The sequence below is a fragment of the Apodemus sylvaticus genome, chromosome 22, assembly GCF_947179515.1.
Source record: "Apodemus sylvaticus chromosome 22, mApoSyl1.1, whole genome shotgun sequence".
Taxonomy (NCBI): Eukaryota; Metazoa; Chordata; class Mammalia; order Rodentia; family Muridae; genus Apodemus; species Apodemus sylvaticus.
In genome coordinates, this window is record NC_067493.1 from 26,045,269 (window position 1) to 26,099,436 (window position 54,168).

The 54,168-nt window shown below is 52.4% G+C and overlaps 1 protein-coding gene across 12 annotated transcripts; it reads left to right on the forward strand.

Moving 5' to 3' along the window:
- The first annotated feature begins 1,520 nt into the window (after window positions 1-1,520).
- Iqce (IQ motif containing E) lies at window positions 1,521-40,887 on the forward strand. 12 transcript variants are annotated; one of them, XM_052167880.1, is made up of 25 exons: window positions 1,522-1,721; window positions 4,250-4,297; window positions 6,875-6,920; window positions 9,242-9,370; window positions 9,906-10,040; window positions 11,158-11,228; window positions 12,323-12,436; window positions 12,544-12,594; window positions 14,627-14,697; window positions 16,096-16,168; window positions 16,387-16,436; window positions 18,790-18,953; window positions 19,880-19,935; window positions 21,467-21,696; window positions 24,211-24,315; window positions 24,905-24,995; window positions 27,441-27,611; window positions 28,504-28,536; window positions 30,768-30,887; window positions 31,243-31,364; window positions 32,108-32,208; window positions 33,606-33,704; window positions 36,160-36,360; window positions 37,091-37,239; window positions 40,142-40,887. In XM_052167880.1, exons 1-24 carry the CDS (start codon window positions 1,686-1,688, stop codon window positions 37,216-37,218), a joined length of 2,445 nt encoding a protein of 814 aa, XP_052023840.1. In that variant the 5' UTR covers window positions 1,522-1,685; the 3' UTR covers window positions 37,219-37,239; window positions 40,142-40,887. The 12 variants fall into 12 exon arrangements, with proteins under 12 accessions (XP_052023848.1, XP_052023840.1, XP_052023843.1 ...); XM_052167883.1 differs by having other exon boundaries at window positions 40,146-40,887; XM_052167881.1 differs by lacking the exon at window positions 40,142-40,887 and adding an exon at window positions 37,451-39,265.
- The last annotated feature ends 13,281 nt before the right edge of the window (window positions 40,888-54,168 follow it).

Sequence of the window (54,168 nt, forward strand, 5' to 3'; positions counted from 1 at the left end):
GACCCTTTAGTCACCAAAGCCTGCATTTCTGTGTTTTTTTCCACAGCCCCAGTCCTCTATCCTTTTGCCTTTTCTCTGCCATCCGTTGCTGTCAACTCTTAACTTCAGCCTGCTCTTCTAATGATAAAGATTAAAAGTAGGCCATTGGGAACTAGAGAGATGGGTCAGTGGTAAAGAATACCTCCTACTCTTTCAGAGGACCAGAGTTTAGATCCCAGCCTTAAGGTCACACACAGAAACACACACACAAATATCTCTTTTAAGGCAGGGTTCCAGAATGCCTAGAGATAGAGTAAGATAACACTCATCTACCCTGGAATTCCAATATGCTTTTAATCAGGCCCTACGATCTTGGTTGTCTTGGTAATAAAAGACCCCAGCATGCTGGACTTCTGCAGAATAAAACACTCTTTGCGGGCTGGATAGACGGCTCAGCATTTGAGAGCGCCGACTGCTCTTCCTAGAGGTCTTGAGTTCAGTTTCCAGCAACCACATCGTGGCTCACAACCATCTGCAATGGATTCTGGTGTATCTGAAGACAGCTACTGTGTACTCATATGCACTGAATAAATAAAATCTTTTTAAAAGAACACTCATTGCGTTTACATACTGTTTGAATCTGGGACAAATCATGAATTCTTTGGCAAATCATGGGCCCTTACACAAGCAAGAAAAAAAACCTCTCCAGGAGAAACCTTTGTATTAAGTTTTATGTTGCAATGCCGTCCAGTTGCAGAGAGCTGTTTACTCAAAAACAAAACAAAACAAAATGAACGCATGCTGGGGAATAGTCCCTATGTAAGCCTAAGAACCTGAATCCATCCAGAAGGAGAAGGGATGGGGCGGGGAGGGAGAAAATAAGAAGCAAGGCGTGGTAGTTTACATTTGTAACCCCAGCACAGGGTTACAAAGGAGGCGACAGGATCAGGATCACACACACACACAGAGGCAGATGACACACTGCGTCATCTATCACTGGCCTGCTGGGCCACCGGGGAAGTGCTCCCTATCTGGCCTGGGTAGGAAAAGCCACGGGATCCTGGAGAGAAGTTTGTGATAGCCAACCATCAGCTGAGGGTTTAAAGCACTTGGTGCTGGCCCATAGGCAGTCCTGGCGTGGGCTGTCCCCAGGTTTAACAATTGGGGAGTCACCTTGGCCTCCAACGTCTCAGATTCTTTAGAGGAAAAACGAACGTGTAAATAGGATAATGTCCCCAATCTTAAATCTAGCCTATCATTAAGGATGGCGCCTTGCGCTCTGTCTGTCCCCTGCTTCCACTCAGCATGGCGACTCTCGGAACCTCTGCACACTGGACTAAATATTTGCAGCCGCTGTTTGCCAAAATCCAACTCGGGCTCCTGAAGTAAGATCTGAGAGCATGGCTCCGAGGTAGAAAGTTAGCCTTGCCTGCGGGAAGCCATAGATTCAATTCATGAATCCCGCGAAACCACAAAACCCACAAGAGACAAGGTGCGATTGCGCAGTGCAACCCCGGGAGAGTGCTTGGTTGGCCCCTCGCTCGAGCACACTCTGCGCGTGCACACGATTCGTCGGGCTCCGGAGGAAGGACCACATCCGGGGCCCTGTGGCCGCGGCACGGTTGCCATGGTACCAGGACGGCTGGCAGGCCTCCCAAGCTGAGGGCCGAGCTCGCAGGACCGGGAGGCCGCGCAGTGCTGCCGCTATGAGCCTGGGCACCACAGATCTAGCCTCGGAGACGGTAAGGAGGCCCGGGGCGGAGGGAGGAAGGGCGCACGGTGGCAGCCAGCTCCGGCAGGCTGATTGTTACCGCACAAGAGCCAGCTCCGGGCGTCGGCCGCCACCGTGCCCGCGCCCCAGCAGCCTCTAGCTCCCGCCCGCGCTCGCGGAGGCCACTACTTCCAGGAAGCCCCCGGGACTGCGCCCTTCCGCACGCGCTGCGGGTCTGAGGCTATGGCCGGCCGACGATAAACTCATCTCGTAAGTGTTGCTGTAGGCTGCGGTCCCGCGACGCCCCGGAGCGATCCCGAGCAAGAGGGAAGGCCTGCCCCTATCCTCCCCCATGGTTAGTCCTGCACGGGTCCGAGAGGCATCTTTGGAAGAGGCGTGCCTCTCTGGCTCTCCGAGTGTGTGTCGGTACTAAGTGAACTTTGTGCATTCCGGGGGGCAGTGGCTATGGGACAAGGCAATAGGCTGATGTCCCCAATCTCAAGTAGGAAGCAGTTTGGAATTGGTGTAGAACCAGCGGGAACATCAAATGTAAAGGCCACAAGGCCAGAGAAAGCAGGCCAGAAAGCAAGCTCTTGGGGTTGAGATGGAGAAAGGGTACTGAGGGAGATAGGCAGGGACCTGGCCAGGGTGAAATATGACTTTGAAGGGTCCAAGGGGACGCCCATGGGAGGTTCCACAACGCTGAAGGACCAAGCTTTTGGTCAGCAGAGAGCAGTTGGGATTTCCTACTTGTCCCTGTCCTGGAGACTTTCCAAGATTTGCCTTGTTTCAGAGATAGGTCTCTCAACTCTGCCTTCAGTAACTGCCCCCAGTAACTGCCCCCTCACCTCTGTTTTCCGGGTGCTACTGGGGACTGAAACCCTCATGCCAGGCTAGATTGCTACAGATGAGCCTCCCCAGATGGGTCACTGGGGGATCTAGGCAAGCACTTAATTTCTGACTCAGATCCCCAGCCAAAGCAAGTGCCTCACCACTGAGCCACCCCACCCTTCCCCGCCCCTCGCTGGACTCTCCCACTGAACTACCATCTCCAGACTTTAAGAAGTTAAAACCTCTCCCATTTCAAGCCGGATGTAAAGTAAATTAATAATTAATGAAAAAGAGGGAAAAAGTTAGTCTCTTGTGTTGAGATTGCAAAGATAGCTCATTTTCTTACAGTACACTTGGCAAATTATCCATAACTTGGCCATCCACAGAAATCCAACTAATAGAAGTTGTGTTTCTCATATGCATCTTCCCCCATATGTTTTTTGTAACAGAGATCATATTTCTACTGTTGTATAACTTTTACCATTAACTTTGTTGCTAGCATTTTTGGTATATAACATATACATATTATATATATATATATATATGTATATTTTTTTTCTTTTAAATGCTCTGACTTTGTATGTAACCCAGGCTGGCCTCAAATTCAGCCTCCTCCTGCCTCAGCTTGCCAAATCCTAGAATTACAGGCTTCCACACCAGGAGGTGTGTGTTTTCCAAAATGTAACCAAGGACTGGGGAGACTGGGCTCAGTGGATAAAAAGCTTGCCTGCATTCCTGAACCCACATCAAAGCCACGAGGGTGCAATCCTGCTCTGGAACTGAAGACGGGAAATTCCTGGGCGAGCTGGCTAGCTAACCTAGCCACAACTGACTGAGCTCTGGGTCTAGCAAGAGCCTGGGTCAAAGAGGAAAGAGGTGAAGGAAGTCACGGGGTCTGTTTCAGATGTCCACAAGCACGCACGCACGCACGCACGCACAGACACACAGACACAGGTGAGCAGCCTGATAGAGCCCCGGAGTTCTGTTCCCAGCCCTGAGTCAGGCAGTTCACAATTGCCCAGTGGAAGTCCACTTCCAGGGGACCCTAGACCCTCTTCTAGCATCTACCAGGCACCCCCATAACACGTGCACATGTACAGACACTCACAAATAACGTTTATGTACCTTTAAATAGAAAGCATGAAATGAAAAGGTGTGTATGCAAAACTCCTTTGCTCTGCCTGAAGGGCAGAGACCCGTCATCCTTTGAACAGAAGCGGAGTAACTCCGGGTGCCGAAACAGCGGGAAAATGGCTTGCTTCTCCTGACTTGAGAACTCTATCCAAAGGCACACAGTTGGCCTGAGACCCCACCATGCCTCTGTGGATATGGACTTCCCTGGCCAGTCAGGCAGAACCTTTCGTTCTGGGACATTCCTCAGCTGACATCCACACACGCCCCTTTTGTTGAGGGTGTGGCCTAGAGTGCCCTATTAAGTAGGCCAGGCTAGCTGCTCAGTGAGCCCTGGCGATTCACCTGGGTTCCCCACCAGGACTGGATCTGGATGGAATCCAGGTCCTCTTGCTAACTGTAAATCCCCTCCCCCCCACATCCTCCTCTCTGACTACCAGGGCACACTGTTGCCGCAGGATGGAGATGCCCCAGGCTTTCCTCGTGCCCATCCACTGGGGTGTGCTGTTGTTGTAGCAGCTCGGACAGGCAGTGTGCTTCTGGGACTGATGCTCCTGGGCAGCCGCCTCCCACTGACCTTGTGTGCATTTCTTCCAGGGAGATGACAGTCTGTCTGCTATTACCTTTGATTCTGACGTTGAGTCGGTGAGTACAGGCAGGGGTGGCAGTCCCCACATCAGTGTCCTTGGATGTTGTGTGTAAAGCAGTGTCCCCCAGACGCCGCTAGACCCAGAGCACGGGTCTCCAGAGCTGCTTCTGGTGTCGGAGTTTCAGCCTGTTGGCTGAATCTGAATAATTGAGATTATCATTTTAAAACTTCCTTTATTTATTTATATATACATTTATTTGTTAGAAATCAATTTCTTTTCTTTTAAGATTTACTTTATTTATATGAGTACACTGTAGCTGTCTTCAGACACCCCAGAAGAGGGCATCGGATCTCATTACGGATAGTTGTGAGCCACCGTGTGGTTGCTGGGATTTGAACTCAGGACCTCTGGAAGAGCAGTCAGTGCTCTCAACCGCTGAACCGTCTCTCCAGCCCAGAAATCGACTTCAAGGGCTGGGAATGTAGCTCAGTTGGTAGAATACTTACCTAGCAGGCAGGAAACCCTAGGTTTCGCTTTTAACGCTGCATAAACTGGAAACTGTGGTCCTTGCCTGTAATCCTAGTGTTTGGAAGTCAGAGACATGGGAATCAGTTTAAGGTCATCTTCTGCTTATATAGTGTGTTCAGGACTAGCCTGGGCTACATTAGACCCTGTCTCAAACAATAGTAGCGGCAGCAACAAAATACTATCACTTTAAAGCTAGTCTTAGAAATTAATTGTGAAGGTTTAGAGAGATGGCTCAGCGACACTTGGTGCTGTAGTAGAGTACACAGACTCAATTCCCTGTATCCACATAGCAACTTACATTGATCCCCAGAGTGCCGGAAGTAGGGTGCACTGTTGAGCCTTGCCTAATCTCTTCACTGGGAGATTCTAGGCAGGGCTCTACCACTGAGCCACGCCCCCAGTCCCTCCCTGGGGGATTCTAGGCAGGGGCTCTGCCACTGAGCCACGCCCCCAGCCTCTCACTGGGGGATTCTAGGCAAGGGCTCTACCACTGAGCCACGCCCCCAGCCTCTCACTGGGGGTTTCTAGGCAGGCTCTCTACATTGGAAAAACACTCCCAGTGCCCCCTGGGAATTAGCATCTCAGGTTCTTTATAGATTGTGCTGCGTGGCAAAGGGAAGTGTGCTAAATGCTCACTTAGAGGATAGCCCAAGAAGTTTCTTGATTCCATCTATACATGAACCCTGAAGGGACCCAACATAAGAAGCCTCAGCCGCCCTTAGGAGACCTCACATGCCCACAGTCCCCAAAGAGGGACCACTGTTATTGTATGATAGAACTTTTTCTGAGGAGACGAAACAGCTCACCTCAGATTGGGATCCCACAACAGACTGACAGGTGCAGCTTCGTGAAGGAGTTTCTCAGAAGAGTATTGCTGAGGGGGTTACTTAAGGACCAGAGTGACTCAAAGCCGGCTGCATGGCCAAGGCACACCCAAGCGTGCTCACAGAGCACAGTCTGCAGGAGCTCATCAGGTTGGAGAGTGTCCTTGCCAAAAGGCTCCGGTCTAGATCTTTCCTGGGTGGGTAGTCTAGTCCCAGAGTCTGGGAGTCTTATGCAGCATGGCTTGTCTGAGGGTAACTTTAGGCTTACTTAGACAGGGAGGAGCCTAGTGAGTCTGGTCAGTTTGAGGGACTTCCTGGGGCTATTTTTGTTGTTGTTTTTCAAGACAGGGTTTCTCTGTGTAGCTCTGGCTGTCCTGGAACTCACTCTGTAGACCAGGCTGGCCTCGAACTCAGAAATCCACCTGCCTCTGCCTCCCAAGTGCTGGGATTAAAGGCGTGTGCCACCACTGCCCAGCCCTGGGCTATTTTTAAGTCATTTACCTTCATGTTTAAGGAGCAACCCTGCAGGATTGACTCTTTCAATCTGGAAGGAAACTGATTTTGTGACATGCGTCCCACAGCCAGGAACCCTCCTCTTCATATCAAAGGGACATGAGCCCAAGATACCCACCCACAGATGCGACCCTGATGCCACAGGCTCGGGAAGAAGCCACCTAAGAAGCCCCAAGCAGAGACCAAAGCTCTCTGGGGCACAGAGGGCAGTGTTTCCACCAAAGGGGAGCAGGGACTTGCATAGGCTGTGGCCCTCACAGCCAGCCTTATCCTGCACGGAAAGGTCACCCGCCATGGCCTGGCCCCGGACTTTGCTCCCACTGGACTGCATGGGTGTCTGTGTGCTCTAACGACTGTTTTTCATAGAGTCCTCTTCCTTGCTGGGTTTCTCTTCCTTGGTGGGGATCTGCCTTGGACTGACTTATAAGGGATTCATTTTAGCACATCAGCTGCGAGCTTACAGGTGCTCACCGGCAGGCAGAGCAGGCACAGGACAGCATGAGAGACTTTTCCTTTTGTTGTTGGTTTTTTTCTCTGTGTAGCCCAGGCTGTCCCAGAACTCTCTCTCTGTAGACTAAGTTGGCCTTGAACTCAGAGCTCTGCCTGCCCCTGCCTCCTGATTGCTCACACCTAGGGAGAGTGATCTCATCAGGGGCTGTCTCTCTCTCTCTATCTCTCTCTGTCTCTCTGGTCTCTTGAGTATGGCGAGGTTTCCCAACAGAGCTCTTAGGAAACCTAACATGCTTCACGTTGCTTCTTTCTTTCAGAAAACAAAGAGAAAAAGTTTCCACAAACCTCCTTCCACATCACCAAGTGAGTATGGCTGGACTGATTCTCTGTCCCCCTCACCCCCACCCGGACTCTGCGGTGTGGCAGGAATGGCCCTTTCCTGTATCCTGGAGTGAAGGGTGATGCGGTGGGAGGAGGGGACTGGGTGGCATCAGGATTGCCTGTGTTTGTGTTGGGCCCGCTGTCCCAGAGTCCTGCACCGGCCCCCGTCCCACCGAGCGTCCCATAAGACAGAGGAGAGCACAGTTTGTCTTTCATTCCTCGAGATCTCTCAAAGCTGGGCACAGCTGAAATGAACAGAAGCCCGTGTTCGGTGCTTACGTGCCCACACACATGTGCACACACATGCATGTGGAAGCTCCTAAGCCGTGTTGCCATGCCTCAGGTGTGGTCCATCCTGTTGGTGACACAAGTTCTAGAGCTTGTGCCTAGAGCTCACCAGTTAGGTTAGGGTGGGTGTCCAGTGAGTCCCCAGAGTCTGCCATCTCTGCTTCCGCAGCAGCAGGATGGCACATGTGTTTCCCTGCCCCGGGCTTCTGTGTGGGCCGGAGCAATTACGGACTGAGCCATGTCTCAGGATGCTTCTGAACTGAGATTGCTCTTCCAGCAGCGCACTGGCCCTTGCTGGGGAGGGGTGTATGTCCCCAGATGGAGCAGATGGATCTCTGAGCTCGTTCTACTACGGAGGCCCTTCTCCTCCTCCTCCCCAGAAGGCTGAAAACTACTTTGTCGCTGTCCCTAGCTATGGCTGAAGGAGGCAGTATTTATTTATCATGGCAACAGCACTTAAGTAGGGTTGGTCCCAATGCCTGCAAAGCACGGTGCTCTAGGGCCTGATGGCTCATGTGTCAGCCTGTGCAGGAGTCTCTGGGACAAATGTGAAGTTCAACACTTGTTTCCCCAAAACCTATAGGGACCTGACCTGTTCGTGTGTGTGTGTGTGTGTGTGTGTGTGTGTGTAGCATGTGATCTCTTTTTTGTTGTTGAGACAGTCTCATAGCCCAGGCTGGGCTCAAAAATCAATTGTAGTTATGACTGAACTCCTGATCTTCCTGCCTTAGCAAAACCCTGTCTTGAAAAAAACAAAAGAAAAAAATAGTAAAATAAAAATATTATTTCTGTGGTCATCCTGTAGCAACACGAGAAACTCAGTTCTTTTTTTTTTTTTTTTGTTTTTTGTTTTTTGTTTTTGGTTTTTTGGATTTGTTTTTTCAAGACAGGGTTTCTCTGTATAGCCCTGGCTGTCCTGTAGATCAGACTGGCTTTGAACTCAGAAATCCACCTGCCTCTGCCTCCCAGAGTGATGGGATTACAGGTGTGTGCCACCACTGCCCGGCTAGAGAAATTCAATTCTTAAAGAGTAAAACCGCCAGGCAGTGGTGGTGCATGCTTAATCCCAGCACTTGGGAGGCAGAGGCAGGTGGATTTCTCAGTTTGAGGCCAGCCTGGTCTACAGAGTGAGTTCCAGGACAGGCAGGGCTACACCGGGAATCTACCCTGTCTCAAAAAACAAAAAGCAAACAAGTCAGAGCTATGCAAAAATCATATTTCTGAAGAACGTGTAACTGGACATTACGTGTCATAGCATAGCAGAATTACATCTTCAGTATAAATTTTCACATTTTCAAATTCCCCTTTCTTCTAAAATAAAACAAAACAAAACAGTGCTTTGCATTTCCTTATTTGTGTGTAAAACCAGGTACGGTGACTTACATCTATAGTTTTGGCTAAATAGGCCAGGCCACAGATACCACTCAGTGATAGAGCACCTGCCTAGAAACCTTTGGTGAGGGGCCGGGGATGTAGTTCATCGCTTAACATATGGATGGTTAACCAGGATGGTCCTGGGTTCCATCCCTGAGTTTAGGGGAAAAAAGAACCATTTCAAGCCGTTTAGACAAGAAAGCCTCGTGAGCCGTGCATAGGCAGCCCAGTGATTAAATGCACTTGCTCCTCTTCCATAGAGGCTGTGTTACCACTCACTACCTTCTGTAACTCCAGTTCCGGGGGAGCTGATGCCTCTGCCACCGTGGCTGCCTGCACTCACCCACACACAGACACACACCTACGCATAATTAAAAAAAAGCAAAAATCTTAAAAACACACAAAAAAAGATGTCTTAAACTCTGGGGTTTCTGGCCTAGCCTGGGCTAGCAATATATAGACGACCTTATCTCAAAGTAAGCCAGTCAGTAAGTAAAAATATTGGCCATTTGCACGTTTGCCAGAGCGTGTGCCTTCCGGGTCCACACACCCCTGGGATGTTGCGTTTGACTAATCTTTGTATAGTGAGGGTGTTGAGGTACAGCCATTCCACAGCTCTAAACCATGCGTTACCTTCCTAGAGTCGCCTTACTACTCCAAGCCCAGAAAAGTGACCTCCTGTCGATCTCTGAAGACAGCAGGGAGCATGCCTCTGAGTAGCAGAATGTCCTTGACCCCACAGAAGCTGTGGCTGGGAACCTCGAAACAGGGTATGTGTCTCTCCTATGGAGGAGGGTGCTTTGGCTTGAGACAGAGTTTGGGAAATGGCAGACGATTTGAGATGGCACGTCTGACGCAGCTGGTTTCAGTTCCTGTGCCTATGATTCTCTCAAAGGCATTGACCGTGTCATTGGTGGGCGTGGCTTTCCCCGGCTGTCCCCACCCAGGGTATCCTAGCACCTTTTCAAGGTTATCTAAGTGCCACCCTGTGTCAGAGATGTGATGGAGCCAGTTGCTACCAGCTTGTAGGACACAGCTATTAATGTTTCTGTGAGCTGGTCTTTGTCATACTGGAAACCTGAAATGAGAATGTTTACACCAGGGAAATGGGCACACAGGGCCCGGTGAGTTGGCCTCTGCGAGGTGCTTGTTAGACATTTAGCAGTACACCCCTATCCCACCACCACCATCCCCACCCCCACCCAGTCTTGCTGGCATCCTTAAAGCCCTGGAACGTGAAGAAACAGAATTTGCCAGAGCGCATACTTGTACCTGTCCTGTTAAACCCATGCACATTCAAACCAGGAAGTGTGACCCAACCCCCGAGCTCCACACTTACCTCGGAGTACGCGTGGACCCACCCCCCCAGCTGCACTCCCGACTACCTGACAGAAGCCGTGAGAGCGAAGAGGGCAGACCTCAGGCGTTCCGGCAGCCATGGTGAGCATGCTCCCAGGGGACAAGGCCAGGAGAGCAGGAAGGAAAGCCTCTAGCAATTGAGGGGTGAGATTTTTTTTTTTTTTGGCTTTATGCACGAGACCCATCATTAGGACATTCTAGAATGTTCTGAGGGACAGTGATCCGTGAGGAGCATCTCATAGACAAGCCATTGTGTCATACACCTCCCTTAAATAGAATTATTATTTACATTCCTTATGTGTGGGGGCAGGCTGTGCATGTGCTGTGGGACGCATGTGGAGGTCAGAGGGCAACTTGAGACGTCACCTCCCTCCTGCCATCTTGTGGGTCCTTGGGATTGAAGTCAGGCTCTTGAGGCTTGCTGACAAGAGTTTTTTGCCTGCCAAACCACCATGCTGATTCTTTGTTCTGCGTTCCCTACTACTCTTTGCCCACGGGGCCTGCTGGCATCTCTGGGCCTTAGCAAAGACACCCGGTGACAGCCAGCTCCATGTCTCTCGGTGACGCTGAGAACAACACTCGCTCATTAGGGTTATGGTTTAGGCCTATTTGGTTATTTTGGCCCTAACCCTGCTAGCTGTCATTAAAACCTCTGTAAGTGGAGAGATGGCTTAGTGGGTAAGAGCATTTGCCGTGCCAACAAAGACCTGAGTTCAGATCTCAGCACCCATGCTGAAAGCCAGGGATGATCCCAGTAACCCCAGCACCATGGTGGGCAGACAGGAAGATCGCCAGGGCTCACTGCCTGCCAGCCTGGCTTTAGGTTCAGTGAGACCTGGTCTCAAGGGGCTAAGGCAGAGCCAGTAGGATTCCTGATGCCCTCTTTTGGCCTCTGCGTTAACACAAGCTCCCAACACACATGTGTGTACATGCGCGCGCACACACACACACATATACACACACACTTGCACACCCTCAGTAAACCAGGATGAAGAGTCCTCCCGCGTCTCCCCAGTATTCAGGAGGCCGGAGCATCCTGAACTCCAGGTGATTGGGCTACAGAGTGAGATTCATCTATCTTAGAACAAGCAAGCAACTAAGAACAGTTTTATTAACTCACAGGTTTCCCTTCAGGCATAGCCAAGGGTCCTTTCTACTGTCCCACGATGTCCTAAGAGGCATGCGTATCTTCCTCCAGGTCACGTCTCTGGGACTTCTGTCTACAGAGAGAAAGAGGACATGTACGATGAGATCATCGAGTTGAAGAAGGTAGGGTCTGCTCTGCTCCCTTTTGATTGGCAGTGATAGCCTTTCTCTAACGCCACCGAAAGTTGGTGTCATGCTGGGAATTGTCAGGCACCTGGAGTCCATGCCCTGGTGCCGTGTATAGGAGCTGGCTATCCCGGCTGTGGGGAGAGCCTGGTCAGCTGCAGAAAAGGTAGCAGTCCGTGGCCTCAGTCCTGCTGAGGCCGAGCTGCCTTTGGAGGCAGTGTAGAGCGGTTCCCACTCAGCCTTGGGGACCACCAAGCAGATTCAGAGATCCCTCAGTAAGAAATCACTGTTATAGGAGGGACCTGGGAACCATATTTTAAGGGGCTTAGAAATAGACCTCTGGGAAAATGACCATGACTATTCAAACTGATTGTTGTAAGTTTTTGGGAGATCTGCCTGAGGGGATTAGAGACACAGTAGTAGAAAGTTTTCTAGAATGTTTATAGCCCTGAGTTCCATCATAGAACTGCAGAGTGTTGTGTAGAATCAGTTGCCCAGTGAGGGCCTGGAGGTGTGGCTCAGTGGTAGAGCCCCTGCCTAGAATCCCGCAGGGAGGGGCTGGGGTGTGGGTTAGTGGTAGAGCCCCTGCCTAGAGTCTTTCAGTGAAGAGTTTGGGGGCCTGACTCAGTGGTGCTGGGAATTGAACTCGGGACCTCCGGAAGACCAGCCAGTGCTCTTAACCACTAGTCATCTCTCCCGCTCGCATGACACGCGGGGCTTTAAAAACCTCCTTTAAAGCCAAGTGTGGCTATAATCCCACCAGTTGGGAAGCTGAGGCAGGAGGATTGCTGCCAGATCTAGGCTGCCCTGGATTGCAGAGTAAGGTAGGGAGAGGGGAGAGCCTCCCCTACTCAGGGACTCACTGTATGTAGATCTTCCTTAGGTTTTGTTTTCACTTGGTTAGTTGTGGTTTTGTTTTGTTTTTATATTTATTTTGTGTGTACATAAAGGTCAGAGGACAACTTGAGGGAGATGGTTCATTCCTGTGTGTGTGGGTGTGTCCTGGGGATTGAACTCACATCATCAGGCCTGGTGGCGAGTCCCTTTACCCGCTGAGCCAACTTGCCAACCCCCCTCCTTCTCTCCTCTAGTCCTTACATATGCAGAAAAGTGATGTGGATCTGATGAGGACAAAGCTTCGGCGCTTGGAAGAGGAGAACAGCAGAAAGGATCGGCAGATAGAACAGCTTCTGGACCCAGGTCGAGTAAGTCCGGGGCCCAGTGAGGCCTCCTGGGCGTGGGAAGCAGAGGGAGGAGGAGCCACCCGGGCTTTACCAAGCTTACGGTCTCCGTCTCCGGCTGCTTCCCACAGGGCCCAGACTTCGTGCGAACCTTGGCAGAGAAGAAGCCTGACACGGGCTGGGTAAGTGGAGCCTCCTGCTCCCAGGAGAGCCTTTGTGGAGCTGTGGGAAGGGCATAGGCTCAGAACTTTCTAGAACTGTTGTACTAGAGCCATAGCGGTCACAAGAGAGTATTTCAGGGGGCAGCAGGTTTAGCGGAGGCTAAAAATAGCCTCTTGCCAAACATCAAGGAGTCATAGTGAGGCCTGGGGGCGAGGGGGTATGAGAAATGCTGGTTTCAGTATACAGAACAGGGCTAGGGAGGGACAACAAGTTTAATAATAAATAAATAAATAAATAAATAAATAAATAAATAAATGTGGTCAGTTGAGAGTTCAAGACCAGCCTCCAAGTTCCACAGCCTGGGCTACACGAGACCCTATCTCAGAACACCAGAACAAACAAACAAAACCAACAACAGTGACAACAAAAACCCTAACACACAAAAAGATAATCTCAGTGTACAACTTGGAGATTACATCCAAATCACAGTTCTACTTTAAAATGGGGGTGAGACGGGATTATGGAATATGTGATTGCCATCCCATGAGTCAAGGAAGTGCAAGGAATACGATAACAAAGGGTTGATGGGTTTGGTGGCATGGACACAGGGATAGCAAAGCCTTAAGACTAAAGGAGAAGGGCCGGGCATAGTGGTGCACACCTGTAATCCAAGCACTCTGGGAGGCAGAGGCAGGTGGATTTCTGAGTTCGAGGCCAGCCTGGTCTACAGAGTGAGTTCCAGGACAGCCAGGGCTACACAGAGAAACCCTGTCTCAAAAAAAAAAATTCCAAAAAAACAAAAAAAAGACTAAAGGAGAAAGAATGCCTCAGAAGGGGAGACTCTCGTAGGTTACATTCATCAGGAATATTCAGAATATCTGTGGTGATCACTAAAGATTTTGCAGATGTAAGATCCATGAGGTAGGAGCAGCAAAACTGGTGTATGTGTGTATACAGGTTTTCGTGTGTGCGTGTGTGCGTGTGCGTGTGTGTGCGTGTGCGTGCGCGTGCGCGTGCGCATGCGCGTGCGCGTGCGTGTGTGTGTGTGTGTGTGTGTGTGTGTGAGTTTGCCTGTGCACGCACACGTGTGTTTGCATGCGTGATGCCTGAGTTCTCCGGGTTCCACTTCCCCTGTGCTGAGATCACAGGCATCCTGTGGCACAGCTGGGTCTTCTGTGGGTGCCGGAGATCCAAACTGAGGTTCTCATGGCCTGTGCCACAAGCGCTTGAGCTGCTGAGCCTCTCCCCGGCCCCCAAGCTCCCACCCTCAATTGTAAAAGCGAGAAAGTGAGATTTATCCGTCTGGCCCCCTTTGCTGCTCCTTGGCTTACAGAAGGCAGGGGCGGTGGTTGTAGTTGACTTGGCTTCCCATCTCGCCAGCACTCCATACTGGCAGGAAAAGAAATTATTTTAAGATACTCTGAGTAAAACCTTACACCACAAAGCAACAAAATTAGCAAGGATGGTACAGGGCAGATTTGGCAAGACCCAGATAGAAGCAGGGGCGCTCAAACCTGCTCACCCCGAGTTAGTGCTGGCAAGCCTTATCCGGTGGGATCCACACAACGACATCTGCTCTGTCACACTGCGCTTGATAGACTCGCTCTCCGGTCCACCCGACCAGGGGCGGTGGTAGAGCTGCCCAGGTCAGCAATTTGGAAAGCCATTCAGAATGATCATAGCAACCTCAAAATAAGTTTGTTAATTAAAAAGCGGCCTTATTGGGAGGGGGGACGCACATCCCAGGGTGCACGTGCGAAGGTCAGAGGACAGCTTCCGGGCCTCCGTCTCTCCTTCCACCCTGTGGATTCCCGGAAGCGGCTGTCATCTTGCACTGCTGCTCAGCACTACCCAGTGAGGAACAGGTTGGGGGCGCTCAGTCATCACTGGGGTGTGGCAAGGAAGGAAGGAGCGGGTGTATGTGAGAGAATCCTGTAGGGTTCTCAGAGTCTGTAGGGTCACCTAGGAGGGGATTCTCAAGTGTCCGGAGGGACCAGGAAGGCTGAGCCCTGAGCTGGAGGCCGTGCTAAGGTGGTGGCCCTCTGCTGGCAGGTCATCACTGGGCTCAAGCAAAGGATCTTCAGGCTGGAGCAGCAGTGCAAGGAGAAGGACAACACTATCAAGTAGGTCCGACCCATCGTCTCCCACCTCCGCCTTCCCACCTCCGCCTTCCATTGCCATGTTGACTTTGTTCTGCCTTCTTCCATATTTCTGTGAAATGTTGCTCCTCCCTCCCCTGTATGACATGGTGGGGGGGGGGGCAAGCAGTCTACCCCTAGTAAGGTTCTACCACTGAGCCACGCCCCCAGCCCCTCTCTGGGGGACTCTAGGCAGGGGCTCTACCACTGAGCCACGCCCTCAGCCCTCACTGGGGGATTCTAGGCAGGGGCTCTACCACTGAGCCACACCTCAGTCCTGTTTTCTCTCTATTTTGAGACAGCATCTCCTTAAATTGACCAGGCAGTTAGACCTTGAACTGTCACACCTCCTCCTCAGGTCCTGAGCAGCCAGTGTGATAGGACAGCATCCTGAAGCTCAGCTTTCTCATTAGTTTAAATTCGCTCCACATTTCATTAGGAATCAGCATCTTTCTTTAATGTTTTACTCCTGCCCTCGCCCCATCAGTGTGCAGGTCACCCTCGGTGTCCAGTGTCAACAGTCTGGGTCTGGATTCCAAGACCTCTCTGTAGACACTGCGCTTGCACATGACACACACATGCACGCATACACACATATGCACGTATGTATACACATGCGCGCACCCCCACACACCCACACACACACGATCCATGCCGCTTTCTGGTCTCACTAGGGTAAGGGATAATCTTAGATATAGTTGATTTCAGGAAAGCTAAAGCAGCCTTCTGCACCTGCGACCTGGCTCCTGTGGCATGGTCACCCTTAACTCGCTTCTTGATGAAATCTGGCAGCATGAACCTGGGTGGGGGCTGATGTTCTGTTCAGTACCTTGAGCTCCACTTTCTTCTGTGCCTTCTTTCTGAAACCTGTGACACATTAAGGGCAAAGTGACAGTGCAGAGGGCGGGGGAGTCTTTGTCTCTGTGTTTCGAGAAAGTGATGTGCTGTGTAGCCCAGGGTGAGCTGAATTAACAGTCCTGCACCAGCCTCCTGATTGCTGGGGTAACACTCTTGTGTCACTCCCTCCTGCCCCCCCCCCCCCCCCCGCCGCCAGCGCTCCGATTCTTCTTTATAAAGCTGGCTGCTCTGCTCTGAACAAGGTCCTCTGATACATCCACCCAGTCTTCAGGGCAGCCTTTCTTAGAGAAAAACCATCGGTCGATGGTCTGTGGCCTCACTAGAGGAGTGGCTGCTTCCCCTCAGAAGGACACTGTCTGGTGCAGTCGATCTTCCAGATGTATGAATTCATTGGTCAAGGTCAATGCCTGGCTTTCTTTCCCATTGTCACCCCCTCTCTGACTTCCGGGTGTCCCTTGTCTTCTGCCTGCCCCCTCCCCCCGGGGTGCTGGTTCCACCATGCTAACTCTGACCTTGGGTCTCCAGCAAACTACAGACAGACATGAAGACCACCAACCTGGAAGAGATGCGCATTGCCATGGAAACATACTACGAAGAGGTGTGTGCCCCTTGGAGCGTGTGGATGGGGAGGGTGCTGGGGCCCCGAATCTGCAAGCTGTGCATGCACTCCGGTCCAGTGCAGCCTTCATACACAGGTTGCAGCGGCAGAGCCACGAGTTTCTTTCCCTGCACAGAGCCAGAATTGGGAAGCCGACTGTTGCTGCAGGGAGGGCTTCCTGCCCTTGCTTCTAACACCTTCTCCTTGGATCCTCACAGATCCATCGTCTGCAGACCCTCCTGGCGAGTTCTGAAGCCACAGGAAAGAAGTATGATCTCACGTGCGCCCGGTCTCCTATGTCTTTGAAAAGCTGGTCGTCCCTACCCATCACTGTCTGGCTCGCTCTTTTCTGGGGAGCTGTGCAATGCTTATTATGGGCAGTGGGGGGGGGGGTACTGATAGGTTATTTCTCCACTGGCGAAATGAGTCAATGCAAGCCAAATTAGAATATATTAAAGGCAGGTTTATTGGGAAGCTGTTCTTGGGGCGGGCAAGTTTACTGGCCCCAAGAAAGGTCAGGGAAGTGGCTATGGGGGGAGAGGGGCCAGGAAAGGGGAAGAGAAAAAGATGGGGTGCGCTTGCAGAGAGAGACAAGAAGAGAGACAGGGAGAAGCAAAATGTCTGGGTTATATAGGGAGGAGCCTCTGGGGGAAGGGCAGGCTAGCCCCTGGGACAGAAAGTTCAGGGTTCGGGGGAGGGTACTCCAGGCAGGACTGAGGGATGCTGGGAGAACCTGGAGGCCTGGTGTGCACCTCACTCCCTTGTCCATATGTACATATTTGCGTGTGTATGAACACGTGTGCACATATGGAAACCACCAATCAACACTGTCTTCCACCTTATTTTCTGAAACAGTCTCTCACTGAACCTACAGCGCTGGTATCCTCCTGTCTGTGTCTCCCCCGTGCTTATATATAATATATTTTATTTATAAAAGACCTGTCCATAACACAGGCCTCTGTGTAAACTCCCAGCACCAGCTGAGGCTCTCCGGTTCATCCTTTGCCTGCAGTCCCTCCAGACAGTAGTTGGGCTGAGGAGATAACTTTGTGGTAAAACACTAGTCTATTTTGCAAAACAAAGCCAGGCAGGCATCGCTGCATGGAGGGGGTATCTGGGGGGCGGACAGAGGATTACACAGTAGAAAGATCCGTGAGACTTGTTGGCAGCCAGCTAGCTCCGGGATCAATGAGAGACCCTGTCTCCAGGGAGTAAGATGGTAGAACAGGACACGTGCCGCCCTCCTCCAGTCCCAGAAGCCCTGCACACGTACACGTACACATACACACCTGAGCTCACAAAGACCCGATAAGCCTGATCACTTCTGTTGTTTTCACAATGTAAACACCCTGTGTCGCTCCAGGGATACTGAATTAGTCAATACTGACCCACAGCTCCTGGGCCAGTGGGTTCAGGCTAAGGCTCTTGTGTTCACCTGTCAGTATTAGGAATAGTGATTCTCTGAGGCCAACAGTGACATCATAGGCTTGCGTCCACTAGGGGGCGCTTGGCACCATGTTTAGGACCACTTTTTAAAGGCTTGCTTCCTGTTTCATTCCAATATCAGTCCCCTTCCTCCCACTACCACCTCAAGCAGATCCTCCCCGCGTCCCCTCCTCCTCATCCTCTCACACACTATACCTCCCCTCCCCCCCCTCCCCCCCCCCCCCCCCCCCCGCACACCCACTGCAGGGCCACCAGATGCAACCTCTCCCACTGAAGCCAGACATGGTTACCCAGTCGGGATCCATAGGCAGGCAGGCAGCAGGTTCAGGGACAGCCCCAATTCCAGTTGTTGAGGGGACCGCATGAAAACCAAGATGAAAACATCTGTTACATATGGCAACATAGGGGGCCTAGGTCCAGCCTGGGCTCACCCTTTGGTTGGTAGTTCAGTCTCTGGAGGCCCCCAAGGGTCCAGGTTAGTTGTAGGACCACTTTTATTTTAATGCCTTATCTATTTATGTGTGTATTTAGATAAATACATGGTGCTCGCTCCTGAGTGCTAGGTAAGAATTCTGCCATCTGAGCTACATCCCAACCCAATCCAGGGCCGCATTACACACCAGAGCAAAATATAAGAAAATAAAAGTGGAGGTGTGCTGGGTAACAGCATATACAACATAGGGGGCCAACATGCAGGAAGTGGGGGCAGGGGACCCCGAGTTCTAGGACAACCTGGGATACATGTGGAGACCCCGTCTCAGAAGTGGGGGGCACTGGGAATGTTGACAGTTGGTAGAACACTTGCGTGCCATCCAGGAAACTCTCAGTTTCAGCACTGAATAAACTGGTCGTGGTGGTACACACCTGCAATCCCAGCACTCAGGAGGCAGACGCAGACGGATCAGAGACTAACTTTAGAGATGTGAAACCCCAAGTCAAAAAAAAATAGAGGGAAATAAAAAGAGTAGAATTGATTCTGTCGCTGGAGTTAGACTAATTTTTAACTCTGGGGATCAGGGTTAGTTTCCTCTCTGATTGTTAATACAGAGTGGCGTGTAGGAGCCACTCTGACCTCAGAACCGGGTAAGGAGCCATGTTCCTGGGTGAGCCGCCGAGGCTGAGTCCGTCCGTCCGGAAGCACGACTCTCTCTCAGCCTGTCACTTGCTCCCCCCAGGCCCATTGTGGAGAAGAAGCTGGGTGTGAAGAGGCAGAAGAAGATGAGCAGTGCCCTGCTGAACCTAACCCGGAGTGTGCAGGAGCTGACGGAGGAGAACCAGAGCCTGAAGGAGGATCTGGACCGCATGCTGAGCAACTCCCCGACCATCTCCAAGATCAAGGGTATGTGCCTGCCTGTGGCCACCCACGCACGGAGGGAGGCACGAGGAGAAAGAAAGGGAGATCGAGACCTAGGTCACAAACCTCAGAGCAGACAGATCCCCTTACCTGTGCAAAAGGCTTGTCAGCCAATGGACGCTCCACAGTGCTCCAGGGAGAGTCCCAGTAAACACTGGGAGAGCGGCCAGATTTGGGTCTCTTGCTTTGTTTTGCAGAACTGGGGATGGAGCCCTGGGTCTAATGTGGACTAGGGAAGTGCTCTACTGCTGAGATGCAGCCCAGGCCCTAGGACCCAGGGCTGTTTGTCTGAGCTATGGAGGGGATGGAGTTGACTTAGTGAGGAGGACGGAGGGGAGGAGGAGGAGTGGCTGAGATCTGAGGCAGGGGCAGGCTATGCTGGAGAACTAGATATGCTTGTCCCTGAGAGGTAGACTCGGGTGAAGGCAGCCTGCAAGATGGGCATTGGCGAAGGGCAGGGCTAAGCCCTAAGCCTGGGGGCATTTAGAAAGTTGGGCTATGAGGGCCAGCTAGTAACACATGGTCAGCAGTGGCAGAGAGACAGGGTGTGAGCCAGGCCTCGCGGGTCTCTGGTGTGGGGATGTAGCTCACTTGGGAGAGCGCTTGCCTAGTGTGCATGCAGCCCTGAATTTGAGCCCCATCACTCCATGACCCTGGCATGATAGAGCATGCGTCTCAGTACACAGGAGATGGAGACAGAAAGATCAGAAGTTCAAGGACCTGTTCAGTTATATAGTAAGTTCAAAGCTGGCCTGGCGTACATGAGAGAGAAACCCTCAGGGGCAAGCGCTTGTCCCACTGGGGGCTGTGTCTCATCTGTCAGCCTGGAGAGGCTGTGAGTCTGTGCCCGAGAGGAGCGACCCTACCACAGTAGCCCGTGAACACTGTCTTGTGAACCCCACTGCCCTTAGGTTACGTAGACTGGAGCAAACCCCGGCTGCTGAGACGCATCGCGGAGCTAGAAAAGGTAAGTCCGCGTCTAACGTCTGATGACTCAGGGTCCACCCAGGCCAGGGAGCGGCTACTATCTGGTTCAGTGGGAGACAGCTGCAGCGTGAGATAAGTCACTCACCCCATGCGTAGGGGTGCTCTGCAGACCTTACCAAACACACACAGGAAAGACAGCACTGCTTGCAGGTCTGGGCAAGATGCAAGATTGTGTCATGCACAGCCCTCGTTTATAGAGGGCCAGGCCCACGAACCCATTTCTGGGCTTCTTGTAGCAACAAGTGGACATGTATGACCATGAAGTGCCTGTGGTCTAGCCTGGTGCGTGCATACATCTGTAAAGCCCAGACTTTTATCAAATACTCAGCCTCTTAGCAATCTCTTCATCCTCACTGCTGACCAGGAAACCTGGGAGGCTGGCTAGCATTTCCTCATCCCCACCCCCACACCAACCCCACAGAGATGTCTGATTCTGGGAAACTTGTCCATCCAGTTAGGATCTTGAGATTGTACAACAGGGATGTAACCTAGAGATATAGTTCCTACCTAGACTGTAGGTAAGGGGAAGACTGTGGCTCAGTGGTAGAGCCCCTGCCTAGAATCCTCCAATGAGGGGGCTGGGGGTGTGGCTCAGTGGTAGATCCCCTGCCTAGAATCCCCCAGTGAGGGGCTGGGGTGTGGCTCAGTGGTAGAGCCTCTGCCTAGAATCCCTAGTGAGGGGCTGGGGCGTGGCTCCATGGTAGAGCCCCTGCCCAGAATGAATCTGCTGCTGAAGAACTAGGTGTGACTTGGTACAGGGGCTCACCTAGGACGGGTTGTAACCCAAGTATTGAAAGAAAAAGTTGTGAACCAGAGACCCCCAGTTGTTTGGCAAAGCTGTGCAAAGCCCAAGGGAGAATGTTTCTTTTTCTTTCTTTTCTTTTCTTTTCTTTCTTTCTTTCTTTCTTTCTTTCTTTTTTTCTTTCTTTCTTTTTTTAAAGATTTTTATTTATTTATTATATGTAAGTACATTGTAGCTGTCTTCAGACACTCCAGAAGAGGGAGTCAGATCTCGTTAAGGATGGTTGTGAGCCACCATGTGGTTGCTGGGATTTGAACTCAGGACCTCTAGAAGAGCAATCAATGCTCTTAACCGCTGAGCCGTCTCTCCAGCCTGGGAGAATGTTTCTATGTTGTGGAAATACTTTATATGTAAAGCATGCTGGGAAATTCAGGAAACCCAGGTACATCCTGAGACCCATTAGGCAAGGCATGGGGAGACAGGAGTTTCTTTCAGACAGAAAGATGGCTGAATGTCCGTCGCTAGGGTTGGAAATATCCCACACTCCAGTGTCTATTTCTTCCTTGCCTCCCTCCCTGGTAGCCTGTGTGGTAGTGTAGGTAGCACTGACTCATGTCCTGCCTCTGGGCCTGGCCAGCACTTTCCCACTTTGGGTTCTGGCCGCTGGGAAGGTTATCTTTCCAGAGCAGCGGTCCTGCTGGCTCAGGCCCCACAGGGATTGGCTGCCCCAAACAGAGGTAATGTTAACAAACGCTTCCATTGCCTCCAGAAAGTGAGTTCCTCAGAAAGCCCAAAGCAGTCTACTTCAGAGCTGGTCAAGCCGAATCCCCTGGTCCGCTCCTCGTCCAACATCTCAGTGCAAAATCAGCCGAAAGAGGACCAGTCCCAAGAGGACCAGCCCAAAGCAGATGCGGCTGAGGACCGCGAGCATCTCCAAGGAACCGTGAAGAGCCTGAAAGAGGAGCTGAGCGCACTGCAGGAGCAGCTGCTGGAGAAAGAGTGAGTGCCGTCACCCGCACCACCCAGGGCTGAAGTGCTGGGCCCGTGTGAGCTACAACATCCACATCACTCACAGGGAGGGCAGAACCTGCCTGTGAGCTCAGCGCTTGGAGGGGTTTGGGCAGGAAGTCCGCAAGTTCAAGTCCAGCCTGTGTGTCTTAGTTTCTTTTAAACTGTGAGGAAGCCATGATCAAGGCTGCCAGCCCTGCCCACCCTGAAACCTGTTGCAGATGAAGGGTCTCAGGCCTCACCCACCTGTGTGCTGGTCGGTAATGTATGCCTTGTGCCCACCCCTCCTCCACAACCCTCCTCCCAAACAGCACCCCATCCCCTGACCTCCCCCCACTGCTTTGCCCGGGCTGGGCGCTGTCCATTGTCCATTGAGAGCTGGTTGGGAGATGCAGGGCCTCAGGCTCCGCCTACTCATGAGCTGGTGAGGGCTGCAAAACTGGTCCCACTTAGGAGCTAACTGGCATGGAGGGCCTCAACCCTGACTGCCTGGGAGCTGATTGAGGAGACCAGAGCCTCAGGTCTACCCACGCCAGAGAGTTAGGGTTGCAGTGTTTGAAGCTCAGCTGGAGAGGTTAGGAGTGGAGGACCCAGGGCCCCACCCACTGGGATGTGGGGTGGAAAAGCAGATCCTCACAGGTCTGGCGTGCACCAGTATTCCCAGCACTTGGGAGGCTGAGGCAGGAGGATCTCAAGTTTGAGTTGAGTCTGGCTACATAAAGAAACTCAAAAACCCAAGACGAGTGGTACAGTTCTCACCTAGCATGTGGGCCATCACTCAGTAATACAGTATTACCTAGCATGTGGGGTGCGAGTCACCCGTACAGCGCTCACCAAACACGTGGCCACCTTAAATTCAAGCCCTAGAAACATGGGATGGGGGAAGGCAAGATATGTAAACGTTCAAAGCTGCCAGACCCTCCAAACTGTGGCCCCAGCTGCCTCCTGGTCTGCTTTTACATGCATCGCTGAGAACTGATGTTCTTGTAAAAATTAGCATTTCATGGAAAGATTTGAAGTTGTGATGGTGGGCCTGAGAGACGATCATGAGATAAAGGCACATGCTACCAAGTCTGATGGCCTTAGATCCTGGGGCCCACACGGTGGGAGGAGAGAGCCAGCTTCCACAAGATGACCTCTGACCTCCCCATGGCACATGTGCAAGCTTACATGCACACAGTTTATATAAAAATAACTTAAGTTACATCGGACATTCTGAAGTAGATAATGTCTGTATTTTCTGTCATGCTGTCGTCAATGCAAAAATAAGATTAAAAAAAAAAAAACAGTTGTTACCTCAAAGGGGTTAGCAGTTTATTCTGTGGCCAGATATGAGGGACCACAGTTACCTCAGAAGATACCGTGTTCTACTGTAGTAACGGTTTCATGAGGTTGTTAAAATGACAGAACAGAGAAAACCCTAAGTCCAGGTGACTTAAAATATATCGGTGGAAACCACAGGTAGGCGGATTTCAGAGACCAGGGATTTCAGAGAACAGTTTCAGATGCTGTCTGAGGAGGACATTCTTAGCCTTTGGGTGAGTGTGGAGGCCCGAGGACCATCTGTACCTTCTGAAAGGATTTACCTAAAGGTCACATGGATGTTCAGTCACACACAGAGGTGAACATTGATGACTGTTAGGACTAACGGGACTTCAGGGTAATTTGACTTTAACCTTTAACCTTTGACCTTTGACCTGGAACATGGCAACCCTGCGCACTCACACACGTTCTGGTTGGTCAGATGTTTAACACGGGGACCGGAGCAGTAGCTTGGCAGTTAGGAACATTTGTTGCTCTTGCAGAGGACCTGGGTTCGATCCCCGGCACCCGAGTGGTGGCTCACAGCCATCCTTTATTCCAGTTCCAGGGGAGGCAAACATTCGCACACATGGAATAAAATCAAATCTTTTTAAAGTTTTAACGCCGGTGTGGGAACTGCAGTTTACACTATGAGGGGGTCAGAATCCATACCACTTACTAAGTGCTTGCTGAGTGACAGTCTGAATACTCGAGAGGAGGAGCTCATTTAATATGGAGATTAGCAAGATCCTGGAGGAGTGGGGTCACCCACGTGATGTGGCAGCTCTGGGTTTCAAACAGAGTCTCTTCCAGGGCTGAGTTCGAGGCGCCGGTACCACCCATACCTGTCCGGGGCTCAGTGTAAGCAGTGTCCCAGGTTAGGCCCCAGCAAAGCAGGTCCTTCCTGGGCTCAGACACTGCTGAGGAAACCACTGTCACTTAAGTGTCCTCAAGGTCTCTGTCTCAGGGCAGGATTTTGTTCCTGTTGACCCTGTCCCATGAGAGTCCCTCTGCACAGTGGTGTCTGCAGCGCACTCCTAGATACCACGCGCTGTCATTAGAGCCAAGGGCCTGTCGAGGGCCTGTCTAGATCCACTGCCCAAGGAAGGAAGCAGGGTCATGTGGTCCAGGAGGCATCATCCTCCAGTACGTGCTAGCCTTGGGTCTCGTGACCATGGAAACGTCTCCGCTTATGTCTCTCAGCCTGGAGATGAAGCAGCTGTTACAGTCCAAGACGGACCTGGAGAAGGAGCTGGAGACAGCCAGGGAAAGCAAGAAGGAGAGAGAGGAGCAGGAGCAGGCTTTGAGGTAAAGTACACCGAGTGCCAAGTGGTACCCTGACCTTGTGTTTTGGTTCTGTTATGACTGACTCGTTAGGATCTCCCTGGGACAAGCAAACTGGCCTCAGTCTACAGTTTTCCACCTACAGCCTCTCAGTTGCCAGAACAACTTTTGTTAGGATCACAAGTGTGTGCCTCTACCCCAGATATCCTGGGTTTGTCTGTGACAGGGTTTTATGCACCCAACTCTGGCTTTGAACGTGTTCTGGAACCAGCATGCCCTTGAACTCTGTATCCTCCTGCCTCTACCTCCAAAGGCTTGCTTGAGGTGCGAGCACACTGTTCTGTGTAGTACCTCAGGCCTTCCTGCGTGTTAGCCACTCCACCCTAGACCCACACCCCATCCCCTTTGCCAACTCCGATGACATTTTAGGAATGGTGCAGGGCCCAGCACCCTCAGCCCTGCCCTCGCAGGCTCATAGCGAGCACAGGTGACAACTCAGGCCCTCTCCTGGTGGTCATTGGTTCCGGGACTGTGGTCTCCTCACACGACACTGCCTGTTCCACTGTGTGACCAGGTCACGACTAAGGTGCCCTCCTTTCCCCTTGCACTTTAGGGAGGAAATTGAAGCACTCACCAAAAAGTGTCAAGAACTGGAAGAAGCTAAGAGACAAGAGAAAAGCTCCTTCATAGCCATGACTCACGAGGTACCCTGTGGCGGGGATGTTCCCTCGACTTTACACATGGTGGGGCTTGTAACCATTCCTTCATATTCAACTTCTCCACCATCACCCACGCCTGCCATCTGCCCTAATGATCTCGGGAACTTGGGTGATGTGTGTAGAGGCCTCAGGCTGGCCTTGCATCCCAGGCGATTTAGATGTGGTGGGTGCAGCTCTGAGGAGGAAGGAAGCCCAGAAAGGAGCAGAGAAGGAATAGCTCATTCCTAGCATGCATAGACGTGCGTTCCAGAACATGCTGCCCGGGCAGGTATTCTGCTGCACCGTCATTGTCCTGCCCCCCCCCCCCAAGCCCCATATGTGTTTTGTTGGTTTTGGAGGGCCGATCAGAACCCAGCCCCTCACTGGGGGATTCTAGGCAGGGGTTCTACCACTGAGTCACACCCCCAGCCCCTCACTGGGGGATTCTAGGCAGGGGCTCTACCACTGAGCCACGCCCCCAGCCCCTCCCTGGGGGATTCTAGGCAGGGGCTCTACCACTGAGCCACGCCCCCAGCCCCTCCCTGGGGGATTCTAGGCAGGGGCTCTACCACTGAGCCACGCCTTAGCCCCTCACTAGGGTATACTAGGCAGGGGCTCTACCACTGAGCCACGCCCCCAGCCCCTCACTGGAGGATTCTAGGCAGGGGCTCTACCACTGAGCCACGCCCCAGCCCCTCCCTGGGGGATTCTAGGCAGGGGCTGTACCACTGAGCCCCACCCCCAGCCCCTCACTGGGGGATTCTAGGCAGGGGCTCTACCACTGAGCCACGCCCCCAGCCCCTCACTAGGGGATTCTAGGCAGGGGCTCTACCACCAAACTATACTCCTAGCCTTCTTCTTATGTTTTATTTTGGGACAGGGTCTCACCTAGCTACCTAGGCTGGCTTTGAACTTATATGATCCTCCTGCCTCTGCTTCTTGGGTGCTGGCATTACAGGCCTGTGCCCTTCAGGCTTCTCCTCTTTTGTTTTTCTATGGAAGTCTCAGGACTTGCTGTCAGGCGAGCCTTGTGGTTGTGAAGGTCACCTGGGTATTGTCTACTTCCAAAGGTCAGTGAGAGGCCCTCTGGTCCCTGTTCTCTAAGCTCGACATCTGCGTGTTAAGGAGATGGACGCACCGTCTTGCTAATGTGTCCCACATGTGGGCACCTGACGTAAGCACGGGTTGAAACTAGTTCCTTAGAGACTAAACTCCCGCGGCCTCTCTTTGCTCCAGAGGGGCCTAATATATGAATAAACCTTCGTGGACCATACATGGTGGTGTAGGACCAGGATCCCAGCACTCAGGAGGCAGAGATAAGAGGATTGGGAGTTCAAGGCCAGCCTGGGCTGGGGAGCAGACGCGGTAGGTAAAAGCACTCTTGCTGAACATGCATGGAGACGTGCTAGGCACAGAGACAGGAGGATACCTAGGGCTTGCTTGCTACTGGCCTAGCTGCAGATCCAGTGAGGGAGTTTTTTTGTCCTTGAAAGAATAAAGCAGCGAGTGATATAGCAGGACACCTGGTGTCCTCCTCTGACCTCCTCAAATAAAGGGGCCTTCACCATGATCAGGACAAGACATGAAGAGGGCATGGCTCACCATGAGGATGGCTGGTCAACGCTTGTGACCTCTGAGCCACAGAGCATTTGCTGGCTCCCAGGTCCTGGGTATGTGAAGATTGCATAGCTGGAGGTGGCGCTGGTCCCGGGAGTGGCCTCCAGTCTGACCTCCCTCTCAGGAGCACGCTTCTTGCCCTGGGCTCTGTCCTGTCTGCCCAGGAGCAGCCAAGGCACACGTGTCAAAACTCTTTAGAGCAGATAGACATCCGGGCTTCGGCGCTGCCTGGCTCTGCCGTGTCGTCAGCCACCTACTGGCTGTGCATACCTCTCGGGTCTGCAAGTAGGCGAGGCTGGCTTGTGAGTGAGCCCCAGGGATTTCCCTTTTCCACCCCCTGCTGCTGGGGTCACAAGCTGGCATGCCTGGCTTAAAAGCTCATCATTGCTAAGGATCACACTAAGGTCCTCATGCACGTGCATGTCCTCACTTTACTGACTGAGCATCTCCCTGGCCTTGAACCTGCCTTGTGATGGAAGGACCATAATTTTCTGAGTAACTTTTACTTTATTGAGAAGAGCCTTGGTAGGTGGCAGATTTTGAGAGCACTGTCTAGACGTCAGCAGCGTTATAGAGGTCGACTCCCCCCCCCCTTTTCCTACCAAAAATATATCGACAGTATCTCACTTCAATTTCCCAAATCCCACTCTTATACCACATTAAAGAGAAACCCCCCAAAAGACCGCCACCGTGCCAGGTTCAGACTTTGTTTTATTAAGTCTGCTGTCTGATGAGCGAGGCCTGCTGCCCCTCGGGGTAATATCCTGGTTAATATCCTGTCCTCTGCCTGCTGCTGACACCTCGATAGCAGCTGGTCCCTTTCATTTCCTGCAGGCTCACCCAGAGCGCCATGCCCCCTCACCCTGCAGCAAGCACTCGGAGGCAGACTCCGACAACAGTGCTGGTGAGGAGGGTGGCTCCCAACCCCCTGCCCCGTGCTCCGAAGAGAGGAGAGAGGCTGCCATCAGGACCCTGCAGGCCCAGTGGAAGGCTCACAGACGCAAGGTGAGCTTCCCGGCCCGGGTCCAGCTGCAGAAAGCATTTGGTGTTTGTGTGCTCCATTACCCAGTATGGTTCCCAGTGGGCTAGCTCACAGAAGGCAAGGCTGCTAACTCTGGCTTCTCAAAAGGAGGGGTGGTGCACGCCTGTAACCCTAGCGCCTAACAGTATCAGGAGTTCAGGGCCATCTTCAACCACAAGAGACCATCTAGCAACAGTCGGTGACCTGACAATGGCCATCTTGGTTGGCCACAGGACTGTGCTTCTAGTTCCATCTTTATCAGTCGGTCTTCCTGGTGTAAACAGCAGGTGTTCAGCAGTGGACATGTGTCCAGGTGCTCCTGAGGAGACGGGATGCCAGTTTCAGAGCAAGCAATGGTTGGATTATTGCCACTCAAGCAGAACACAGGAGCCCGCCCCTCCTCCCTCCCCTCTGTCCCTCATGGGAAGAGAGTTAATATGGGCTCAGATTCTTTTATTTATTGACTCTTTTAAAAATGTAGTTGCAGTCATTATTCTCTTTAATATCCAAGCTGTCCCAGATAAGGTCTGAAGATCCCCTTTTCGTTGGCCTTTGTGGCTGCAGTGTTACTGAATGTGTCATTGATTTTTGGTGGAAGATTCCCAGGCCGAGTTGGGCAGGGAGACATAACTGTGTGTGTGTGTGGGGGGGGGGGGCAGTTCCGTTCTCCTTTCCGAGCAGTTCAGGCCTGAAGTCCATGCCTGAGAAACACCCTGACAGCGGTCCTCCTACCCAGTTAACTCAGTCTGGAAAGCCTCTCCCAGCTCGTCACACACATGAGAACAGGCTTCTAGGGAAGGGGACTCGGGGTGCAGGGATCCGCCGGGGACACCGAGCTATGCTCACATTAACTCATTTCTCCGTCCCTTATTTCAGAAAAGAAAAGCAGCTTTGGAGGAGGTAAGCCAGGTCGGTCTCACCCATTTCAGAACCCCGACTTTGACTGTGGTGTAAAGTGACCTAGGAGAGTGGGGGTAGGTAGAGGGTGTGGGTGGGGTATACACTCTTAACCACCGAGCCGTCTCTCCAGCCCCTTAAAGGCGTCTCTTTAAGTCCCAACTTTTCAGGAAATTAATTCAAACTCCAACACGAAGTTTAAAATACACTAGTAACGGAAGCATAAAGTGGAACACCTGAATAACTCCACATTTTAAAAATTCCTTCACACCCTCCATCTCCACGTTTGCTTCTGCATTGAGCAGTCCCACAGGCTCAGCCACGGACGCTAGGACACGTGTGCTGTGGAGCAGGGAGCACTGAGGTGTGGTGAACACTAGAGCTGCCATCCTGCAGCCTCGGTGTCCCATGGGATAGATAGGGAAGGACAGCAGCGTTGTCCCCATAGGCGAGGTGGCAGAAAGGAAAAGCAGGTTCTGGTGACAGTGAGATTGGAGTAAGACACTGGTATTTGCTACTGAGACCTCCTACATACTAAGTGTGCCACTACCACGGAACCACACCCCCAGCCCCTCCCTGGGGGATTCTAGGCAGGGGCTCTACCACTGAGCCACGCCCCATCCCCTCACTGGGGGATTCTAGGCAGGGGCTCTACCACTGAGCCACGGCCCCAGCCCCTCACTGGGGGATTCTAGGCAGGGGCGCTACCACTGAGCCACGCCCCAGCCCCTCACTGGGGGATTCTAGGCAGGGGCGCTACCACTGAGCCACGCCCCCAGCCCCTCACTGGGGGACTCTAGGCAGGGGCTCTACCACTGAGCCACGCCCCCAGCCCCTCACTGGGGGACTCTAGGCAGGGGCTCTACCACTGAGCCACGCCCCCAGCCCCTCACTGGGGGATTCTAGGCAGGGGCTCTACCACTGAGCCACGCCCCCAGCCCCTCACTGGGGGATTCTAGGCAGGGGCTCTACCACTGAGCCACGCCCCATCCCCTCACTGGGGGATTCTAGGCAGGGGCTCTACCAATGAGCCACGCCCCTAGCCCCTCACTGGGGGATTCTAGGCAGGGGCTCTACCACTGAGCCATGCCCACAGCCCCTCACTGGGGGACCCTAGGTAGGTACTATACTGCTAAACCATGCTTGCAGCCTTCCCTATATTTTTATTTTGAGAGGAGGTTTTCCCACATTGTCCAGGGTGGCCCATGGATTTGTTTGTGAGTCTTCTTTCCCCAACTTCAGTCTTAAGTAGCTGAGACAGTGGCCTGTGCTGTCAAGCCCTCTTCCTTGTGGGTCTTCTGCCCAGATGTCCAGTCTTGCTCTGTGGCTTGCCAGTTAGATTAGCTCGCCTGGGCTAGGCTTCAGCCTGGCCTCCGTCCAGCTGTTAGGTGTGCTAACATAAGCCAGACCCAGAGCTCAGCCTACATGTGGAACTGGGTGTCTCTGGCCTGTTACTGCCCTTTAGTTTGGCTCATTGGTCATTGTATACAGGGGTCATCCATTCACCCCAAGACCCCAGGAGCCAAGAAGAAAAGGCATGGCTGGCAACTTCATGGCATCAAATCTGCACAAGAGCTGGGGCGTGGCTCAGTGGTAGAGGGTGGAATATCTGCATAGAATCCACCAGTGAGCGCTGGAGGGGTGGCTCAGTAGTAAAATGCTTGTCCAGAGTGCAGGATGCCCTGGGTTCAAACACCAACACTTAAAAAGCAGAAAAATATCTTACTGTCACTTTGTGACTGAGAAGGATGTGTGTGAAAGGAAGTCTATAAAACAGATCAACCCCGCCAAGGCGATATCTCCAGGTACGTGAGGTCTTCAGGGCACACACTGTGGCACACACCTGCAATCCCAGCACTCACGGGACAGAAACATGAGGCTCAGCATATGTTTGAAGTATTCCAGAGCTGTGCAGCAAGACCCTGACTGGAAAAGCCAAAGTAACGTGTAAAGTCTGAACTATTATTAGCAGCTAGTGTAACTGTGCTTAGCAACTGGTTCGACTGTTCAGGATTAGTGTTGGGGGAGGGAGCCGGCGAGCAGTCAGCATGTGCCTTTCTCTCCCTGAGGGACCGACCCGTGCATGCACCAGCAGGGCGGGGGTTAAGAGGCGGCACAGGGAGGCCCTGTGCCATGCCCCTGAGGTCACACAGCAGTAAGAGGAGTTTTCTCCATAAGGCTTTACTCTTCACACACACACGCACCACTGTCTGCTAACTGAGTCCTTCCCTCTCTCCTGCCAGGCAGCGACCGTGCTCCAGGCGGCCTTCAGGGGACACCTAGCTCGTTCGAAGCTTGTGCGCAGCAGAGCCCCAGACCCCAGGCCCCCCAGCCTGCCGCGCCTTCCCAGCCCCCTTAACCAGGTAACCATCTGAGTGATGGACGCCGGCTGTTCAAGCCCTCCTCAGCCCCTCTTGCGTGTCTTCAGCTGAGGAATCTCAAGCCCCTTAGGCCTGCTAGTCTTCCCGGCTGAACAGAGGTGTCTGGTGCTCCACCCATCCCTTGCTGGGACAGCACATCTCGGGCGACTTTAGCGTTGGGGTCCGAAGCAGCACACCTCACAGTGAATGCAGTGGGGGTGGGGTGGGGGCGGAGGGAGGAAGAGCAGTGAGGGGTCAGCTGGGAAGCCCCCCTCCGGGGAGATCTTTCCGTGCTACGTTTGGAGCCGGAGACAGGGTGGCCTCAGACAGGCCTGTCTCCCCTTGTCATTGACCACAGAGCTCTCCTACACCCCGTGTCCCAAGCCCCATCTCCCCGGCTGAAGACAACCCAGCCCAAGAGGAGGCCGTCATTGCCATCCAGTCCATCCTCCGTGGGTACCTGGCCCAGGCCAGGTTCATGTGAGTAGGTTGCAGGCACCTCTGTGCTGTCACTTCGGGGGTGGCGGATACCCATTTTGGGGCCAATCAGGACTCCAGTAGGACACGGCATGTGTTGTCACGGCCCTGTCTGTGAGCCGTGGCCTGGCAGTTCCCCACAGCAGCTGTTAGGCCTGTGGACCGTCCTTGCTTCTCTGTAGGCATTGTGTAGGCCGTAGGCTCTTGCCCTCTGCGGAAGACCTTTCTAGAATGCATGGTGGGTTGGAGGCAAGCAAGTAGATGTGTGTACATCCTCTGGAACAGGGATGTGGGGATATCCTCTTGAACAGGGCCCATGCGTGTGTGGGTGCCAAGAGGTTGAGCTCACATAGTGTTCCTTTTTAAAGAAAACTGGAGCTTGGCACAGTGGTACCCACCTGTAATCCCAGCACACGGGAGACTGAGGCAGCAGGAACATGAGTCTGAGATCGGCCTAGGCTACATAAATAGATCTGATTTAGCCTGAGCTAGATGATGAGTTCCAAGTTAGCCTGGGCTACAAAGTGAGTTTGCGGCCAGCCTAGGTTATTTATTAGCAAGAGGATCTCAAAAAGACAAAACAGTATGACTGACAGTCCTGAGCTCAGTGGGGATGGGAAACCTTGAGGACATGAACGGAGGGCAGGTCCACGGTGTGTCACCTGTGGAAGAGGCTGCCCGCTGGCCCGAGTGCTGCAGCATGCAGACCCCCCCTGGCTCAGCAGAGCTTTCTGTCTGTCTTCCAGTGCCAACTGCTGCCGAGAGATTGCCGTGTCCTCGAAGAGGGAAGCAGTTTCAGTGACACCCTCAGAATCCGCCTCCCCACCCTCCCTCGCAGCTTCTCCCGGTAATTTCACTCACTTGGTTCTGACCTAAGGGGGAGGTTGCCCTACGAGGGTTAAGCCAAAAGAAGGCTAAGTCCCCAGAGGCTTGTCCCCAGTGTCAGCTGCTAACCCTGACCCTAATCCACCTAAGTTCATACCTTATACCCGAGAGAGACTCACTGTCCTCCGTTGCTGCTGGGACCACAGTGGGGGCAAGGCAGTAGGTGGCAGCAGTGTGGGTGCGGTGCCCACGTGTCCCTGCGAAGCTGCGCAGTCAGAGCTTCCCTGCGTTTTGCCTCTTCAGGGCTCCTCGGGCCAGGGCTTCTCCTGATTGCTTGTTTAGGGAAACATTGCTTTTATTCCCTTTCCTACTCCATTAAAGCCCCAAAGCTGGCTGAAGATCTAGCTTCATGATAGAACACTTCCTAGTATGTGTGAGGCCCTGGTCCCATCAAGATTAACAAGCTGAGCGCTGGTGGCACACCCTCCATCCCAGCACGCGGGAAGGCAGAGGCAGGCAGATCTCTGAGTTCGAAGTCAGCCTGGTCTATAGAGCCAGTTCCAGGACAGCCAGGGCTACACAGAGAAACCCTGTCTGGGGGTGCGGGGTGGGAGGGAACATTAGGTAAAGAAGCCCAGAGCTGGTGGGGGGCGATGTCTACTGCAAGGCAAGTAGAAGGATCCAAGTTCAGTTCCCAGGCCCCACATCTTAAACCCCCCTGGGCATGGTGATGTAATGTTGGTACCAGAGAGGAAGAGACAGGAAGATCCTTGGGGCTCATCAGCCAGCCAGCTTAGCCAGATGGGCAAGTTCCTGACCAGTGAGACACCCTGCCCCCCAAAAATATATCAAAGATGAGCAGCACCAGAGAGATGATATGTAAGATTAACCCACATGTGAACAACATACACAAGCATGTGTGTGCGTATGTGCACACACACACATGTAAAGATATGCCCAGGGCACAGGCAGACTGTCCCCAGCTATGAGGTCTGGTCCACACTGAGGTGTCACTGAGGTGTCGTCCCCATAGGACCCCTGCCTGTGGGGCATCTCCTCACAAGCGGAGGCCAATGCAGCGCAGTAGCCTGTGGGTTCCACTGTTCTGTGGATGGACCTGCGACTCCCGCCTTAGTGACAGTGGCTCCCTGTGACTGGCGTAGATAAGGAGCTAGGGACTTTGGGTCCTGTAAACTGTAGAAGCTCAGCTGAGGTTCTGCCCATGCGTGTGACGACGGCCCAGGGAGCTGAGTCACCTGGTGCTTCCCAGACATCTCTGTGCCGAGCCCCTGGGTGTCGGGGAGAGCTAAGGCTGGCAGGGTCGACAAGTGCTGGCTGCCAGGGGCAGGAGGGTGGCTGGCTGCTGGAACGGTCAGATAGGTTGGCTGGGCCTGCCCAAAACTGATGTGACCTACACAGAATGCGGCCCATCAGGAAAGGACAGCGAGGCGAGCGGTGGGGAGGCTGCTGAGGACGAAGATGAGGCAGAGGAGCCGCCAGACCTGCAGCCCTACTCAGGTAAATGTGGCAGTGGCGGGCAGGGCAGCACCTTCCTGAGTAAGCCCTGAAGACTGGGTCCTAACGCTGACTCCTACCTCACCCAGAGTACAATGGGTGGCTGGCCCTCAGCCTGACCAGTGCCCACCCTACTGTTTTTTTTTCTCTGAAGTGCTTGATATAAAACCCAAAGCCTTACACATGCTAGAGAAGTGGGGTTGAGCCACACCCGGGCTCTCACTGGGGGATTCTAGGCGGATGCGGATGCTCTACACTGAGCCACGCCCCCAGCCCCTCCCTGGGGGATTCTAGGCAGTGGCTCTACCACTGAGCCACGCCCCCAGCCCCTCACTGGGGGGTTCTAGGCAGGGGCTCTAACACTGAGCCACGCCCCAGCCCCACAGTAAGGGATGATTTACCACTGACATCTCAGCCCTTCATGGGACAGAGTTGGGGGTTAGTAGGCATGTACTGTGCAGCTGAGTCATACTCCCAACCCTCAGCTAGTTCTAACTGGATCAGTCATTCCCCTTTAATTCCCAGGGGCCCCACTGGAGCCCGTGTGGAGAACCCCCTGCCACAGCATGCTCAACCTGCCGGCACAGTTGAAACTCCAGCTACTTCCGCCGTCACTTTCCAAGCTGCACCAGAGCTTTACTGTTCTCTCCAAACCCTTGTCTGCAATACGCAGTGAGCTCTGGGATTTCAGAGAAGGCAGGCACGCAGACACCAGAACCCGGAAGCCACCGCCAGCCTGCAATCCCCCGGGCTCCCAGAGGCTTTAGCCTGTTCTCCAAAAAGCCGCCTGTGCTGATCTCACCGGGTCCAGTGTCTGCTGACCTTTAAATTATTTGGTCGGGGCTGAGGTGTTTGTTTATGCTGCCCTTTCCTCTTCTTGTCAAATGAACTTTTAAAGTGGCAGGTTTGTCACCTGTGTAGACCGGCCCAGAAGCATCCACTGCTGAGCAGGTCCTGACCCCGGGATCAGTGACCGTGTGAGAACAGTGAATGGCGGGTCCTTCGAGCTCGTCGTGTCGGGGCTGTGCATTGGTTGGTTTGTAGTTGCAACCGGCTCTCACTCCTTGGCCCCGGGTAGCCTTCACCGGCCGGCTTCCTGCCTGTGCCTCCCGAGGCAGGCAGTGCAAGCGGAAGAGCCACACCCAGCCCTTGGTTGTGCTTTTAAAGAAAGTTGAAAACAGTGGTGCCTGCCTTCAATCCCGGGAATGGCAAGAGGGGGAGGGGTTCCAGAGCTGACAAGAGTGACTTTGAGGCTAGCTTGAGGTTATGAGACCCTGTCTCATAAAAGAAAGGAAGGGGCTTGGAAAGGTGGCTTCTTGGTTCAGAACACTGGCTGCAGTTCCAGAGTGCAGGGGTTCAGTTCCCAGCTCCCAGGTGGTGGCTCAACTCTGTAACTACAACGGACACATGGTGGTACATAGGCATAGATTCAGGCAAAACACCTATGCACATAAAATAAAACTTTCTTTTTAGTTTTTCAAGACAGGGTTTCTCTGTGTAGTCCTGGCCATTCTGGAACTTACTCTGTAGACCAGGCTGGCCTAGACTTCAAAGATCCACCTGCCTCTGCCTCCTGAGTGCTGTAATTAAAGGCGTGTGGCCACCACTGCACGGAATTAAAAAAAAAAAAAAAACCCTCCCCGTTGATTTTAAAGATTTATTATTGTTATATCTAAGTACACTGTAGCTATCTTCATATGCCCCAGAAGATGGTGTCAGATTTCATTACGGATGGTTGTGAGCCACCATGTGGTTGCTGGGATTTGAACTCAGGACCTCTGGTAGAGCAGTCAGTGCTGTTACCCACTGAGCCATCTCTCCAGCCCCCTCCCCACTTTTTTTTTAAGAGAAAGGGAAAGAGGAATGGTGAGAGAGAACAGAAAAGGAATAAGGAGGAAAAGGAAAATAAAAATAAAGACTAATGCCACAGACCAAAATCCCAAAAACTAGAAGCTGAGGCAGGAGGATCATAAGTTAAGGCTAGACAGGGCTACGAAGCAAGACACTATCTCAAAAACAATGCCCCATCCCCCACCCACCCATCCACACCCACCCTGGGCAAGAAAATGGCTAGGGAGAAAAAGATTGAGGGAACTCTGTCTGGGAGGAGCTGTCCGCCGCACAGGTCAAGCCAGGTGCAGTCAGTCAGATGCTAATCCTAGAACTCCGGTGTGGGAACCTGAGGCAGGCAAGCCGGAAGCTGAGCACCGGTCCTTGGCCCTCCTTGGCCCTCCTCGTCTGCACCATGGGACACAGATGCCTACACAGATTATGAAACACAATACAAGAAGAAAAGACTGGGGTGGCCACTGAGCTGCCCCGGCTGTAGTTTACATGAACTGTGGTGGGCGCCGATGCGGATGAGGTGGACTGTCATGCCATCTGCTTCATGGCTGGGCTGGAATCTCACTTTTTAAATCTCAAATTGTTAACCGATCATTTCTCTCCTCCTCATTAGGAGCAATGAGCGGGGGGCTCTATGCCTCGGAGGAGCTGAAGGAGACCGCTGCGTTGGAACCTGCCCCCTCCATCCCCGACTCCACCCAAGGTGGCTACGGGGACTGCCCATCCTCATCCAGTCTGGAGGCTGTGCCCAGTGTGAAGGATGTGATGTGTGAGGAAAGGAGCAGCAGCACTGGAAGTGCAGGGCCATCCCTGGGTATGTCCCCTCTGTCCTTCCACCCCACTCCACACCACGCCAGACAGGGCAGGCTAGGGGGCGGGGCAGTGTAGCCAGGACACGCTATACCAGTCCCCAGTCGGTTCGGAATCCCTTTGCATGGTCTTGGTTCCTGAGCTAATCTTACTCTGTAGGACTACTCTAGGCCAGGCTGGCCTCAGACTCACTGTGTGACCCAGGCTAGCCCCAAATGTATGATCTGCCTCATCTTCCTCTTCCTCCTCTTCTTCCTCCCCATCTTCTAGCTTTCTGAGTGCATCACACACCAGGCTTGCAAGTGGTTTTTGGGTTTTGTTTTTTTTTTTTTTAAGATTTTTATTTATTTATTGTATTCACCATTGCTCTCTTCAGACACACCAGAAGAGGGCATCAGACCCCACTGCAGATGGTTGTGAGCCACCATGTGGTTGCTGGGAATAGAACTCGGGACCTCTGTAAGAGCAGCCAGTGCTCTTAACCGCTGAGCCATCCTTCTACCCAGCCTACAAGTGTTTTAATATCAGCAGCTGCAAGACTATCAAGGGCAGGTGTCCGCAAGAGGCTCTGTAGTGTCGTGGGGGGGGGGGCTCTGAAGGTGGGCCCTTGGCCATGTGGGTGAGGCTTCAGTCTTGTGTACCAGGAACTGCAGGTGTGTGTGTGTGTGTCTCCCAGCCCGTCTACCCCCTGTGCTGACTCCCCCTGACTGATCTCCCTCTCTGGTTGCTTTCAGCTGAGCCCTCTCCCCCGGGACTGCAGCCCTTGTCGCCACCACCTGTGGAGGACATCTGCTCGGATGACTCAGATGACATTATCTTTTCGCCATTTCTGCCCAGGAAGAAAAGCCCCTCCCCATTCTAGGACCCCAGCCGTTGCCTCCAGGTGAGGTGGCTGGGGCGCAAGTTAGAGGACTCTGAATTTGAGAAGATTACTATCTTGCTAGGGAAGAGCCCTGCCTCGCTGGGGGACACCTTAGCCATCCATTTTCTTACTTGTCGTGCCTGTGCCTTTGAGGGATGCTGGTGGCTCTGTGCTCTCTGGGGATGGAGGGATGGAGGGAGGGACAGTGGACACCTCCCACTTCCATTTCCAGCTTCAGCCCTCGTGTTTCCAGTGCCCGCAGTAATGCCCACCCCGAGCCAGGGCAGCAGCGAGTCCTGCAAAGACGAGAACTCTTGCAAAGTCTACTACTTGCCCTTAACCTTGGCACTGCCGGCTGCCACGTTGGCCTAGCCTTCCTGGTCCGCTGCTGCCCAGGGCCTTGGCAGGTGCTACAGCTAAGTCTCCTGTGCGTGCAGCGGGATGCAGTCATAGGAGAGCCAGCAAGAAGCTATGGTCATCAGGGTCCCCGACTGAGTCCCTGTCCCAAGGGCTCCTTGTTCCTCCTGTTCTTATCCCCTAACACCCCCACCATCCCCAACACCCCCACCATCCCCAACACCCCCGCCCCAGGAGGATGAACTCTGGGAAGAGTACCAGGCAGCATCAACACAGAGCGAGTGGCATAACTGTAATTATGAGGCAGCCCGAGGATGGCTCAGGTCACCCAGACACAAGGGAGAGAGAGAAAGAGAGAGAGAGAGAGCGAGAGAGCGAGAGCAGGGCCAGGAGGCAGCCCATTGTCCCAGAGGAGATACATCTCAGGAAGGACAAATTCTAGTACAGCCCTGCCTGTCACTGGGTGTACAGAGGTACCTGCAGGCCACCAGTGCCGTCTGGCCCTCTCAGCATCCGGCAGCCTGAGGTGTTGGTCTCTTGTCTGTGAAATTATCTCCTGGCAGTGGGTGAGAATGAGGGACTATGGGCCTGGACAGGGGTTTTCAGCGTATCTGGGCTCCTTGTGGCATAGGCCTGCTGCCCAAGGGCCTCTCCAGAGTGCTTGTTGGACTGGCTGCTGGTGGTCTCCATAGCAGGCCCAGGCATGCAGGTCACTGGAGATGGGACTTCCTGGTCCCATAGGACTGAGATTCGTCTCAGGGAAAATCTTAATGTTCCTTCTTGGACTAGGCCAGTGCGGACACCCAAGAGGTTTGCTGTGGGGGGGCCATTTAATTCCTGGTATCCTTCTCCACAAAACGCCTACCTGAAAGGCACACAGCAGGTTAGGTATGGGACACTCAGGAAGTGAGCTGGGCTTGGGGTCAGAGACTAGGAAGAGGGGGCCAGCCTGGTCTACCTGCTCCAGGAAGGTGTAAGTGTCCCTAATACTCTGATGGGACCAGGCACGGCTGTCTACCCATTTTTCTCCACCAGGGGGCAAAAAAACCAACTCAGCCAGGCCCCGGCCATTGCCTTTGGCCTGTAGGTTGCCTGCCAAGTTACTCAGTGACCTGATGGTAGCTTCACTTACACGGCAGCGGCAGCGACTGGAGCCCTTTGTAGATCTGCTTCCTTGTCAGAACTTGGCTGTGCTCCCTGTTTGATGCCACCGCTTGAAGCTTCAGAGCCCCCACCCACTAAGGCACAAGACAAGTGGGCCTTGTGTGCTTGAACCTTCCCCGCCAGGGTCCAGGGGCTCCACACACCGCTGCTCTGTCCCCTTCCCTTATTTTACGTCACCCATTTGTGCTTTGAGTGCTCCGAGTGAGCGAGCGGTCACCAGTTCGGGCTGGGGTGTCTTCACCTTCACCCGAGGGGGTGCTCCACTTCAGCAGAAGGGCCCGTGCAAGATGACACCCCAGCTGCAGGGCAGGGTGTGGATCTTAGGGCCAGCCTGCATACGCAGCCTGGCCAGGGGGCAGTGAGTCTGAGCGGCCCCTGCACTTGGGTTTTCTAAGAACATGCCTCTGAAAACCAGGAAAGCTGTGGCCCTCCTGTCCTTTGGTGTAGCAGCTCGTCTATTAAAGGCAAAGCTGTCTTGAAGCTGCCCCAGTAAATGAGGTTGCCTGAAGCCTCTGCCTTTGACAAGTGTCCTGAGTCCTGTGCTCTCTACCACGCGCCATTGCCAGAGCAGACTGCCCCTGGCTGATCTGAAGCCGAGAAGGAACGCGCCTGGGGGAGGGGGCGTGGCAGCCTGTTTGGGGAATAGGGGCAGTACGGTGAGCACCCACCGACTTCTCCCGGAACTGTGGGAACTGGAAGGCCTGTCCGCCTGAACTTCACCTGATCTCTAAGACAAGAGTCCTTGGGCTTGGCTTGGTTTTGTAGGTACAAGTTCCCTGATTGGCCAGCTAGGGCCATTGGCAAAACCAAAACTACAGAGGAGTGAGGAGGGGTGAGGTATATATATGCCAATCACCAGGAACTGTGGTCAGATGGGAGGCCGTGGGCTGGCCCAAGCCTTCTGGGAGTGTGGCTGGTCTGTGATGCAGCCAGCTGTGGGGCCTTAGGAAACAGCAGAATTCATCCCGGGGGGATAGTAGGAGTAGAGACCTTTCTGAGGACCTCAGACCCCAGCATTCAGAACCAAAGCAGGCCCAGGTATGTGCAGAGATGGGTAAGTGGATGTCACTGTGCCCTGATTTCCATGGCAACACCTCCACACCACCTTGAGCTTAAAGAACAGGAGTGAGCCTTCAGTGTAGGCTGGTAGGTAATTCATCTCTAAAAGAGCCCATGCTCTCTCTGTGACCCGGCCCCGTGGGTGGCTGCCAGCCCGCTGACCGCCAGCCACACTGCTGCAGCTGACCCGTGTGGAGAGCTGAAAAGGTGAAAGGCTGCTCACACCACTCACACGCTTGCCAGAGGCCCTGGGCATCTCTGGAGAATGCACAGGAAGCCAGCGGGGCTCGGGACACAGTGCTTGCAGGGACCTTATGAGATGCTGTTCCTCTTACCTCAAAAGCCAGAAACAGAATGGAACCACCCTCCTGGAAGAGGCCGTCCCTGTGAAAAAGCAAGATCCAGGAACCACCACAGCCCTCGGCTCCCCTTGCTCCACCTCCGCCCACCAGATGCAGCTGAGGAGGAAACAGAGGGGGGGTTGTACAAACCAGGCTTCCCAAAAACTAGCAAAATAGCAGAGAGCTGCGTGTGGGTGGGAGCAACCCTGCAGAGATTGGAATCAGAGCTTTTGTATGGTGCAGGGGATGGGACCGAGGTCCTTCTGTATGCTAGGCAGGTACTCTACCACTGAGCCACACCTCCAGCCCTGGCTGCATTCTTAATGTAGTATGATCGCAGGGCCATGCAGCATTCAGAGGGGCCTTAGAAGCCACCAAGACCATAGTCCCCGTCGGCCACCTGATGGGTGACCAGAACTAATTTGCCAGGGCCCTGTGCCTGGCGCCTGTGTGAAGTCTCACAGCACATCAGGAGCTTTTTGTAGGTCCACTCATTTCAGCACCAAGGAGCGACTGCATGAATGACCTGACTGCAGGTGCGGCTAGATTCTGTCTGATAAATGTCTATTTTTGTCTCCCGAGGGGGGAGTGAGTGAGGACTATGCCTTCAGGCTCACAGAGCCAGAGCCCTCTCTGTGAAGAGACCAATCATTAGAAAAAGAGGAAAGATGGGAGCAGAACAGATGTCTTTAAACCTATAAATACCTTCCCGGGAAAGCGCTCTCAACTTTTGAGATCTAAATAAAAATTCCAGTATATCCTGGTCAAACTAATTTCAAATTCCTCCTTGGGGGGCGGGGGGCGAGCAGTGGATGTTCTCGTGTGGCCCAGATGCCCTGAGGGCCAGAGACTCAGCAAACACAGCTGACTGGCGTGCAGCCAGGCTGCCCCTTTCTTGAGGGTCCCATCTACACCGGGTTCACGGGTCCGCATACGGCAGTCATACTGCAACAGACTAACCGGTCTAGTGCAGGTCACGGCTGGCTAAGCACCTGTCAAAGCAGGGAAGTGGTCTGAGGAAAGAGCATCCAGAGACAACCCCATCTAGGGATCCATCCCATATACAGTTCCAAAACCCAGACACTTAGCGATGCCCACAAGTGCTTGCTGGCCGGAGCTGGATATAGCTGTCACCTGGGAGGCTCTGCTAGTGCATGAGGGGGATACTCTCATATTGAAAAGGGTCCCCAATGGAGGAGCTGGAGAAAGGACCCAAGGAGCTGAAGGGGGTTTGTAGTGCCACAGGAGGAACAATATGAGCCACCCAGAGCTCCCAGGGACAAAACCATCAACCAAAGAGTACACATGGAGTTACCCATGGCTCCAGACACACAGGCAGCAGAGGATGGTCTTGTTAGACACCAAAGGGAGGAGAGGCCCCTGGTCCTGGAAAGGCTCAATGCTGCAGTGTAGGGGGGAATACCAGGTCAGGGAAGCGGGAGAGGGGTGATTGGGGAACAGGGAGGGGAGATGGCTTATGGGATTTTTGAGGAGGGGGACCAGGAAAGGGGACAACATTTGAAATGTAAATAAAGAATATATCTAAGAAAAAAGAAGCTGGAAAATGAAACTCAGAATAGCTCAGGCCAGTGAGGCATGGATCCCCTGGCCTTTTGGTCTTAATTTTTTTTCCCTTTAAACAGTTTTACTAGATAGTACTTACTGGTGTGGGGTTAAAAGCATGTACCACCACACCCAGCTAAAAAATATATAATTTATAGTAAGCACAATGGCTCAGTAGATAGATACTTCTTGGTACCATGCCTGAAAACCTGAGTTTGGTCTTCACCCACAGGGTGGAAGAGAAAACCACAAGTTATCTTCTGCCATGGGTATACATGTGTATGCATGTCATGGTGCATGTGTGTGTGTGTGTGTGTGTGATGAGAATATTTAAAGTGTATATATGTATATGTACTTGTTCATGTTTGTGTGGGTGTTCAAGTTTGTGTGTGAATGTAAATGTGGTGTGTGTGTGTGAATATAGGCCCGAGGTCAATGTCTAGCATCTTCCTCAACTGCTCTCCACCCTTTATGTGTAATTATTTCAAAGATGAAATGTGTGCCCCTTGCACATGTGGTGCCTGTCCTCAGAGGTTATAAGGGAACATGGATCCCCTGGAACGTGGAGTTGCAGATAATTGTGAACCACCATGAGGGTGCTGGGAATTGAGCCTCAGTCCTCTGCCAGAAGAAGTACTCTGAATCCTCTGTCCAGGTTCCACTGGATCATCTGAGACAGTCTTTCACGGACCCGGGCCTCACTGATTCAGTTACAGGGGTCGGCTTACACACCTTGGGGTCAGCCTGCCTGTCTCCTCCCCACACCGGGGTTTCACACGTGTGCTGCCTCACCCAACCGATGCTGGCGACCTGAACTCAGGACCTTAGACTTCCAGGACAAGCTCTTTACCTGCCTAGCCATGTCCCAGGTCCTTTGTAAAAGTGTGTGTGTGTGAGTGTGTGTGTGTGTGTGTACCACAGCATCCTGTGAAGATCAGAAGAAAGCTTGCAGAAGCCAGTTCTTTCCTTCTGCTGTGCTGATACCAGGGAAATGAACTCAGGTCATCAGGCTTGGCAGCAAAACCTTAACCCACTGAGCCTTCTTATCACTTCCTGGCTCTTTAATGGAAAAAAAAAAAAAGCACAATCTCAATAAGTCTCCCAGCCTACACATGCCTTGAATGAGAGATCCTTTGGCCTCAACTTCCCAAGGAGCTAGGAATATAGCCTGCGCTACCCCTCCTGGCTCACACATGCCTTCTTAAAGTCTGGGGAGACTGACTCCCATGCCTGGCCAGGATGGTTTTAAATACACCATTCCCCCAAGTCCTCAGGGAAACGCAGAAAAAATTTGAATCCCTCGTTCCTTCTGGCAGCGCTGTCAGATTTGGAATACAAATGAGGAAGGGAACTAGCTGGCTTGTCTGCACAGGCACCCACTAATGACCTTTGGCTAACGTGCCTTCCCGTGGGCTCCCTCGAGTTGGACCCGGCTACAGCCCTATTAGCCGGTGCCTGTCTGAGGACCCTGGAAAAGGTTTCCATGGTGCTGGGGCTCTCTGAATAAGGAGAAAGGGGTGCCCCTGAGCTACTCGTTAATTAAGCCCAGAACAGCCAGGATTCAAAGAAGAGTCCAGAATGTGCCAGGGCTCCTGGGGACCATTCATGGGACCCAGCCCGCGGCTTTCTTCCTCGCAGCTCCTCTCTTCCCAGGCCCAGCTTCTAAGAGATGAAAGCAGAGAGGCTGTGGCGTAGGCGGGGAGGGGGGCACCGCTGACATAATACACAAGAAAGGCTGTTCCCTGCCAGGGCTGCCGCCATCCACCCCCTCCCTTGGCATATGTGATGCTTCCCTCGGACAGGGCTGCCTGATGAACCACAGCCTGCCCCACCTGGCATTTCCTCTACCAGTCCACTCGACTTCTTCCTGCTAAGTGAGGTCTTTTTAGCTGCTAGCCACAACACCCGCCCCTCTGGATACCTGGGGGCTTTCAGAATGTACAGTACTCAAATTTGGCTTGACTTAGGCCCCAAACCTGCTGCTCCTGATCCCGTGAACGGCATACTAAGCCACATGGTGGTCCCCACTGGAACCTGAGGTCACCTGTTTTCGGCTACCTCTAAAACAATCCCACAGCGACAGGTTCTGTGGGCCACCGCCTCTGCAGCCCTCAGCCACAGCACCACATAAGCTCCTATAGAAGAGAGCTGAGAAGGTCTCCTTATAGGCCCCAGTGCAAAACTCAGTTCCTGAAGAGGTTGGTCCTGCCACGTGCACACAAGACGTGTAACACTGATCTCTGAGTTTGAGGCCAGTCTGGTCTATGGAGTTCCAGGACAGCCAGGGCTACCTTCTGTCTCAAAGAAGAAAAAAACTAGATATGGTTGCCCATAACCCATCACTTTGGAGGCTAAGGCAGGAGGATCAAGAAATACAGAACTTGGCTGTGGAGGAGAGAGTTTTCCTTGTGGATGTGCCCCCAGCCCCCACAGGCTTCCTCTAGCTGATGGCTTCAGCCCCACGCACACATGGGCAGCAATAGCCGGACAGGCCGGGTTAGACACTCATATATGTGCAAATTTGCATGTGCACATATACATGCACAACGCATATGCAACATACAGACAGGTAGGTGCACACATACAAATGCATGTGTGCACACAGATGGGCACGTCACAAAACCATAGTATACTCACAAGTATACACATGCACAAAGACATGTATAAACATGGAAGCACATGTATATACAAAAATACATGCAGGCTGAGGAGATACCTCAATAAGTTAAGTGTTTGCCAAGCAAGCAAGAGGACCTGAGTTCAGTTCCTAGAATGTCCAGTAAAACACAACCACTACCAAACTATGTGGATCAGGCGCTTAATTCCAGCACTTAGAAGGCAGAGGGAGGCAGATCTCTGTGATTTTCAGAGCAGCCTAATCTACATAGTTTCAGACCAGCCAAGGCTACATAGTGAAACAGTCTCCAAAACTAAAACAAAAAAACCCAAGGTGGACGGTGAAGTTGACCTCTGACTTCCACATGCATACACACATGCACACGTGCATGCATGCACACATGTATACAAATACTCAGATGCAACTATATCTGTAGTTCCTTTGGTTTGGGGGTGAGGGGAAGACCGGAGTGATGGTGGCACACCCCTTTAATCCCAGCATTCAGGGAGACAGCGGCAAGGTGGATGGATCTCTGAGTTTGAGGCCAGTCTGGTCTATGGAGTTCCAGGACAGCCAGGGCTACCTTCTGTCTCAAAGAAGAAGAAAAAACTAGATATGGTTGCCCATAACTGAGCACTTGGAAGGCTAAGGCAGGAGGATCGAGAAATACAGAACTTGGCTGTAGAGGAGAGAGTTTTCCTTGTGGATTGCCCCCAGCCCCCACAGGCTTCCTCTAGCTGATGGCTTCAGCCCCACGCACACATGGGCAGCAATAGCCGGACGGGCTGGGTTAGAACAGTGTTCCTCTTTTTGAGGAAGGGGACATGAAACTGGAAGGGTGAGCTGGTGAGGGGACCGGGGAGTCTGAAGTAGGGAATGGGAATGGAGAAGATATGATCAAAACCCATGCCATACATGCAATTATCATGTTCTCAAGGAATAAAATACAGTAGACAAAAAGTCCAACCTGGTCTACGAAGACCTTGTCCACACCCAGCCGGCCCCACCCCCAAAAATACAACAAAGACGAAGCTTTGATCGGGGCATGATGTCCTCAGATCCTTTCCTTCGAGACCCAAGTGCCTGCCTGCATGCCCAACCCAAGGACTGCCTGTGGAAGTGGCCGGGGCTTCTTTCGCAACCCACAACATATCTGCTGGCTGCAAGCCTCAAGGGGCTTTTAAAGCCCGGTACACGGTGATATCCAGTCCTGGCAAATGAGAGGCTCTGCCCCCAGAACTGTCTGGGTTCCATTCTGAGTTCACCTGTTGTTAGCTGATCCTGCTGACACGTCGTCTGGAAGCACTGTTTCCAGTCTCTGTTCCTCCGCCTTTCCCAGATGCTGTGTGTGTGTGTGTGTGTGTGTGTGTGTGTGTGTGTGTGTGTGTGACTGAGGGAAGCAGCTATCCATTGTACAGCTCTGGGATCCCTCGGAAAGGCCCAAGTCAGGCAGCTCAGTGGTTAAGAGGACCACCCACATGGTGCCTCAAGACAGTCTGCAGCTCCAGTTGCTACTTCTGGCAGGCAGGCGCGAGGCATGTATGTAGCACACAGACACACATTCTGACGAAACCCAAGTAAAAATAAAAAAAATTTAGAAATTCAAATGATTGCTGTTGCTATTTCCTGCAGTCTTCCTTATGTATGGGTGCGTGGAAGGAGAGGGTTATAAGGATGAATGGTGGGTGAATGAAAAGATGCCTGGGGGTGGGTGGATGCATGGGCAGAGACGGATGAAGGCTGAGCACTGGGGTAGACAGATGAATGAACGGATGTGTGGCTGGAGGATAGATGGTGAAACAGAGAGAAAGATGAGGAGTGAGTGGAGGATGACGGCTGGAGATGTGGATGAAAGGATGGATGATGGATGGATGGAGGGATGGATGATGGATGATGGATGGATGGATGGATGGATGGATGGATGGAGGACAGATAATGGATGGATAGATAGAGGACAGATGATGGATGGATGGATGGATGGATGATGGATAGATGGATAGAGGACAGATGATGGATGGATGGAGGACAGATGATGGATGATGGATGGATGGATGACAGATGATGGATGGATGGATGGATGGATAGATGGATGGATGACAGATGATGGATGATGGATGGATGACAGATGATGGATGGATGGATGGATGACAGATGATGGATGGATGGATAGATGGATGGAGGACAGATGATGGATGATGGATGGATGGATGACAGATGATGGATGGATGGATGGATAATGGATGGATGGAGGACAGATGATGGATGGATGGATGGATGGATGGGTGGAGGACAGATGATGGATGGATGGATGGGGGACAGATGATGGATGGATGATGGATGGATGGAGGACAGATGATGGATGGATGGATGGAGGACAGATGATGGATAGATGGATGGATGGATGGATGGATGGATGGATGGAGGACAGATGATGGATGGATGGATGGATGGATGGATGGATGGAGGAGAGATGATGGATGGATGGATGGATGGATGGATGGATGGATGGAGGATGGATGATGGATGGATGGATGGAGGACAGATGATGGATGGATGATGGATGGGTGGAGGACAGATGATGGATGGATGGATGGAGGACAGATGATGGATAGATGGATGGATGGATGGATGGAGGACAGATGATGGATAGATGGATGGATGGATGGAGGACAGATGATGGATGGATGGATGGATGGAGGACGGATGATGGATGGATGGATGGATGGAGGACGGATGATGGATGGATGGATGGATGGAGGACAGATGATGGATGGATGGAGGACGGATGATGGATGGATGGATGGATGGATGGAGGACAGATGATGGATGGATGGATGGATGGAGGACAGATGATGGATGGATGGATGGATGGATGGATGGAGGACGGATGATGGATGGATGGATGGAGGACAGATGATGGATGGATGATGGATGGGTGGAGGACAGATGATGGATGGATGGATGGAGGACAGATGATGGATAGATGGATGGATGGATGGAGGGAGGACAGATGATGGATAGATGGATGGATGGATGGAGGACAGATGATGGATGGATGGATGAATGGATGGAGGACAGATGATGGATGGATGGATGAATGGATGGAGGACGGATGATGGATGGATGGATGAATGGATGGAGGACAGATGATGGATGGATGGATGAATGGATGGAGGACGGATGATGGATGGATGGATGGAGGACAGATGATGGATGGGTGATGGATGGATGGAGGACAGATGGATGGATAGATGGAGAACAGATGATGGATGGATGGATGGATGGAGGACGGATGATGGATGGATGGATGGAGGACAGATGATGGATGGATGATGGATGGGTGGAGGACAGATGGATGGATGGATGGATGGATGGATGGAGAACAGATGATGGATAGATGGATGGATGGATGGATGGATGGATGGAGGACAGATGATGGATGGGTGATGGATGGATGGAGGACAGATGGATGGATGGATGGATGGAGAACAGATGATGGATAGATGGATGGATGGATGGATGGATGGATGGAGGACAGATGATGGATGGATGGATGGATGGAGGAGAGATGATGGATGGATGGATGGATGGAGGACGGATGATGGATGGATGGAGGACAGATGATGGATGGATGATGGATGGGTGGAGGACAGATGATGGATGGATGATGGATGGGTGGAGGACAGATGATGGATGGATGGATGGATGGAGGACAGATGATGGATAGATGGATGGATGGATGGAGGACAGATGATGGATGGATGGATGGATGGATGGATGGAGGACAGATGATGGGTGGATGGATGGAGGACAGATGATGGATGGATGATGGATGGGTGGAGGACAGATGATGGATGGATGAATGGATGGAGGACGGATGATGGATGGATGGATGAATGGATGGAGGACGGGCGGATGGATGGATGGATGGATGGAAGACAGATGATGGATGGATGGATGGAGGACGGATGATGGATGGATGGATGGAGGACAGATGATGGATAGATGGATGGATGGATGGATGGAGGACGGATGATGGATGGATGGATGGATGGATGGATGGAGGACGGATGATGGATGGATGGATGGATGGATGGATGGATGGATGGAGACAGGTTGGCTAATGGACAAGATAGACTGGTGGATGGGTATATATAGAGATGGATGGATGGATAGGCCCATGGTGGGATGGATGGACTGAGAGAGGAGTGGGAAGACAGCTGGACAATGGATGTGTGTGTGTAGCCAGAAGGGAACGAACAGAGCTGAGAGCAGGCAGGTAGATCCGACTCGAAAATGTCATGTGAGTGTAAATTGCAATTGGTGCTGTTTGAAAACTTAAAACATGGCATTTGCATTTTCTTCAATCAAACTAAGGAAAAGAGAACTGGGGGGGGGGAGGGGTGCTGTGGGAATTCTGCCCACACCGCCTCCAAGAGTGTGGTGGTGCCATCGCCTTGTTCTGAGTTCCTTAGTGAACTGCCTGTGTAGAGTCCAGAAGTCTCCTGGCCTTGTTGTGTTATAACCTTACTAAAGCAGCAACTCTTAGGTCTTCTTGTGTGTTGTGTTTTCAGATTAGTGCTGGGTGTGGATGTCTCTCTCTCTCACGCACTCTCTCTCTCTCTCTCTCTCTCTCTCTCTCTCTCTCCTATTCTAACACCAAGTGAGTTCTACTCCCTGTCTGAGCCCTGTGACCCACTACAGGGAACTTTTATTCTGCAGGGAATAGGGCTGAAGGGAGAACACAGAAAGGAATACATATAAAGATGGTGGATGGATACAGTGTGGCCCTGGGGCTCAGGAAGGAGGCTAGTCCTTGTGTGTGGGAGAATCCTGCTGAGGAGGAGTTCGGACCGAGAGATGTGGGGAGGGAGAGTGCTGGCGGAATGATGGGCTCCACTGTTTAGAGAGAGTGAACGAGCAGGGTGGGGGGTAGTGTGAATGATGACCACCTCCAGTGCCCACTGGAACCCCACTAATGGAAGCTCAATATCACCCTAAGCCTCCCCAGCACGGGAGGTGGCGTGCAGCCAGGCTGCTGGCTAAAAGGGAAGAAGCCTAGCCTCAAGGAAGCGGCTTCAGATGAGAGAACATTTTTTGTTTTTCCTTTTTTTTGATTTGTTTTTTCCGAGACAGGGTTTCTTTGTATAGCCCTGGCTGTCCTGGAGCTCACTCTGTAGACCAGGCTGGCCTCGAATTCAGAAATCTGCCTGCCTGTGCCTCCCAGAGTGCTGAGATTACAGACATGTGCCACCACCGACCAGCTTGTTTTGTTTTTCAAGACAGGGTTTCTTTGTGTGACTTTGACTGTCCTGGCACTAACTCTATAGTTCTAGACTGGCCTTGAACTCAGAGATCCACCTGCCTCCTCAGTGCTGGGATTAAAGGCCTGTGCCACCACTGCCAGGATGAGAATTTTTTTTAATTAAATTTAAATAATTTTTTTTGAGACAGTAGCTTGCAATGTACCCTTGATTGGCCTGCATCTCAGTATGTAGACCAGGATAGCCCTAAACTAAGATTCCCCTACCTCTGCCTCCTGGGTGCTGGGGATTAAAGATAAACATCTTGACGCCCGGCTCCAAATGGATGGATTTTTGGTGCGTCTTTCTTCTGTGATGTCTTCCAGAGCCATCCCACCAGTGGCCCACAGAGACCTGGAGAAGCAGAAAGGTTGTGACAAGATCTACAGAGGCTGGAGTGGGACCTCAGAGTGGGCCTCAACTCTAGCTGTTTGTACAGGCTCTCCCGCAGTCCAAACTTCTGATCCTCCCAAATGCTGGCATGATGGTGTGGGTCTTATCAACATGCCTATCTTAGTTACAGTTACTGGGATGAAACACCATGACCAAAAGCAACTTGGGGAGGAAAGGGTTATTCAGAGACCCATGTGACAGTTCATTGTCAAAAGCAGTGAGGGCAGAAACTCAAGCAGGGCAGGAACCCGGAGGCAGGAGCTGATACAGAGGCCATGGGAGGGTGCCGCTTACTGGCTTGCTCCCCATGGCTTGCTCAGCCTGCTTTCTTATAGGACTCAGGACCACCAGCCCAGGGATGGCCCCACCCACAACGGGCCCCTCCCCCATCAATCACTAGTTAAGAAAACTCCCTACAGTTGCATCTTATACAGGCATTTTCTCAATTGAGGTTCTTCCTTTCAGATAACGCTACTTTGTGTCAAGTTGACATAAAGCTAATCAATACCGTGCCAACTTCACCCTAGAAATCTGCAAGAGACGCTTCTTCCCAGCTCACTATGGGAGAAAGGGCCTACGTGCAGAGGAGTCTGTGTGAGGATCCACCTGGCCAGAGCAGCCAGAGCAGGTGAATTACAATTACGTGAGCCTCAGTTTCTCTGTCTGTGGATTAGGAAGCGCGCCCTGGTGTGTTTCTGGATGCCTGTGAGCATGCAAGCAGCTGAGGCACCTTTGTTGCCACAGGCGTTCTAGAAGCATACACACCTGGCCTTACACAGACTCGTCAATCACTGCCTGCTCTTCCTGGGGTAAGGCGGGGCCTATCAGAGAGGCTGGTTCTGGGGACTTTGGACTCAGTCATGAGGCCTGGCAAGGTCATAGAAAGGCCATCGAGGGAGGGGCAGAGAAAGGATGTAGCAAGGCCTGTGCTGCCCGTGCTCTGGGGGACCTTGACCCTGACCTTGAATGAGGCCCTTCCTTTTTCAGAGTCCAGGCATTAGGCCACGAGGCTACGGCCAGACTCGGATGGATCTGGAAGCTGCTTCTTCACCGCAGCCGCAGCTGGCTATACAAACAAGGAACCCCGGGGGTAGGTGCCACTTGATGGCCTTTCTATGACCTTGCAGGGCCTCATGACCAAGTCCAAAGGGGTTCTCTCCTAAAGCCCCAAAGATCCCAAATGATCAGTAAAGGTCCCCACCTCCTTGCCCTACAATTCATTCTGAGTAAGATGAGTGAGAATGTTACCCTGCCAGGCAGTGGTGATGCACACCTTTAATCTTAGCACTTGGGAGCCAGTGGCAGGCAGATTTCTGAGTTCGAGGCCAGCCTGGTCTACAAAGTGAGTTCCAGAACAGCCAGGGCTACACAGAGAAACCCTGTCTAGAAAAACAGCTTCAAGAACCTTCCCCACTAGTACTTCACGGGAAGGAGCAGGGTTCTACTTGGGACTGTGCTCCCCAGCCATCCTGGGAGCTACTTTAACCCAGTTCCTGGGAGCCCCGTCTCTCATCTTTGTCTGGGGGTTCAAAGCCAGGCCAGATAAATCTTTCCCTCACACAAGGGGCAAGGCAGCTTAAATTCAGTGGTTATTTTTGTTTTGTTTTTTGTTTTGTTGTTTTGTTTTTGTCAGGTGGAGTCCAGGGTCCTGGAGAACCCTTATTTTGTCCAGGCTAGCTCATCTAAGACCCCCTAGAACTTCTTTCTTCCCTCAGATTCACAGAGGGTGAGATTCCATTTTCTAAGATACTGACACAGGGAGCAAGGCCTGGGTGGGAGAACTCCTTACTCCCAAAGAAGCCCAGTTTACCCAGAGAGCATATCTTTCTCCTTTCCTTTCTTTCCTCCCTCCCTTCCTTCGTGTGTGTGTGTGTGTGTGTGTGTGTGTGTGTGTGTGTTGTTATCAAAATGGGAATTAAAATCAGGGCCTTGCATGTTCTAAGTAAGGGCTCCAACCCACCACACGTGCTCCAAGCTGGATTCTAGAGTGTTCTACTGCTGAGTTATAATGCTATAATGCTGGTTTTCTTTCTTTCTTTTTTTTTTTTTTTTGGCTTTGTTTTCTTTCCTTTCCTTTCCTTTCCTTTTCTTTTCTTTTCCTTTCTTTTCTTTCTTTCTTTTTCTTTTTCTTTTCTTTGTTTCTTTTCTTTTCTTTTTTTTGAGACGGGGGTTTCTCAAACTCAGAGATCTGCCTGCTTCTGCTTCCTGAGTATCACCACCCACTGGCTTCTCTTTCCTTTTTTAAGAAGGGTCTCACTGAGTTGCCCAAGTTGCCACTGAATTTACTCTGAAGTCGCGACATCTCTTGAACAAAACTGTGATCTTCCTCCCTCAGCCTCCTGAGTGGCTCTGATGACTGTGTGTGGACTCAGGCCAGCACCAGGCTTCGTCTACCTTAGGTCTGCTCTCCGCCTGGAGGGGATGTGCTGCTGGGCCAACAGGACTTGAGACAGTGCTCTTGGGGGTTCGGAGGCCTCCCGCTGACTTTCTGAAGGATAGATGAGGCTGTCACTTGTCATAGCTGGCTCAGGCTGTGTTTTGATGACTCCACAGGCCTCTGAAGACAGTGTTGGCTGACTGGCATCTCTCCAAACTCCAGAGACACCAGACCGCATGGCCAGATTAAAAAGAAATGTCCCTGTGGCTATTCTGTGGTCAAGATGCATCTGCTATCCTGGAGCGTTTCAGGGAAGCTAGGTACTTCCAATGGTTGTGTAACCCAAGGGTCACCCTGCTAAGAGTCAGCACTCACAGGGGCCGGGGAATCTGGGCCTCCTGCCCCCTCCCCTTCCCTCCCAGTGCCTGTGAGGGCTGACTACGGAAATTGTGAACCTCACTGGATGGTGTCCAAACACAGGGGATTCCATTGTTCTGGCTGCATCCCCAGCATCTGGGGGCTGGGCCCAGGCCGGACATGGACAACTGGCTTCTGCCTCTCTCTCATTGGTTACAGGTCTTGGGACTTCTTAGGAGCCTCAGGCCAACCACTTCCCTTCCTAGAGGAATAGCCCCTGGAGGACTCCTGACCTCAGTCCCCGAGTCCTGTTTCAAATGTTTCTGGGGGCCTTCCCTCTGAGTACTCAGTCTTCAGTGTTGGCTTCACACAGACTCTTAGACTCACTCTCTTTCTTTTCCTTCCTCCCTCCCTCCCTCCCTCTCTCCATCTCTCTAAGACAGGGTTTCTCTGCGTGGCCTGGGAACTCCTAGAACTTGTACTGTAGGCCAGGCTGGCCTTGAACTCAGAGATCCGCCTGTCTCTGCCTCCCAAACGTTGTGATTAAAGGTGTGCGTCACCGTGTTCAGCTCACATAGACTTTTTTATTCCTGCCTTTGAAAAGATTGTACGGGCGGTATTTGTACGGATGTACATTGGTGTACACGTGCATTTACCCACATATACAGGTGTAGAAGCCAGAGGTCAACATCATGTAACTTCCTCTATCATTTCTACATTATTTTTGAGGTGACAGTCTCAGTAGGTCCCCAGGACCCACCCATCTTTGCCTCCTCCCCTCCGATGCTGGCATGATAGATACATGATAGATACACTATAGCTGGCCTTTACATGAGTGTTGACGGCTTCACACTCAAGTCCTCACACTTGCATAACAAGCGCTTTACCCCCTGAGTGACCTCCCCGGCCCCTTAGTTCACAAACCCTACCACTCGAGTCAAATGAAGGAAGAGAGGCAGAAAAGGAGGGTGAATTGAAGAAGGAAGGAGGCAGGTGAATCTCCACCTCCTTTTCTAGATAAAGTCCTACAACTCAGCCTAGGCCGACTTCAAATTTGCAGTGTGCCCCAGGCTCCAAACTTATGATCAGCAGCTACCCAGGCGTGTGACTTCATTCCTGGCTTTTGCACATTTCTTTTGGGAAACACAATTTGCCCATCATTATGAATTATATAGTGTGCAGGCATTGGGGCCTTATCATAAGAAAATCTCCAATTTGATGAAGCTTCTGGCGAAGGGCTGGTGAGGGAAGGGTTGGTGGCCTCGATACCAATCCATGGTGGTTCCTGACTGACGCTTGAGGCTCTGGTTTTTCTGGACAATGGTGGGACCTGGGCCTCCGTTCTCTTCCTAGAGAGTGGTCAATAGTTATACTTCGATGGGCAGGAAGAATAACAACAGCTCTGGTCAGACAGAACTC

Excerpts from the sequence above, each read along its gene's own strand:
- Iqce (XM_052167880.1), top strand. The coding sequence starts at position 1,686 with ATGAGCCTGGGCACCACAGATCTAGCCTCGGAGACG. Across the intron at positions 14,698-16,095 it reads GAGAAGGACAACACTATCAA|CAAACTACAGACAGACATGA; the intron begins GTAGGTCCGACC and ends TTGGGTCTCCAG. Across the intron at positions 33,705-36,159 it reads AGACCTGCAGCCCTACTCAG|GAGCAATGAGCGGGGGGCTC; the intron begins GTAAATGTGGCA and ends CCTCCTCATTAG.